Genomic DNA, 72,089 nt, shown 5'->3' with positions numbered 1-72,089 from the left:
CCATAGAGAAGTTCAAAGGGACTGTAACCCACTCCCTTCTGAGGGACGTTTCTATATGCAAAGAGAAGGCATGGCAGTAGAAGATCCCACTTTTTCTTAAGAGGGTCCTCTAAAGCTCCTATCATGCTCTTCATGATTCTGTTAAACCTTTCTACCAATCCATTTGTCTGAGGGTGGTAGGCTGTTGAGAACTTGTAGGTAACTCCACAGTTTTTCCACATGGCCTTCAAGTCGAGGGACATAAAATGTGACCCCCTGTCGGATATCACCTCCTTAGGAAACCCAACCCTGGTAAAACATACCAAGGAGGCCCTTAGCCACAGCCAGAGCTATAACAGTCCTCATTGTCACAAACACTGAACTTAAGGGAGGAGGATTTCAATCCCCTCTCCCGAACCACAGAAGCCGAATGGATCGACCCCTCCCACCGTGGTTGGCACGGGCGCCTGAAGTTCGAATTACAGGTAGCCACGTGGCAGCCAATGGGGGGAAGAAGGAGTTAGGGAAAGGGGATGGACGAATAAAGGGAAGGAAGGGAAGACAACAAGACATAAACAGCAAAAGACTCCTACAATTCCTGACTAGTAGCATAAAACTCCTATAACCTGACCTGACTCTTTCTTCAGAAATTAGTAGGACAACACATAATTTTCATACAATACAATACATAAAGCACTAAACATGACCTCTTGTAGGTTAGCAAACATGACTTAAAGCCCAAACAAACCGATTGTGAGTACTGAACACTGAGACACAAACATGCCTCGAAAACATGGATTGTCACAAAATCACTGTACTTAGCACGGCGCTTCTCTCCATGTGGGAAAAGCAATAGGACTGGTATATGCAGATTAGCCGGGTTGTTTTTCCTCTGTACTTTTAACGGGACTAGCTGCAAATCCTCTCATCACATTAGACATAGACAAATAGAAGCACCCATGCACCCATAATAGTATTATGAGGACACACTTAACTCATGGTCCGGACGTTTCCTTATTACGTCCGGACGTTAAAGAATGAAGCGTTTGCTTTTGATTTGTGTCACCGCCACAGTCTGGCAAGAACAAACACACACATGCACACTTAACTGATGGTCCGGGAGCCTCCTGCGGCTAACCAGGACCTGTAGTGCTCGAGCTGATCAGAATGCGTTCACCGCCGCGGCCCGGGGATGCCTTGGTGCCGATCCAGCGTGATTCCTTCACGCTGCCCATGCCTCTCGTGTTGCTGCTCCGATACTGCTGCCGCCGCCGCCCTTGCTCTCCAACATCAATCATCAGCAACTGAGCACGGGCGGGCGGCCGTTAAGAGCCCCAACTCTAATTGCCAAGTGCCTGCAGCTGGGTACTGGCGGGCCCACAAACTACATATTCCCCCATGCCTGCTGGGAATCGTAGTTTATGTATGCCATACCCACTTCCTCCTGCACCACAATCCCTTATTCCTGACACTCATAGGAATTGCTTCAGGGAACCTAGTAGCATGGTCTACTACAAAAAGTATAAACCTGTTGCCTGAAGAAGTTGGAGGATCAAGGGGACCAACAATATTGATTCCTACCCTCTCAAATGGTACTCCCACCACAGGGAGAGGCACCAGAGGTGCCACATTCTTGGAGACACTTTCACCAGAGGTTTGGTAAGTGTGGCAACTCTTGCAATACTTATCTACCTCAGCCCCCATTTTAGGCCAATAAAAGTAGAGAGAGAGCCTTTCCTTGGTCTTCTTGAAACTCAAGTGACCAGCCAAAGGTATTTCATGGGCTAGTTGCAAGAATTGGAGTCGGTTTGCTTGAGGCACTACAACTCTTTTGTAGTCCCCAGGGAGTGACTCTGTTGGTTCACTATAGAAGAGGCCATCTTCCCAGTGTAACCTATACTTCCCAGGCTCTTGCCCTTCAAGCTGAGAAGCTGCCTAGTGGCGAAGACCTTCCAGAGTTGGACATTCTCTTTGTCCCTTACTGAAGTCTGCCCTTTGGGGTCCACCTTCTGCCAGGATGGTCCACAGGGTCAAGATCTCCAATGAGTTCTTGGCCTCCTACTACATCTGAGTCCTCAGGGTCTAGTTCAATCACACTGGGGTTTACCTCACTCTCAGCCTCAGCTGGAGGAGGAATCACAGGTGTGATTTTTGACAACCTAGGAGATTTCCTGGTTGGCAGCACTAGAGTGCTTTCTGCTGGTTTCTTCTTGGAATTCTTGGGTTTCCCCTTTGCTTCTGGTTGCTTGGAAATAGCAGTTAGTAACACCAGTGGAGTAGGAGTGATTTCTTTTTCTATCATCTCCTCAGGAGAGCCCCTTAAGCTCCTGACCCTTGCAGGTCTGGTAAGCTCCTGTAATCTCTTACTAGGAGGTCTGGGAGTACTTGACACTACTCCCAGGTCTTTCAGATCATTGCCCAACAGCACCCTTTCTGGTACTTCAGATTGTACACTCACAGGTATCCTGACAATCATTTCATTGCACTGGATGAGAGCTGGTAATTGGGGAAGCATCTGCACAGGCCCTCCAGCTAACTTGGTGAGGCATTTGGGTGCCTTAGCAACATCCTCCACCTTGAAAAAAGATTCGCCCACCACAGTTATGCTGGCCCCAGTGTCTCTAATGGCAGGGGTCTCCTGACCATTGACTAGGACACTGTCTTTATAATACTCTTTAGTATTAGGAGGGATAGAATTATACACATCTAAATTCTGTTGTTCCCACAACCCTAGAGATACTAAAGATACACTAGCTGTGACTCCAATGGGATCTTCAGCTAGCAGTTGAAAGTTTCCACTGGCCATATGTACTTCCTCCTCTGGAGCGAAGGCTAAGGAGACAGTGTGGACCCCTGAAGGTTTACCCTTACATCTGGGATCCCCTTTCACATGATCAGTAGAGCCACAAACATAACATTTTCCAAATGTCTTTATGGATGGTGGCTTGTTCTGACCCCCTTCTGGTCTGAGACCAGAAGGTGCACTAGCCGGATGAGGTTTCCCTTGTGGCTTACCCTTAGAATTTTGTTTGGGGCCCTCTTTGGAATTGGAACTATTTGAATTCTCTTAGTTTTCTTTCTTTGGCTGCTTTCCCTCATCCTTTTCTGAGTTACCCCTGAATCCTTGTGAGTAGCCCTGTTGGCAACCCACAAGTCAGCAGCCTTAGCTAGCTTTTTAGAATCTAGTTCTTTTGAATCAGCCAAGTGCTGTCTGAGCTCAGGAGAGCAGGCATCATAGATAGACTCCATCATGACAGGATTTCTCATTCCTTCATAAGTGTTAACTCTATAACCCTTAATCCATCCCTCTAAGTTATTCAAACACTCATTCACCCAAGTAGCCCGAGGGGTACTATCATGCTTTTTGAGGGCCCTAAACCTCTTAAGGTACTGGGAAGGAGTCTTCCCAAATCTAGCTATCAAACCTAGCTTTACACATTCATAATCCATCCTATCCACCTCCCCCAACTCCATTACCACATTAGATGGAAAAGGGGGGAGCCTAGAGAATAACCAGGGGATCAACTGATTCCCTTTGATATCCTGGAGCCCATGGTTGTATTCAAACATAGCAAGCCAATCTAATACATCCAACGTAGGTTCATACATACACACAATCTCTTTAGGCATCCGGGGCCTTTTTGGACTGGAAGATCTAGAGGATTCAGGGAGAGAAGCATTTTCCAAAGACAATTTCTTCATCTCAAGCTCATGGTTGAGCTCCATTTCTTTGAGCCTCATTTCTTGATGTCTCTTTTCAGTTTGGGCACTAATTCTTTGAATTCAAGTTCAAGTCTCATTTTTTCTAGTGAGATAAATTCAGGAACTTAATGTGGGACCTGGTAAGGGTCCAGTAGCCACAGGTTGAGGCCTTTGAGCAGGTAGAGGGCCAGAGGGGGTGACATTGTTATCCTCCTCTTCCTCATCTCTTTCAGCAATAACATCTTCAACATTATGTTCCTCAAGATTTGCTACATTTGCTGGAGTAGGGGGCACTACAGCACCACTATCCAGACTTTGTTTCTCTAACAGTCTATCAATCATTTCTAATTTCTTGCCTTTGACAGGAAGACCTTTATGTCTACACAGATCCCTCAAATAATCAGCAGTATTAGTAAGTAGGGTCTCCTGGCTGTAACTTTCCATAATTTTGACTTTTGTTTAAAATAAACTTGTTGTGATAGTTAGCCTTGTGGTTATTTGAACCAAAGCACTAGCAGAACTCTAAAATGTAAATCCAATACTTTTATCCTCACCGCTGTACACCAGTGTTAGGCAGAATCCTGTGCAGTTCCCTTAGGGAGCACTACACAAGATTAGGACTACAGGTGAGAGCAATAAATCCCCTTTGGTATCAGTCTGTACCACAAAGATTTAGTTGGTAGCTGTGGCTGAGCAGTCAGACTTATCTCAAGAGGAAGATGAGCAGTATTCAGGGTTTACACAATAGGCCTACAGTACTATGGCACAAGGAAACACTGACCAAAGCTTTGTAGTAAAAAATAGTTATATATTTATTTACACACCTCTAGATAGAACACATGTATCACAGTCATCAAGCAAGTTAAATTAAGTCAAAGGAAAATATACACACTCCCAAGTTAAATTGTAGACCAAGTGAACCAGAGTGAAAACTGAGCAAAACGGCACAGTGACAACTACACACAAGGGATCCTCTAACAATTCATCACAAGGGAGGGAACGCACAAGTTAGATAGAAATAGGTTCTTACATAACCTAGCAACACTTCCTATAAGTTTGTGGACCAGTTTAAGCAAAACAGTGCATCAGTATAGGAACTACTTAAAATGAAAACTGAGCAAAATGGCATTTCACAAGGTTTAAAAATGGGAAGGAAAGGGTAGTTAAAATAAATAGGTGCACCACACAGTTCTAGCTGAGAATCAATCTAAAGAAGGCAGATCTAACAAATGTGACCAGTCAGTAGGCCTGTGCCAAAGTCAGTTGGTACAGGGCAAGGGCCCAGGAGCAAAATGTTCTTGTAGCTGCAGTCAAGTCTTTGGTTAACGAAGTGGAGCAGATGAATGCAGAAGTTGAAAAGACAATGTTAAGAGAGAGGGGCGGCCAACCCAACAGGTAGTTAAAGGATTTAAAACACCTTTAGTGCTACCGCGGAGAAAGGGTGGCCTGGCGGAATAATGTACCTTAAAATGAAGAAGTGGCTCCTGCAGTGGCGTTTGTTCCTGGTAGTTCCTGCAGTTCGGGTGATCCAGCAGAGGAAGAGAGGCTCTCATCGTGGAGGAAGGTTTGAGTTACTGCACTACCCAGGGATGAAACCAGCCGCGGTGCTGCCCGACGAATAAAAGGTACGCTCCTTTAAATCACGGTCCGGTGGACTGGTGCCTGGCTATGCGGCCTCCGAGTACAGGGTACGGGAGATTCGACCAAGGCAGGTCTGGGAAGGCGATTGGCAAACTGGTTGGCCCCACCAGCTCAAGGGAAGAAGGCTCTTGCAGGTGAAGATCTTCTCTCGTCATGTGAAGAAAAGTGGTGAGACGCTGCAGCAGGGCTTAACCGGTGGTTCAGTCGTTGCAGATGTCTTTGGCTTCTCTCCTCTTCGGCTTCTTAGTTCCAGTGGCGACGTCTTGCTCTTCTAGTCCTCAGGACCCTGCTTTTATGCAAAAAGATCCCCATTCATACAGCCTAGCTGTCACTCACACAGTGGAGTGGTCATCTTGGCAGGAGACCCTCCAGCCTATAAGGATAGAGTGTGACATGGGTTGCTGAGGAAACCCTGTCCAGGGGTCCTACTCCCCTTCCCACACAATGGACACACCCCAGACTCAGTGGCGCCGAAAGGAGGGCTTCTCGGCAGAAGCCCGCCAAAAGGACGAACAAAGGATCCCCGACCTGGGTTAGGAATTTAGAGGAAGACACGAGAAAGAAGTTCTGGCAATAAAAACCTATCGGAGTAAAGTTAATATTAAAATACACCCGCGGTATGTTAGAGGCTGTCAGAAAAAGTGGTAGCCTCGAACAATGGGAAAATCCCATAGGAAAATATTTGCGGTCGAATATTTACGGTTGTAACCACTGCCACCAGCCAGAAACGTTTGAGAGAGGGACTGTACGTTACCCTCTCGAAAATGAACATAAGGGAAAAACTATTAACCCTTTCCAGTACTTCCATAGTAAGATGGTTTGTACTGGTTTAGTTCATAAAAATTGACTAGTAAAGTCAATTGAGACTTTACATTCCCTGGGAGACAGTAGTCAGTCCCAGGGTATGGAGTCTATATTTGGGGTCGCTACGACACCCCTGTCTAGAGCCTAGAGCACACATAGCAAAAATGCCTAAGAGTGGGGAAAAGAGTCTCAATCTTAGCAGGAAAAGGGAAACAAACCCTTCAAATCCAGCAAAGCTGCTGGGGGACTGTATAGGTAAGGGAAATTAGCCATAGAATAAGAATTCTCCCTAACAGTCTGGTAAACCAAAACCTTCCTCTTTTAAGCTCCAAACATCTAGTGGGGATATGTCCTATGTGGGAGGGAGTAAGAGTAGTGGCCCTCCTGCTGCAAAGCAGGCTCGCAGTGGCTCCAGTACCATACCCCACATTTCTGGCACTTGTTGGGACTGTGGAGCTCTGGACCACAAGAAGGGTGACCCCAAGTGTAAAGGTAAGGCACTTGGAGCCCATGCTGGTAGCCTGACCTACCCTTACCACATGCCTGAGGTGGAGGCCACTGTCCTCCCCTCCTCTACAGGAATCACATTCGGTGCTCCTGTAGAGATTTCCCTAGTGTCCCTTGGTGCCTGGGACCAGTACGCAGAAGTACTGGTGACAATCCCACAGAACACCCGTGGGTTTTTGAGAAGTGACCTCCTGAATGGCCAGCCTTCTACTGGTTTGAGAGACACTGGGGCAAGTATGACAGTGGTGGACAGGACCCTGCTCAAGCCAGAGGACTATGTAGGTGCTCCTCTGAGAACCACCAAGTTAGCTGGTGGGCCTCCCAAATTATCGCCTGTAGCCTTAGTGAACATTACGATTGTAGCCAAGACAGCAAAGCTTCCTGCCCCGGTTCAGGACAATGTACCTCGTAACATTTTGTTAAGAAATGATTTGCTGGAAATGGGGATGATCACGGATGGTCTACCCATGGCTGCTGCGGCGGTCACCCGATCACAGGTCACACCGGGTCCGACTGCGAGTCCGGTACCCCGCTGACTGGGAAACCCAAGGCAAGAAGACCGAGGAGTAAGAAGGCCGCCTCTGCGAAGGGGATCCCTTCTCTTCCTGCTGCTTCAGCAGCACCCACTGGTATTCATGTCCTGGACGGGCTGGGCCCAGTGGTACACCCAAACTCAACTCTTGAGGGAGACAAGGCAGAAGACCCTCCTGCGGGAGAGGTGCTCAACCCGGAGGACCACCCCGACCTTCAATGCCTGTTGGCTGAAGGGGGACACTCTCGTGCAGACTTCTGTGAGGGTCAGAGGGAGTGCCATTCTATCGAGGGTCTGAGGAAACAGGCCCTGTCCCAGGCAAAAGGAGAAGTGCCTAGGATATTACGGATATATTAGGAGGGTGAGCTCCTTGTTAGTGAGCCCACTAAGCCTGAACCTGGTGCCCTCAAGAGGTTGGTGGTACCTTAGGTTTACATGCCCTTCTTACTGCAGTTGGCGCATGAGGTGCCCTTGGCTGGTCATCTTGGTACCAAGAAGAGGCTCTCTGCCCATTTCTACTGGCCCCGGAGGGGAGTAGAAGTGGAGTCCCACTGCAGGACCTGCACAACTTTTCAGCTATCTGGCAAGACTGGAGGCAGTGTCATTGCCCCACTGCATCCATTGCCAGTGGTTGCACACCATTTGAGAGGGTGGGCATCGACATTGTCGGTCCCCTTGACCCTCCCACTTCAGGTGGACATCAGTTCATCCTGGTCTTGGTAGATCATGCCACCAGGTTCCCTGAGGCTATATGCCTTTGGACTGTTACTGCCAAGGTGGTTGCCAGGGCTCTCTTGGGCATTTTTACCAGGGATAAATTCCCTAAGGAGGTTGTGTCTGACGGAGGATCAAAATTCATGTCGAGTTACATGAAAACCACGTGGAAAGAGTGTGGGGTTATTGTCATGATGCCTACCCCCGGGCATCCGGATCAAGCCCATCAGCCCCGGGAGCAGGCATCCAGACATTTACAAAAACCCCAGCAGCCCCAGCTAGGGGCTGTCTGGGTTCAGTCCTGGCGCCGTAGGAACCAGGCTCATAATAAAAATCAGTCCTGGCGCCATAGGCGCAAGGCTCATAGACATTACTTACCTCATGCAGACCATGCTGCAAATAAATCCAAGCCAACGTGAGGCCTGGATGGGACTATTTGACTACAGGGGCTATTTTTTACTCGGGTGTGGTCCTGGGGAACTTCTTTCCTGGGACTACTTTGGAGGCTATTTAAACCACACCCGAACAGCAGCACATGCTTTGTGTTATTCTGCATCCAGCAGTGTGACTCTCACCGTGCCTGCAGCCAGCATCCAGTCTTCTGCTGCGCCCGCATGCCTGCAGCCAGCATCCAGTCTTCTGCCACGCCCTCCTCGAATCCGGAGCTCCTAGAATAAAGAGGAAGAAAAGGACAAGGTTAGAAAACGAACTTATTTCAAATTCCTCACCTGATTCCGGATCCATTTCATCTCCCGACCTGGAAAGTACATCAGTCCTGCATGCGTCGCTTCGCCAGCTCCAGCACGGCGCCATACTCACGAGTTCTCACAGCATCTTTCGATCCGGCACTGTCTCCATCATTTCTTCGCAGTACTCCGGCACCTAGGGGCACAAGAATAACAAGGTGAGCCAAGGGAATCAACAAATACCTCTTACCACCATAGACGTACCTGATTTACCACCGGCGGTATTATTCTCCATGTATTCATATGCCGCATCTGTAAAGAGGGAGAAAAACAACACGTTAACGCATGCAATAGTTACCGGACAGCGTTGGGTAACAAAGACTCTTACCTGAACGCCAGCAGCAGCTACGAGACCTTCTTCTCACAAACTCAGTTGCAACTTAAGGAAGGAAGGGGACATGAATGAACATCGGGCACATTGAACTCTTTGAACTTGATACTTACCAATCCCGCCTGGGACTTCAGAGTCAATGCTTACCGGAACTCTCCCAACGCCTTCAAACCAGTGAAGTAACTGGTATCTACGCGCCCCTGCAAGACAAGGATGGAGAGCTCATCTTTTACAAACATAAGGTGAGGTTACTAAGGGGATATCGGAGGTGATTAGTGGGGGAGAGCGAGAACAGTTGGGAGGCCATCACTAAAACCCACAGGTGACTAATCCCTGTCTCCACTTGCAGGAAAATACTTCTTCGGGTCCAGCAGACAAGACTAGGCGGGCCAGTCCAGACAGTCATCTCTGCACTACGCATCACGTTGACGGAGACCGCAGCTGTCCGGGTCCGATCGACACCCCTGTGGGGTCCAGGTGAGCGTAACAGAACACAAAGCATTTCTAAAAATACCCACCCGGGTGTTATGGAAACCTCGGAAACCGACCATCTGGCCCAATTATTGGGGGAATTTAGGGCGGAAGTACATGCCGCTCGCCAAGAGACTAATGCCCTCAGGAGAGAACTGATTGTCTCAAAGGAGCGCACTGATGATCTGGCTAGGCAACTACTGCAAAACCAAGCTGGGCAAACGCCCCAACCTGGATATGGGGGAAACCCAACCCCCGTTTCATCAAGCAATCCTGTGCAAGTGGTTTTACCAGGAAATATTCCATTAGCTCCACCCGAACGCTTTGCTGGGGACCCCAAAAGGTTTGCCGTGTTTATGAACCAATGCCCCTTGCGTTTTTTATGCAGACCGGGAGCCTTTCCAAATGACAAAGCCAAAGTAGCCTTTGTATTGTCATATCTTAGTGGCAGCGCAGCGGATTGGTCCATTCCGTTAGTCAACCAGGATGATCCTCTTCTCCGGCAATTTCAGGGTTTTCAAAGGAGCATGGAAAAACTATTCGCCAGACACTCACAGGGTCAAGCCCTGGACAACAAACTTTTATCCTTATGACAGGGTAACCAGAATCTGCTAACCTATATTGCAACCTTCAATAGGTTGGTGGTGGAAACCGGGTGGCCGGAGGAAAAACGAATTACATTGTTTCATTGTGGACTTCGGGGAGAACTCAAAGACATCTTGGCTCAAGTTGTGAACCCACCTCAGGATTGCACAGAATTTATAGACTTAGTGGTCCAGCTAGACCACCGACTTCAGAATCGAAAGACTGATCGAGCTAAGTTCGAGAATCGGGTATTGGTTAAACCCAACGTTGCCCCCAAAGGAACAGATGCATCTGAACCTATGCAGATCGGGGGGGTTAAAGGACCCTTAACTCAAAAGGAAAGAGAAAGAAGACGACAGATGCAGTTGTGTCTGTACAGTGGAACCTCAGGACATTTTCTACGGGATTGCCCTACAAAACCACCCAAGAAGGTGGTAGGAGTTGCTGATAAAAGCCACATAGAGCCTGATTCGGGAAACGACCACGCCCGACAAGCGTAGAGGTCTTCTTGCCGAGCTTAAAGAAGGACACTCAGACCTCGCATCTGATCATCCCAATGGTCCTACATGATCCCAAGCAGCCATCACGTATGCACGCAGTAAGGGCATACATAGATAGCGGGGCCATAGGAAGCTATATGGACCACGAATTGGTGTCAAGGATGAATCTACCTCTTTGCAAAAAGACCACTTCGGATGTCATCACCACAGTTGATGGAACTGAGATTGCCTCGGGGCCTGTAACTCATTCCACTACAGAGATGACACTGTTGAGTCAAGATGGGCATTGAGAGACTATTGTGTTTGATCTAATCAAAGCCCCACAGTTCCAGATAATACTGGGGATGCCATGGTTGGAAACACATAATCCTTGTATAGAATGGCGAGAGAAGAGAATAACCTTCCGGGATTGTGCACACACCTGTTACCCGGAGAAAACTTTGAACAAAGGCCTGGCTACAGTCGTTAACCCAATCATGCAGTTACCTCAGGAATACCAAGAATTTCAGGATGTTTTTCAAAAAGAACAGGCCAATACATTACCTCCTCACAGATCATACGATTGTCAAATCGACCTCCTACCCGGTGCACAACCCCCATGCAGTAGAATCTACGGCTTCACGGAACCTGAAAATCTTCACCTACGGCAATACTTGGACCAATACCTTGCTAATGGCTTTATTCGTCCTTCCAAGTCTCCTGCATCCTCCGCTTTATTATTTGTGTCAAAAAAGGAAGGTGACCTTAGAACGTGCATAGATTACCGCGCATTAAATCAGATTACGGTAAAATACTGATACCCATTGCCTCTGATCCCTGAATTACTAGACCAAGTAAAGGATGCTTGTATCTACACTAAGTCAGATCTCCGAGGAGCATATCATCTGGTACGTGTCAAGAAAGGCGACGAATGGAAGACTGCCTTTCGCACCAAGTACGGATTATTCGAATATCAGGTGATGCCCTTTGGGTTGTGCAATGCACCTGCAGCCTTCCAGTATTTTATGAACGATGTCCTTCGTGAACTCATTGACGTCTGTGTCGTCGTACATATAGATGATATTCTAGTGTACTCCTCCTCAGAATCAGACCATGTTAAGCACGTGCGTGCAGTCCTTGAGAAACTACGCCAGCACAAGTTATATGCAAAATTGGAAAAATGTGTTTTTCATGCTACGGAAGTTGAATTTCTTGGATTTATCCTGACTCCAAAGGGAGTCCGAATGGCGAAAGGTTGACGCAATTCTCAAGTGGCCATCACCCAGTTCAGTCAAAGGGGTACAAAGCATGCTCGGATTTGCTAATTTCTACCGCAGATTCATTCCGGACTTCTCCCATGTTGTACACCCCATCACAGCACTTTAGCGAATAAACAAACGCTTTTTGTGGACCGAAGAGGCTGAAAAGGCCTTCCAAGAGCTGAAAGCGAAATTCACATCAGAACCTGTCTTAAAGCATCCACGCCCTGAGCTTCCATACATAGTAGAAACTGATGCATCCAGTTTAGCCATGGGAGCTGTCCTGTCCCAGAAGGATCCTGAAACCGGACAACTTCACCCAGTAGCGTTTTGGTCCAGAAAGTTCTCAGCACCTGAGTTAAACTATGCGATTACCGATAAAGAGCTATTAGCTATCAAATCCGCCTTTAAGGCTTGGCGGCACCACCTTCTTGGTGCCAGGCATACCATTACGTAATCACTGATCACCGGAACCTGCAGTATTTAAAAGCAGCCAAAGCCCAATCATCGCGACAACTTCGATGGGCATTGTTCTTTGCCAAATTCGATTTCGTGATCACTTATCGACAAGGCCGCAAAAATGGCAAAGCAGATGCCTTATCCCGAATAGGGATGGGTGAAGCATATGCAAACCCGGAACCGGTGCCAACAATTCCCGATCAAAGAATTCTTGGCATAACTACTCTACAGACACTAGAAGATATTCATTCAAAAATCCAACAACTCTTCGATCCAGCAACCCTGCAGGACTGGGTAAAGAAATGCCCGGACTACTCAGTCGTCAATGACCTACCTTACTATCAAGGACGACTATTTCTACCACACAAGGAAATACAAGAACTAGTCATCTCCAATTACCATGACGCCCTGATGGAAGGGCACCCAGGTATCGCAAAAACTGAAGCGAAAATTAAGAGACAGTTCTGGTGGCCCACTTGGCGAAAAGACGTAAAGTCATTTGTGATGTCTTGTGGCATTTGCGCCCAAAACAAAAGCCAGAAGAAAAAACCCGCTGGCCTTTTACAACCTTTGGATATTCCACCAACACCATGGCACACCTTGTCTTTAGACTTTATTACAGATCTACCTCCATGTAATGGATTTAACACCATCCTAGTTATTGTGGATCTTTTTTCCAAGATGGCCCACTTTATTCCTTTAAAAGGATTACCTTCCGCTTCAATTTTGGCCAAGGAGTTCCTCGAAAACATTGTTCGAATACACGGATTTCCTTCCGTATTGGTCTCTGACCGAGGCAGTCAATTCATTTCACAATTTTGGAAGAAATGTTGTCAATTGGCGCAAATCAACCAGTCACCATCCCCAGACCGATGGTCAGACGCAGAGGACCAACCAGACCCTTGAACAGTACCTACGTTGCATGCTGCACCAGACCAAAAGCAATTGGAAGGATATTTTATGGATTTCCGAATATGCATACAATAACTCAGGACATTCTGGAACCGGACAAAGCCCCTTCTATACCATATACGGACATCACCCTCGAACCTCAGAACTCGATTCGCCTCAGCACTTAGAAATGCCTGCAGTTAGTCATTTACACTCTACTATTACACAAGCCTTTAAGGAGGCAACAGAAAATTTAAACAAGCGAAAGAGAAATATAAGAAAAATGCTGATCAACATAGAAGCGATGCTCCACGATATCAGATTGGGGATCAAGTTTGGCTGGCTACAAAACACATACCTCTAAAAGGAACTCGGACGTTTAATCCTAGGAATTTGGGACCTTACACTATTAAGGTCATTATCAACCCGGTGGCCGTCAAGTTGGAATTACCCTCTAATATGCGGATCCATCCTGCCTTTCATGTTTCACTTCTGAAACCAGTTACACCGGGGACAAGACTTGCCAAACCACCTGACCCCATCCTAATAGATGGAGAACCTGAATTCGAGGCAAAGAATATCCTGGACTCTAAGTTGGTTAAATCAAGACTTTTTTATTTAATCGACTGGAAAGGTTACGGACCACAGGAAAGGTCATGGGAGCCTAGTGACCACGTTCATGCACCTCGGTTGGTGAAGAAATTCCATCGGAACTTCCCAGACAAACCAGGGCCAAGGGGAAGAACAACTTTAGGGGGGTCTTGGGGGGAGTGCTGTCATGATGCCTTCCCCCGGGCATCTGGATCAAGCCCATCAGCCCCGGGAGCAGGCATCCAGACATTTACAAAAACCCCAGCAGCCCCAGCTAGGGGCTGTCTGGGTTCAGTCCTGGCGCCGTAGGCACCAGGCTCATAATAAAAATCAGTCCTGGCGCCATAGGCGCCAGGCTCATAGACATTACTTACCTCATGCAGACCATGCTGCAAATAAATCCAAGCCAACGTGAGGCCTGGATGGGACTATTTTACTACAGGGACTATTTTTTACTCGGGTGTGGTCCTGGGGAACTTCTTTCCTGGGACTACTTTGGAGGCTATTTAAACCACGCCCGAACAGCAGCACATGCTTCGTGTTATTCTGCATCCAGCAGCGTGACTCTCACCGTGCCTGCAGCCAGCATCCAGTCTTCTGCCACGCCTGCGTGCCTGCAGCCAGCATCCAGTCTTCTGCCACGCCCGCCTCGAATCCGGAGCTCCTAGAATAAAGAGGAAGAAAAGGACAAGGTTAAAAAACGAACTTATTTCAAATTCCTCACCTGATTCCGGATCCATTTCATCTCCCGACCTGGAAAGTACATCAGTCCTGCACGCGTCGGTTCGCCAGCTCCAGCACGGCGCCATACTCACCAGTTCTCACAGCATCTTTCGATCCGGCACTGTCTCCATCATTTCTTCGCAGTACTCCGGCACCTAGGGGCACAAGAATAACAAGGTGAGCCAAGGGAATCAACAAATACCTCTTACCACCATAGATGTACCTGATTTACTACCGGCGGTATTATTCTCCATATCTTCATATGCCGCATCTGTAAAGAGGGAGAAAAACAACACGTTAACGCATGCAATAGTTACCGGACAGCGTTGGGTAGCCCAGACTCTTACCTTAACGCCAGCAGCAGCTATGAGACCTTCTTCTCACAAACTCAGTTGCAACTTAAGGAAGGAAGGGGACAAGAGTGAACATCGGGCACATTGAACTCTTTGAACTTGATACTTACCAATCCCGCCTGGGACTTCAGAGTCAATGCTTACCGGAACTCTCCCAATGCCTTCAAACCAGTGAAGTAACTGGTAACTACGCGCCCCTGCAAGACACGCAGGATGGAGAGCTCATCTTTTACAAACATAAGGTGAGGTTACTAAGGGGATATCAGAGGTGATTAGTGGGGGAGAGCAAGAAGAGTTGGGAGGCCATCACTAAAACCCACAGGTGGCTAATCCCTGTCTCCACTTGCAGGAAAATACTTCTTCGGGTCCAGCAGACAAGACTAGGCGGCCCAGTCCAGACAGTCATCTCTGCACTACACATCACATTGACGGAGACCGCAGCTGTCCGGCTCCGATCGACACCCCTGTGTGGTCCAGGTGAGCGTAACAGTAATCTACAAGTTCTCCTCCTCTTACCATCCCCAGACCAATGGTCTGGTCGAGCGATTTTAATAAAACTCTCAAGGGCATGGGATCTCCTCCTAACATGCCTGCTGTTTGCTTACAGAGAGGTACCTCAAGAGGGTGTTGGTTTCAGCCCCTTTGAGTTACTCTTTGGACATCCCGTGAGGGGGCCCCTTGCCTTGATCAGAGAAGGTTTGGAAGCCACCCCTCCAGTTACTGCTAAGCAAGTGGGGGACTATGTGTTAGGCCTCAGACGGAGGATGACACAGATGATGCTCAGACTTGTGTTTCCTCAGACCCTGCTCACACAGCGATCCTGTCAGGACATGGACTTCAACTGTCCCCTTTTTATCTCAGCAGATGGGCGTCCCGTTGTTGTGCAGTTCTTTTCTTGCCGACAGGGGCCTGCTTCTGCTTCCTGCTTCTGTCCATGTGCCCCTATGGTCCTCCCTGCGGTCCGCCTCACTCGCAATTTGCATCATCAGTTACATTTTATTTCCTCGTTCAGTCTTTACTCCACATTTGTATGCACTCATGATCCCCTATGCGGTCCACTTCCCACACTGCATGCGTCAGTGTGCAGGTGTTTCGATTGTTTGTTCCTTGCCCCGCAGGCCAAGCCCGGCATCTATTCTTATGTTCTGAGGATCCCGCCATGGTCCGCCTCACACTTTAATTATATCCACTGATGGGTTCTTCTCACTCGACAGACCGGGGCCTGCTACGCTCCTTGTGGGCCTTTAGTCCCCTCTGTGGTCCCCCTCATGCCCTGTTCGTATCAGCGGATGGGAGTTTCATGCACGCGGGGGCTACTTCCATCTCCACGTACCTGTGGTTCCCTCATTGGTCCACCTCTGTGTTTTGCTTTGATGTGAATCCAGCGGCGGTGGTGGGGGGGTCTGGGGCCTCGTCTGGTACCAGTCTGTTCTGTGCCTCTGTGCACTCTGTGTTCTTTCTCACATGTGAGGCTCTGCCCCCCCGCCCTACCGCTCTGTAGGGCGGCTCATTTCGCAGGCTACTTTACGCACGCCTCGTACCATGCTGTGTGCGGCTCTTCCGGCACCCCCACGGCTGTTGTTGCCACCCATAGCAATCTGCTTCTGCCTTGCCTGCCACAGTGCTCTCCTCGCTCCAACACCATTCGTTTTCACACCCAGCTGTGCCAGCCCCCTACAGCCGTCCGTGGTTGTGTTTAGCTGGAAACTTCCCCCAGTTATGCAGATATTGCTGGCCAGGATCTTGCAGGATCAGCAGGAGCTGTAGGAGAAGTGTTCTTACAGCATGGCTGCTAGCCACGCCCCCCCACCACTCAGAGAGACCTGTGGAACACTGAGATGCAGACAGAGGAAAAATCTGTGGACTTCTGGAGGGTCTCAAACAGAGAGTCTGACAGTGGGCCGTAGAACAAGAACTACTGAGTTACAAGGGGCCAGCAAGAGGGAGGCCCAATGCTAACTACGGACAAGACGAGAGAAGTCCCTGGGTGGGGCAAGAGAAGTCATAGCACAAGGCGGGCCACAAGAAACAATACTCCAAGGCAGGGTGCCAACAAAGATTCCCCAGGGTAGAACAAGAGAAGCTGTAGCTCAGGGCAGGCTACACAAATCCATTCCCCACAGCAGGGTGCCAGAAAATATACCCCAGCTAGGGTTGAGAACAAATATATGCCACGGTGGGGATAGAGAAGCCATATATAACAAGTATATGCCACGGTGGACTACAAAAAGCCAAACCCGAAGAGGGGGTGTCAGATACCAGACCCCTGAGAGGGGTGAGGACGACTACCCCAAGGTGGAGAAAGAGAAACCAAACCCCAGTGTGGGGTATGAGAGACCAACCTCAGAAAAGGATTAGAGCCACCCAATACCAAGAGGGGACATCCTAAACCAAAGTCCGAGGTCGACTGAGAAACCTGACAACCCAGAAAAGGGTAACAAACACTGAAGAGAACTGAGCAAGATTCCTGGGTGGGGAACCCAGGGAAAATACCTGGTATGCAGTAGCAAATTAGAAAACAACCTACAGTGGTACATCAACTAGAGATTGAGACAAGCTATCTGGTAAATTGTAATATGAAAGAGACTATGGTAATATGATACAACTTGAGGAACAAAAGAAGGAAAAGAAAGACTGGAACACTGAAAAGGGATCTGAGCCGATGATACCAGTGACTAGGAGAGAGCATGAGGGGCTCTGAAGTCACTCACCATTCTTGGAAGAAACCCTTTTGTGTTTTTGTTAAGCTTTTCCTGTGTTCAAAGTGATAGAGACAGAATCCACACTAGAGTAGGTTTCAATCCACACTAGACTAGGTTTTCCCGACAACAGACTTGGGGCCTCATCACGAGTTGGGCTGTAGCCCTTAAATGCGGTGGGAACGGTATTACCGCTGCATTTAAGGGCTGGCCCTATCATGAGTTTGGGGCTGAATCGGCTGTTTTACTTCCAGATTTTTTCTGGAGGTGAAAATCCCTGTTTTCGGCGGTATTACAGCCGGCTGTATTAGCCCGCAGTATTAGCACCCAAAATTCCCCATTGGATCCAATGGACTCAATCAGGAATGGGGATTTACCGTTAAGGCCCAACTCGTGATCCGGTGGTAATACCAACGGACCGGTCGGTGCTAGGGCTATTATAGTCGGCGGTATTACAGCTGGGAATACAGCCCAACTCGTGATGAGGCCTTAAGTGTTTCTTTATAGGATGTCCTGATGATACCTGTCTGTATACTGTGCTAAGTCAGAATCAGGAGACAGATGCTCTGTCATATTGTTAAGGATTTTTTATTGTTAAGGGCTACAAATCCTATTCTGTCCCGATGTGTGGGTCCCTGCCCTTTACACCTTTTTTCTCAAGGGTAGGGCCCCACACATCGGGACAGAATAGGATTTGTAGCCCTTAACAATAAAACATCCTTAAGAATATGACAGGGAATCCGTCTCCTGATTCTGACTTAGCACAGTATACAGACAGGTAAAACAGCCTAGTTATGTTAGGTATGCATACAGTTATGCTACGACAGCTTAGCTATGTACTTGGTATGCAGAAAGCTAAGGTGGAACAGCCTAGCTCTGTGCGTGATATACAGAGAGTTAAGGTGGAACAGACTGTCTATTTGTTGAGTATGCAGTTAGTTATGTTAAAAGACAACTGCCTATCTATATGCTAGGTATGCAAATGGATATATTAAAATAAAATTGCCTAGCTATGTGCTGATTATGCAGCTAGTAAGATGAACAGGTTGAACAGTCCAGATGTGTACTAGGTATGCACGTAAACATACAGACAGAGGACAAGCTAGGTGTTTCATCTGTTCCCGATCTACGAGACACCCTCATTTCTACTAAATATTGACACTATGTGATGGGTTTCTCCATGAAACTGGTTGGGGCAGCGTTTGAAATGCTATTATAAAGTAGGTGCTATGTGCTTTGTTGTGGGCCTTAGTTGGGAGGTAACAAAGTAGAGTGTGAGATATTGTGCCATGCTTTCTATGTTCTTGAAGCATGCTTTGAAATCAGGCCCCTGGTTAGAATTAAACTGTCAGGCCAGCTGTAGTTTATGAAGAATTTCTGACTCAATTCCTTGGCGATGGGGGTTCCCCTGTGATGTAGGCCTGACTCTAGCTAGTTAAGTGATTGGTGAGCATCAAGATGCTCTTTATCTTGCTGCTGTCCAGTACATGACTCAGGAAGTCAGCATGGGCTTCATTACGAGTTTGGTGATATTTGGGTGGTAAATCCACCCAGATACCACCAAACTGTATTACCGTTACTGGCACTCGGTCTGTTGGTATTACTTCTGGATTACGAGTGCCAGAAATGGTTGTAAATCCCCATTCCATGGGGTCCCATTGGAATCCATGGGCGGGTTTGCCGGAATTAACGGCACCGGTATTACCAGTGCCAGTAATACCAGTGATTTTTGCCGGTAAGGTGTTTGACTTGCCTCCAGCTAGCTGGAGGTAAATCAGGTTCCCCACCGGCAAACTTGTACTTTGCTGCTGTGGTAAGGTGCTGGTAAACGGAATTACTGGCACGTTATTACCGCTCCACTAAAGTAAGACCATAGGTACAGAGTGTTGAATGCGGACGTATGAATATGACACTATCAAATCAAGGCCAATAAAACAGCGGGAAACAATGAAGACAGGTTATGCTGTTATCTCCTTTATTATCAAGCGCGATCTGGCGTGAAGTCGGACGCTCGCCTACCACAACACGTGGGCTGCAACCCCCCAACACAAACAACTGAAAGGGGACATGGTGTCCCAATGCAAACATTAATAACAGAACGAGGACTTTACATCTCCCCCTTGCTTGACAGGAAACGTGGAGTCTTAGTTCATTTCTTCGATCCAACGGGATGGCTTGCGCACTACCCTTCGTGAAGGGCAACGCACGTAGGGAGTGTCTTCTGCATTGCAGTCACTGTCACTATCATCGGCGTCCATGTCACCCTCTCTGTAATCAGAGTCTAGGTCGGAGGAGTCCTCGCTGCCTGTGAGGTTGCTGTTCTCCTGATTCTCTTCACCATGAAATGTCCGAAAGAATGAAGAGTTTTGGGTGACAGTGCCAGTGGGACTGGCTGCTGTTATCATTGATCCTTGTACATAAGTCAAGGTAATTGACTCTGGCTTGAAAGCGGGTACTTCCTTAGAGTCTTGCGTTTGCCAAACCAGTACCTGATCTCCTATTTGAAAGTTGCTGGGCTTTGCTTTCCGCCTGTGATCAGCATACTCCTTCATTTTCCTTTTGCTTTCTTTATCTTTGATCCGGGCTCAGTAGGCACTTTCAGTGGAGTGAGGAATTTTGGGATGGTGAGGCAATGTAGTTCTTATGACTCACCAGAACATTAGAGCTGAAGGGCACGTTCCCGTAGAGCTATGTGGTGTGTTTCTGTAGTCCCTTAACAAAGTGCATAGTGCCTGCATGAAGGACCCCTTGGTGAATGAGCATACCTGTAGAGTGCATTTTAAGTTGCCCATAAACCTCTCCACCGTTCCGTTTGCTTGTGGCCACAAGGATGTGACTTTGCATTGTTGAAATCCGAGGTGTTCTGTGAACATGGCGAAATCATGTCTGCTGAAAGGGGGTCCATTATCGGAATTCACAATGGCAGGAATTCCATAGTCAGCAAATGTTTTGTCTAAGGCTGGTATCACCGCCTTGGCACTGATGGAGTGAATAAAATGGACTTCCGGGAACCTGGACATTTCATCGATGATTACGAGTACATATTTGCCATTTGCTAGTGGTCCAAACATGTCGATGGCAACCTCATCCCATACCTGGAGTGTCATCGTTGTCATCTTGAGAGGCTCAGGAAACGTGTGTGGGGCAACTGCCTTGCATTCTATACAGTTACCTAGCACATGTTCCACCCTTTCATCCATCTGTGGGAACCACCCTTTGGTTCTGAGTTGTCGTTTTGTGGAGACAATCCCTCGATGTCCGGAGTGCGCCAATGCAAGTATTTGCTCCTGCAAGCTTGCCAGGATGATGATTCTATTTTCTTTGAGCAGTAATCCTTCCGGGGACATTGACAACGTGTGTCTTATGAGTCGGAATGTTTGGAAATGTCTCTCTTCAGCTGCGGACAGTGGCTGATCATGTTTGTTTTTGGTATGCCACTGGCCCGACTTCAGGCATTCTTGTATTTTCTGGAGCAGCTGGTCATTTTTCATGCCCTCTATCAGTTGTGCACTCGTAACTGATTTGGGCAGTGCATTGCTTACTAGTTAGTTTATGTATTGGTTGATTTTGATGGATTGCCTCTCGTCCTGAGCTGGTAGGGGATATCGAGACAAGAAGTCTGCTGGGTTGTTCTCTTTCCCCGGGCGGTGTATGATGTTTTTTTTTAAATAAAACATTTGATTGTTTTTCATAACAAGGTCCAAACAACCACAAAACAAGAAAGCAAAAACAAACGAAAGGGACAGCAAAAGCATTACAGAACAGCATCCCCTGTCAAAGCTCTGCCAAGTATTAATGTCACCGTCCACCATCGTTCCTCCCCCTAGGCCTGCTCTCAAGACAGTTATATGATGATTACCAGCGTCCAGCCTTCACGGCCCATATTCTTCCCATTTCCCCCATATTTTGGATGCTTTAGTTGGGCATCCTCTCATACTGTAGATCCGTCGTTCCATCATGGCACACAAGTCCATATCCAGTACCCACCGCTCCAGGGTTGGGGGGTCCGGGACTCCCCACTTTTGTGCAATGTTACGTTTCATTAGGGCCGCCGTGGTATTCAAAAGCAGTTTCTCCCATTTATTGGAATCGGATTCATCAGGCACCCCAAGGACCAGGACCCGTGGGTCCAGTTCGATAGAGCGATTGAGTACCCTAGACAGTTCTGTGCAGCAAGCGTTCCAAAAGACGTGGATCTGGGGGCATGACCAAAAGGATATGAAAAAAGTTCCTTCTTCCTCTCCACACCGGATACAGTTCGGGTTTGTTGCCCTCCTCCAGCCATATAGGGTGATCCTAGGGTAGTACATCCTGTGCAGGATCTTAAGCTGCACAAGACTCAACCTGGACGAGATGGCCACCTCCCGCGGATGCATTAAAACCTGTACCCAGTCCTCTGGAGCTATTTCCCCCACATCCCTTTCCCATTTGGTCTTTAGTCGCAGTAATTCGGGGGTAGCAAAGGATGTGATGGCGTTATAAAGGATGAACGTGCATTTGGCGGGGATGTAGACTGGGAGTATATTACGTTCTATTGGTGTGTAGTCAGGGACTACCTCCTCCAGAGGTATGTGGGTTCGCAGAGCGTGAATCAATTGCATAAAGTGGTACCGCTCGGTATTTGGCAGTTGGAATTTGTCCTGTAATTCTTCAAACGAGATTAACTTCCCGTCCCTCAGGATGTCTTCTACCCTCAAGATTCCCGCTCTCACCCAGCTTGGCCAAGGTTCGAACTTCTCTATTTCTTTCAGGTTGCTGTTATACCATAGGGGTTGTGCTGTGGTAATCTTGTTTGCCCACCCCACAAACACGTGTGCCTTCCTCCAGACGGCGGTGGTGTGCGACCCAATCGTCGGAAGAGAGGGCCGCTGTGGGGATTGGTATAATAGATGTATTGGATCTGTACATTGGATGGCGTCCACCTCAGCCTTGATGTGAGGCAGTGCCCGGTCACCGTGAAGCAGGTCATTGACCACTACGAGTTGTGAAGCCCAGTAGTAGGTTTGGAGGCGGGGTACTCCTATCCCTCCCTCCCAGATAGATCTCTGCAAAGTGATCAAAGCTATACGTGACTGGCCTCCCCCCCAGATGAGTTCCCTAAGGAGGGTATCTATCCGGTTGAATTCGGAGGTGGGGATCGTAAGTGGGGCGTTCTGCAGGACATAGAGATATCGTGGGAGTGCCATGATTTTAAAGAGTGCCGCTCTGCCCATGAGAGTCAGGGGGAGAAGCTTCCAGTGATGGATGTCGGCAGCAAATCGGTCAGTGATCGGCTGGAGATTGTGCTTTGTGTAGGAGGTAAGATCACTCGTTATCCAGATTCCCAAGTATTTAAAGCCCTGCCTTTCCAACTGATACAGGCAGTCCGGCGGGATGGCCTGTTCCCCCCACCCTTCACCGGGAAGAGTACGGATTTCTTCCAGTTAATTTTCAACCCGCTAAACTCCCCATGGTCCACGAGCATCTGGGTCACCAGAGGGCAGTTCCGAGTCGGTTCCGCCAGATACAGCAGAAGGTCGTCAGCGTAAAGGGATATTCGACCTTCGTGTCCCTCAGGCCATCTGAACCCCGTCCATGCCCCACTCTGATAGAGCCAGAGAGCCAACGGTTCAATTGCAAGGGCAAAGAGGAGGGGGGGAAGGGGACACCCCTGTCGTGTACCCTTGCCCAGGGGGAAGGATCGGGAAGTCCACCCGTTCACTCTGACCTCTGCCTGTACGTTCGTGTATAGAAGTTTTACCCAGCCCAAAAAGCCCTCTCCAAACCTCATGCGTACCATAATTTCCCAAAGGCTGTCCCACCGTATTAAATCAAATGCCTTTTCAAAATCAATTGCTAAAAGGGCCAGTGGAGTATCAAGGATATGAGCCCGTTCCATCGCCAGGTGGAGTCGGCGCAGATTCATTCCGGTTGATTTATGAAGCATGAAGCCACACTGATCTGGGTGTATCAGGGTGTCCGCCACCGGTTGGAGCCGGTTGGCTAAGAGCTTGGCGAAGACTTTGGCTTCGCCATTAATTAACGAGATCGGCCTATAAGAGGCCCATATCTCCGGGGGTTTGTCCGGTTTAGGAATGACTACAATGGTAGCCTTACAAAGGTCCTGTGGGAGGGAACCCTGGTCTCGGGCGTTCAACAGCATCTGGTGCAGGGGAGGTGCTATGTTGTTACTTCCTAACTTCTGCCAGATTTCAATCGGGAACCCGTTAGGCCCCAGGGTTTTCCCTGATTGCAGTTGCGCTAGGGCCTCTGCTACTTCGGCTTCCATGAGCTCGGAGTCAAGTACCTCCTTCTGTTGCTCCGACAGGGTAGGGATTCCTATGTTATCAAGGAGGGTTGGGTCAAAGGGCAGAGTCGGAGCCTGATACAATTCCGCGTAGAATTGGGCAAAGGCATCTGCTATGTCAGTGTCTGACTGGCATCTCTCTCCCCTTGGGGTGAGGATCTCCCAGACACATTGCTGTCCTTCATCTCGCCTCTCCAGCCAGGCCAGCAGTTTCCCAGCCTTGTCCCTAACCTCATATATCCTTGCTCTGGATTCCCAGTGGGCTTGTTTGGCATTGTCTAGCATAAGGTTCCGGAGGCGTTCGGTGGCCCGTGTGAGGGAAGTGTGGGTCTGAGGGGTTGGGTCAAGGATATGGTCATTCTCGCGGTGGGTCACCTCCTTCTCCGCCTCGCCTATCTTCTGAAGCCTTTCCCTTTTCCTATTCGCCGTCCAGGAGATTATTTCACCTTGCAGCACGGTTTTATAGGCCTCCCATACCACCACTGGGTCGCTTTCGCCAGTATCGTTAATCTCGAAATACTCCGTCGAGATTTCCGTGAGGCGATCCACCAATTCCGGACAACCCAGATAATAGTTGTTCAGCTGCCACGTCCTAGGGGGGATCGTACCCTGCAGCCACGTCTCCATCACCAGAGGCGAGTGGTCAGAGATTCCCCAGGGAAGTAAATCTGCCGAGATTACTCTAAAAGGCTCAGTGTGCGGAACAAATAGATAGTCGAGCCTAGAAAGGGAGCCGTGGGCACCCGAGTAGAATGAAAACCCTCTGGTTCCCCGGTGCAATTCCCGCCACACATCACAGAGACCCAAAGCGGATGCAAAGTTGGATAGTCCCGTGGGGGCATCCGGGTTACGGTGTCTAAGGTGGGATCGGTCCATGGTGTTACACATCACATCATTAAAGTCTCCACCCAGAAACCACTTATCGGGTTGATACTTGCCCAACAGGGTGGTCAGTTCCACCCAAAGCTCCTGCCCCAGACCCGGTGGGGAGTAGACCGAGACAAACCCAAAGCTCTCCCCCCCGAGGGTCCCAAGGACCAGCACATAATGACCCGTAGGGTCCCTCTCCACTTCTTGCGAGGCAAATGGGAGGCGCTTATGTATGAGAACAAGTGTGCCCCTGGATCCCATGGTGTACCCCAAATGAAAGGCAGCCCTATATTTGGTCCGCAGGAAGAAGTTACAGTGTGAACCTGCAAGGTGTGTCTCGGTAGGCAGGGCCACATCGGGCGAGTATCTCTTGAGCAGTTGCTTAACTAAGCGTTGCTTAATCGCGGACCCCATCCCATTCACGTGCCAGGTGAGGACCTTAAGGGATTTGGGACGCGTAGTCACCGGCAGTGGAGATTGGTCAGATGCCATCTAGCAAGAGCATAGGAAGGGCTGGCGGGTGAAATATGGGGGTACAATCCCGGTGTGTGCCGGTGTAGTGTAGAATCAACAGTGACTGGTGACTGAAATGCTGTTCGAGTGTGCTACGGTCCCAACTGACCAGGAACCCCGTCACTCCCTGAAACCTACAGGAGTGAAGTGGCCCTGGGGTAACTAAAAACTCTTCCCAACTGTTCCCACCCTCCCCCTCCCCATACTCCACCCCAACTCTAAGTACCTGTCACCCTAACCTTGCTGACATTCAAAAACAGTTTGGTGCCAGCACTAACAGTCCCAACTGTAGTTCAACAAAAAACAAGAGTTTGGAGGGGGGGTGGCACCCAGACGCAAGGGTATCAGTCCCCCGCGTACCGCCCTGTGGATATGTGAAACGCTGTGTGTGGGTCACCGAGGGCCTCCCGTGGTGTCATCCATAAAGTGACCGCCTGCCGGCTGGAGGGTGAATCCACATCAGGGATCAGGGCGGGCTCCGTCCTCCCAATCTCTCGGTCGGTCCAGCTGTGGTGGTTGGTCTGGTATTCGACGCTGCTCCAGTGGTGGTCCAGGGTTTCTGTCTTCAGGGCCTCGGGATGTCGACCAGTCTCCTTTGATGTGTTGCTCCGCCCAGCGCCATACCTCCCCGGGGTCATCAAAGTGGACCGTTATCCCTTTGTGATAAATTTTCAGCTGTGCAGGGAAAAGCAAGCCATACTTAACACCAAGCGTTTGCAATTGTTTTTTTAGTTTTCCAAAGGATTGCCTCGCCTTCTGTACCTCCCTCGTGTAGTGGGGGAAAAAGACCAGCCTGGACCCGTTTAAAGTAATCGTACCCTTCGAGCGTGCCAGTTGTAACAGTGCATCCCGATCTCGGTAGTTTAAGAACCTTGCAATCGCTGTGCGTGGAGGAGCACCAGGCAGCAGTCGTCCCGTAGGCATACGGTGTGCTCTTTCTATAGAGAAACATTTTGAAAACGATTGCAGGTCGAACAGGTCTGTTAGTAATTGTTCCAGAAACAGTTCCATGCATGGTCCCTCCTCCTTTTCCTGGATGCCAAGAATGCGAACGTTATTCCGCCTGGATCTTCCTTCGCCCTCTTCCACCCTTGCCTCCAGAGACTTGAGCTTAGTCGAGACCCCCTGGAGTTGTTGTTGCGTGGTATGTAAGCCATCTTCTGTGTTTGAGATGCGATGTTCTGCTTCTCCAGTACGTGCGGACAGTTTCTGTAAATCATGCCTGAGAAGGGACACATCCAGGCTTATTCGGTCTATCTTCTGCTCCATAGATGAGCGCGAGTCGGCTATGGCCGCCATGACGTCTTTAAGGTAGAGCGTATGCGTGGAGTCAGAGTCCCCAGAGGGCTGCGGTTGGGGGTCAGCGAGCTGCAATGGAGGGACAGTGTATTGCTCAATCCTGTTTTGCAAGGTGGGTTTCTTCGTTTTTTCTTTGCCCATGGTTGCCACTCTGACGCACCCAAGAGGCCACCAGGTACCGCGGGTCGCGGGTGTGGTGAGCCGTGCAGCGGAGGAGAGCCATGGCGGGTGTGCCGATTCCCAGCCTTCGTCGAGGGCGCGCCGCCACTTCTCCGCCCCCAACGCAGCCGGGCGTGGATGTACTCCTTCTGAGCCCGGGGGGCTGCGCCGGGGCACCCACTGCAGCCCAGGCAGCTCTGGTCCAGTTCCAAACAGAAGGCACCGAGGGCGATCTCCTCTCCAGTCACCCGGCTGCACCTCACAGCCGGGACAGGCTTGCGGCTCCAGATCTCCTCCAGCCAGGTCTCCCAGCCCAGGTCGTTGGCGTGAAGATCAGTTGGTGGCCATCTTGTGCCGAAGGCACCGCTCGCGTCCCAAATTTCGACACGCCAGGGTTCAGGGCTGCCGGCACCTTCAGCCGTCAAATTTCCTGTGTGTATGCCGCAGAGCCTCAGCTTTCAGAAAGTCTCTTTGTTATACTGCTGGCGATCGTAAAACAGGCTGTAAATGCAGGATGTATAGAGCGGTGGCGGGAGCCTAGGAGACTCACGTCCGCATTGCCCCGCAGTTGGCCACGCCCCCGGGCGGTGTATGATGTTGAATGAATATTCTTGTAGTCAGTGTCCCCACCTTGCAATGCGTGGTGGCATCTTGGCCGTGGTTTTCCATAGATGGTGGTAAGTGCTTGATCGTCCGTTATGATGGTAAATGGACGTCCATACAGGAACAGATGGAAATGTTCACATACCCATGCAACTGTGAGACTCTCTTTTTCCGGTTGCTTGTATACGCATTCTGTTGCAGAGAGACTGCCACTTGCGTACGCTACTATGCGTCTTCGCGAGCTGAGCTAGGCTCCTGGCTTTGTTTGTGCTAATATTGCCCCCAGACCGACAGGGCTGGCATCAACTGTCACTTCTGTGTTGAGTTCTGGGTCGTAATGCATGAGGCAGAAGCGATAAATATTTTAACTTCCTGGAAAGCCTCATCGCATTCACTGGGCCAGGAAAACTCTTGTCCCTTCCCTGTGGAGCATCACAGCTTAATTTGTGCCGGTGTTTGCTGGTGGGCAAGACCGGCACTCTTTTTGTTGGGCAACACCCCTGACGTGGGCTGGCCCAACGCGGGGTGTGTGCTGTCACTCGTCACTGACTGTCTCTGCTCTGCCACAAAGTGCCACCCTGAACCCTGGCAGGTGCCTGGCCTGCAGGCTGAAGTGCTGACGTGCAACCTGCAGGTCAGCGGTACAGCCGTGAGCGTGATTGCTCATGTTTTGTGACTGTATTGCTGTGCATGGACCATGCCGTGTGTGTCAGCCAGGCAGGGCCACGGACAGGTGCAGATTCAGTGAGTCTGACCACACCCTGGTGCTGGGCTGGTGCGCATGGGCAGGCCGTACAGGCAGGCCACAGTGCACACAACAAGTTCAGGCGGTCAGTGTCTGCAAGTGTTTTTTATTCCAGACCGGTCCTAAAGGCAGCACCGCAGTGGGTACCGGCGGTCCGTCTTCCGGCTTCAGCTCAGTCCCAGGAAGGCGCGGGCTCATTCAAGCCAGGCCAGCCCAGGTGAGCGCAAGTGTGTTTTGTGACCCTGACTCACTGTATAAGCCACAAACAGAAATTAAAGACGAACTTGCAGAACGATCTTGCTGGGAACACGAGACAGTCGGACTCAAAGAAAGGCAACCACCAAACTAGAACAGGTTTTTCGATTTAAAAAACAATAAAATCCGGCCACGACCCTCAATGCTCTCTCTACAAATAAGCTACTTCTGATAACCGTCACCTCATCCAGCAGGCAGCCAACAGATACACACCACCGTAAAGGCTGCATGATCTATAGCAGTGCAGGCCGCCCTTTAGTTGAATCATTGGCACAACGCACTCCAGGGTCCTTCCTGCAGCCCAACAGGACCAGCAGCCGACAGATACCCACCACTCTAAAGGTTGCATCTATTCAAGTGCACTGTGCAGGCCGCCCTTTAGTTTATTGTACAGCACACGCCCCGCTATGAAAGCGGCAAACAGTGTGTGTTCTGGTATGAAGCTCTCTCCTTCTGTTTGGTCTAAAAAGGCACTGGCAGACTACCGAAAGTGCCCCCCCCCCCCTGTCTGCCTGGACAGTGGGCAGAGCAGTCACGCACGACGCATCAGCACCCCACGCCAAAGCGTAAGGAAGGACACACAGACACTAGGGCGGGGTGATGGCGGGTCCCAGCTCCCCGGTAGAACGTCTTGCGACAATGGATTTTCAGAAGGTACAAAGAGTGGGAAACCATTGCAAACCGCTAGCTATTTACGGGCTGTTCTCCTTAACTGGGTAAATGTATTTTTTTGCAAAACCACTCACCCAAGTTGGCTTCCGTGGAGAAGACTTAAGTCTCAGACCCAATTTACAAATCGTTTTCAATGGGAATAGCACACCATTGTAAAACGCATTTGTAAATCAGACCCTTTGTCCAAAGAGTCGCTGTGCAGTTAAATAAGATTTAGCATTTATTCCTTAAAAGGCAGGAGTTATAATTGTAATTGTGCAGGGTCACTTCAGGGCTCTATCGTGTTCACTGATGAATTGGAGAGGATCGTTTTCTTTTAATGAAACTAAGTTGTAAACACACCTGGCTGCAACCATCGAACTTGTGATTTCACTTCGGTGTGCTAATTAGTTTGGATGGAGCAAATGTAACCACGTAGTGCATTGCGAGACACCGTCCTCTCCTTGAGTTATATGTGGGTACCTCCGTGACCATAAAATCAAGGCTGCAAAATCATACCAGAAATCATTTAGATGAGCAGCGGAGCTTGAATTTTGCTTTGCATGCAGAGATCAGCAGAGAGAAATGTAAAATACACTGCCTACATATTCCTTTGAAGGTCGATTCCATTAAGGACACAGTGAGAATTCTAATGTGAAAACACAGCTGTGTCTGCCCAAGTAAATGGTTTTTCTGTCACCTGCTCTTAGGGAAGGCCTTGCCTGAATGCAGTTTCAAACTGTCCATACTGGCACACTGCAGTGTGACCAGTCTACCGGGGTCTGAGGACCCACTGGCCCTGTTCTACCACCTCACTTGGATTTCGGGAAGGGGCAATACGAGACTAACCATATGAATTATTTTCTGACGGAAGGTTATCATTCCAAAGTATACAGTCTGGTACACTCTTATTGTATGCTTTCAAACTACTGCTATGAGAGTGGGAAAAGGGACACATAGCACCAGTGATGGTTCCTGTATTCTTTGCATTAAATCAAAGAGCATTTACGGACTATAAAAGTGATCAGAGATATCTACATTTGGTAAACAAATCTATGATCAAAAGGATTACATGTGTGAATCTCTGAATTCATAACAGATGCATGGCTTCGTACTCACATAACTGTTCACAACACTCAACTCTAACATTAAAATGTTTGTAACCATAAACCATGCATGCTCATTTGGATAGCTAAGGTTTTTGGATGTGAGAACAAAATGGCTGCAACATCAGCAACTCACATGGGGTACACGAAATCATTTGCTTCTTGTTTCTGAGGAATTTTAGATGAGGAAGGGCTGAGTCTCAGTGTGAGCACGCCCAACCCCCAATACAGAAGCATCTTTTGGGAATTATATCTTTAGACCGGACAGGATCCCATAGAAGAGAGACCCAATAAACAATGCACAGAAAGGCTACACAGAAAGGATTGGACCTCTTACAAACTTTAGCCTGACCAGTAATAAGCTAATGAAGCATTTTGAACAAAACCGGCTTCTAATGCATGGTAAAGGGTCCAGGGTTCCTCAGCCATCCCCACTATTACGCAGGATTATTTCTGCAAAAACGAGCAGGCCCATGCTATATCTAACACAGATGGCATTAGCATCTCTTATTAGTGCTGGCCTGCGGCTAGTGAAAATCATGGTGTGGCAGTGTATAAAGGGCGTTTGGCCTTGTGGATGTACAATTTGAGGTAACTTCTTTGATTGCTTCATGCCTTTAAGTGTGGGCACAGTATTGCATGCTTGTCAGAGCCGCATAGACAATAACTCCAGTATGCTATTGTATGGACATTGGACACATCAGACAAAAACAGGCTTATGTGCTGTTACATACTGGAGCGCCACATAGACACCATTAACCAACAAGGTGGTGGCGTGTGCAGTGCACAAAACATTGCTGCACACATAGCACTGCATTGATTTGCCATGGACTAATGTCTGCATGGTGAAACACAATGAGCTCTACTTTCCTAATCAAGGTGCCAAGTGACATTGAGTTGCCATCTGATCTGCGCCCTGGGCAGTTGCTGGCTTGTTTAGAAAATTAAAAGACCTTTGAGGCTGAGCGGATGCATTTAGTCCATATCCTAAAGCAGCCACTAGAATACTTAAGAAAATTACAGTTAACCTTCCCAGGGATGCGCCATTTGTAACTAAAAAGTAATATACAAAAAATAAAATGTTTAAAATGAAAACAAAATGTGGCGCTTGGTGCTTTTTTGTTTGGTTCAATGCTCAATGTGTTAATTTATTCTTAGTGTGTTTATTTATTCTTGAATCAGTGAGGGGTTAAAGTGTTTTTGAAGTTGTCTCAGATTTTGTTATAACTGCAGCATCTGTTAACTTTGATTCAATCAAACATATTGTTTTAACTACAGACAGTCAATTATTTTTCCTAATTTACCTCAAAAACCCCAAACCCCAAAAAAATCCTCTCACAAGAGTCCCCAGCTCCACTCAGAGCCATTTGGGACACTGGGCGAGTGGGGGGTTGGAGGGGATTTTACAAAATTCACAAATGAGATAACGTCCACAGGTTCTCTACTATTTTATCAAATGCATTATTACTTCGCGGACAGCAAGTATATTCCAGACAAGTATGGTCTAGAAGTGTGTTCAAGTGCACTCTTTTACCTCTAGGGGTGCCGGAACCACTACACCTACCATAACAATTTACTTTAAAGCATTATACTTCCTCGGCCCATAGGTGCTCCTTCCCCATCCATCCCACTACTAGCCTGTGGCAGCAGTTGCTGCAGCGCCAAACATGTGACATGAAGCGGCAGCAGTGTGATGGGCTGGTGGTGGGCCGATCTATTACTGAGCCATAGCCTGGGGCTGCCCACACTTATTTATTATTATTTACAAATCAAGCACTGGGCGTGCTGACTGAGGCAAAGTCCTGAATGTATCTAGTGCAGTAGCTCGCCATTCCTAGGAAAGGTCTGACTGCGGACAATGTAGTGGGCATAGGGGCTTCCACTAATGCTTGCACTTTGCTGGGGTCTGGTTGTAGGCCGTTGTTTGAGAATATATGTCAGAAGAATTTTAGTGTCGATTTTCTGAGCTCATACTTGTCAGAATTTAGGGTCAAATTGGCCTCCTCCAGCGCCATGCACACTCTCCTGAGCGTGTCATTGTGCACCTCTTGTGTGGCCCCGAATATCAAAATCCCATCACTATAGTTTAAACATTGAGGGATATGTTTGATGACTTGATGAATTTCATTTTGGAAAATCTCTGCGGCTGATGATACCCCAAAACTGAGATGCTTGTATCTGAAAAGCCCCAAGGTGTGTCTAAAAGGTTGTTATGTATCTGGATGATGGACGTAGCTCTAGCTGATGGTACCTTTTATTGAAATCAAATTTGAAAATACTTTTTCCCCGTGCCGGAGGTGCATCTTGTCCGTCATTCGTGGTGCCAGGTTTTGTTGTCTTTCTATTGCCACGTTTGGGCTCTTATCTCTACGCAGATGCTGATGCTGGTGTTGTTTTCCTTCTTTGGCACAGTTACTATTGGGGACACCCAAGGTGTAGGTCCCGTTGCTGGCTCAATGATGTCTTGGTCTAATAAGTACTGAATGTCGTCCTCCACATGTCTTTGAATATTAAGGGGCCGTCGGTTGTACCTGGGTGTTTATGTGTAGCTTTATTTGTTAGCCTTTTAGTTTCCCGAGGTCTTTGAAGAGTGCCAGGAACATTTTCTTCATCATCTCCTTCGGCTGGGTGTATAGACAGACATGATCTGATACATTACTTGTATTCGGCCCATTTGAATGGCTGACTGGAAGATGAGTATGCTTTCTCCTTGTAATTCCCCTCTCACTATGTATATTTTGACTTTTGAGCTCCTATCCTTGTACTTGCACATGGCTGTGAACATTCCTGTGCAGTGGAGCGGTTTATTTGTGCCATAAGGATATATGTCAGTGTCTGCTTTGCTCAGCACTTTCTTCTTGGTGAGGGACATGTAGGTTTCTTCATTAATGACATTTACTGTGGCTCTGGTGTCTATGAGGAATTTGCGGCTCTGTCTGTTTATTTGCAGTAGCAGGGTTGGGCTGTATTCAGTGGCTGTGCCACATATCTTCTTTTCCGGGCTCCACTCGAAGAGGAGGCGTTTGATTCACGTCTTCATCGTGGGGATGCTTCCAGGTATCTGAATTTCTGTCTTGGTGTCCATCTCTGAAAGTCGTTTCTGCATCTGTGTTGCTCAGATTCTTCCCTTCTGCCTTCACATCGCCAGTCTCTGCGTGAGGACTTGTGTGTTCTGCTGTGTGAGCTGTGCCTGCTAGCTGTGGGAGATCGACACGTGTCCGGTTGAGGACTTTCCCGCCTCGGGCGATAGCTTTCCCGCTTCCTGGTGTCTCTGCTGGTTTCCATCGGCTGAAAAAATTGAATGTTCTTACAAACTGACTGAAAATGGTTTTCACCACCACATTTGTCGCAATGTTGGCCTACTGCCGGGCATGGGCCGACGTGTGGAAAGTTATACCCACATCTGTAACACTTCTTTTGTTCTGGACTGCGTTCAGATGTACATATGGGGCAGAGAGTTGCTGGTGAAATAGATTGCATGATTTTAATATTGCTTAGCGATTCAGTTTGTAGAGACAGGGCATTGTTCGCTCTTGCAAGTTGGAGAATTTCATCAAGAGTTCAATACTTTTGTAGGAGCTTTTTCCTGAAATTGGGTTATTCGCACCATGAAATGGCCTGTGATTTTAAGGCCTCTTCTGTGGAGTAGCGATCGAAATCACAGTACTTTGCCCTTTTCTGCCGTCTCGTTACAAAATTGTCCACGTTTTGACCCTTTTCCTGCGTGGATATATGGAAAATGTGTCGTTCATATTCCACGTTTTTCAGCAGTGCAAAATAATTATTCAGCAAATCAATTATGCCTTGGAATGTATCCATCGAGCTTTCTTGCATTTCGAACACAATGGGCCTCATTACGAGTTTGGAGGCAGCCATGGTGCTACTAGCACCATGGCTGCCTCCAACCCGGGCTCCATTACCGGATTCCTATAATGGGGACTTACCGGGTCATTCCGACATAGGAGGACCCGGTAATTCCTCCTTGCAGGAACCATTCCCCATTCCTAGTTGAGCCCCCATAGGGCTCAATGGGAATGGGGTGGGAGGTAATAACGGTCACATTACAACTGGCCCGTTATTACCTCCCTCTTCCCCTTGCGGGACCTGGAAAGGACGCCTGGTTTTACCAGGCGTCCTTACAGGGTACTGCAAAGGGACCCTCGTAATCGGTTCTCCCGTAATGAAGGGTGCCGGTCCTGTACCGGCACCCTTCATTATGGGAGCGCCACCCTTATAATGAGGCCCAATATCTAACGGTCCTAGTGAGTGCAATAATTCTCCTCTAAGGCAGCGTTCTTCTCGAACGCCTGTCGCGTCAATATATATTTGTAGTTCTTTTAATCACATGGACCATGTAATGAGTCATGGCCTCCCTCCTCCCTGTGTGTAGGATTACGAGGGGTTGAATTAGACTGAGGGCTTTGTGAGCTGCTGCCCACTTCCGTGTCTGACATGGTGGCTGGAGTATAACATTCTTAAAGGCCCACCTTTGAGTAGTGCAGTGAACTGCCCTTGAGGCTTGATGTGCATTTGTGAGCTGGATGAAAGCAGGAGCGTGCATAGGCCTTCCTGGCCACGTGCTGTCTTGGGTCTGGTGCTTGTGGCACAGGAGAATTGACTTGTGGTAGAAAATCTTGCTTCTCAAATTGAGTCAATTGTTGCTGGAATCACTTAGGCACACTTAATTGTCAAAATTCCTCTGTGGCGGTGACCGTTCACTTTCACACGGGAATCCTGTGTTGTGGCATGTGTTCTTTGCTGCGACCGTGTGTGTCTTTAAATTTCCTCCATGGCAGTGCCGGCGGTAATGATTCACGCGCTTGGCGGTCTGACCGTACTTTTAATGAAGGGCATGCGCAAAGGGCCGGAGTAGAGCGTCGTCGTCTCCTGCTCTGCAGCTTTACGGGAGAGCAGCCAGAGCTTCCACCGTCGTGTGGACCCAGGCGGGCTCGGGTGCTGAAAAGATTGTTGCACGCAGTGAAAGCATGCAGACAGTAGGTTATGCTGTTATCTCTTTTATTATCAAGTTCGAACTGGCGCGAAGGCGAGCACTCTGCCTACCACAACACGTGGGCTGCAACCCCCCAACACTGTTATACTGTAAGTGCAATCGCATAGCCCGAATGATATGAATAGTATGTTGGCCAGAAGCAAATCGCATCATGTGACACATTGCAAACCATGAAATCTGAATGTGACCATTGGGAGTCCATTTTGTAAATGCCAGCCATTTTCTTTTCTGTAATGCTTTGCAAATATATTCTGCACTTCAGATCCACACACGGTGCGAGGCCACAGCCTGAACTCTAAATACTAACGTAGACAGGAATGTATAACCCTGCAGATATACATTGTTTTCCTCTTCGTAAGGCCTTGAAGCCTGGGCAAAAGCTGCCATTAATCAACAACCGAGGTGCTGGTTTGTCTTGCAAGCGCTGTTGTAAAAGGCAGTTAAATGTGAATTATTTACAACTAACAGTGCTCCTTCACTAAGGATGGTATTTTTCTCTGCTTTAGAACTGTCTGACCCTTAGCTCATGAGCGCAGCAAACAGATAGCGTTGGTTGGAATGTCTCCCTGCAAGAACATGATATCCTTCCCTGTGCCAGTGCCCCGTGTTCCCCATAACAGAAAACTGTCTCTGCAGCCTTTGCTGGAATACTAATGTTTAGACTGACTGAAGTTGCATGCAATTACCGAACCCTAGCTTGTATGCCATGTATGAGAGTGGGCCGAATGGTATTGTGAAGGATGATGTATTATGTATATATATATGACTGCTTTAGCACTGCTCGCTCTCACTCATCTCACAGTGTCTGGGAACACACGTCGTGAGGTGTTGAGACCCAGTCGGCCAACTGTTATACTCTATGAATAAACCAGACTTGTTTGGAAAACGAATCTCACTATTGGTGTGTCAGTATATGGTTATGGTGCCTTATTCCATATATGGTCTTACAAAAATGGCACCCGAATAGGGACCCTCCTTGTGATGCTGCATCGCGTATGTTGAAGGCAAGGACGAGTCGAGGACGAAGCTGTTGGTCCGGGATCAGAAGGTGTTCGGGGCGCCCCTGCAGAAGTGATTAGAGACTCCTCCGCAGATCTGTACACAGCCGGTCCCTGATCGACGAGCAGCGCCCATAGAGCATCGAGGTGAGGGTCCTGGAAGCGAGGCAAATTGTGCCAGACACGCGATCGTGACGATTCTTGGTTGCGCCTGTATACGGGCGAATTGCGTCCTGAGAGACAAATTGATTGATCAGGTGAGTCATGCCCCGATTCTTAAACGTCCTGATATTGGTTGAGTGTTGCACTTGCAAGTACAAACGCCCAGGTAAAAACGGTAAGAGTTAACCATGCCTGGGAAATTGTCTTCCTGTCTAGTGAGATTTTTTCACTGCGGTAGACAGTCTTTGGAAACTGGCTAGGCTGCGCCACCCGAGGGGTCTCCGGCATATGATATGTACATTAAATACGGAATAGGGGCAATAGTGTTTAATGCGGTTTGGCATAGGCAGACCATACGTGTACCAGACATTCAGTGGCCAAATAATGGGAGCTTCGAATTAGCGCGAAGAACTAAAACAGTGGTCTGAGACGTATATTGATGATGGCAATGAAATGGCTGTGCAAAGTTCCATATCTGATCATAGAGGCCTGGGTGAACAGCAGGTATTGTTAGAATTTATGGGAGATTATCTTGTTAAGGTATGGAGTGACTTAACTGATACAGTGGTACTGCAAGTACTGCAAGAGTTGCGTGATTTGATTGTCCTTTTAATTCACGAGATAATGCTGTGAAAATACGAGAACATGTAGGGCGAACATTTGTGTTTAAGCGAGAACTTGATCGATTGCATAAAGAGATAATGAGTAAGCGTGAACCGCATATGTCATATGTCCAGAAACGATTTCTTCCGCCGTTGAAACCTGTTAGTGAAGAGATGCGAATTTGTATGCAAGATTCGCTTAGATGGATTACGGATGCCGCCATTTCCCCAATTGAAGTGCATGATACGTTTAGTCAATACACACCAGAAATGCAGAGAAAAGTGTTACAGGTTATGGTGGAATATTTACAGGATGAATGTATGAAGAAGAAGGTTTGTTGTCCTGCTGATTTGATGACAATTTATAAAAGAGCATTTTCGCCTTACACCGGAACGACTGCTTTTTCCCTTGATCTGGCCTTGCTGCTTAATAGACGCACAAATGTAGAATCCCCTACTTTGCAATTACCTATGAGGGAGGTGCCTCCCACGTTTGCCCCGAAAGTAAAAGTTGCTGTCGCAGGGGAAAGTCCAGCGTGAATGATAGAAGCTCATTATGTCGCACAGTTTGTACATGTTCCCTTTTCTAGGCAAGAAGTGAACACTATAAAACAGACGATTCCTGATATTAGGAAAAATCCTGCTGGTTTTTATAAGGAAACTGAATCTGTTTCGAAATCATCTGTTTTAACACTGAGTGACATTGATTTATTGTTCCCTGTGATTCATCCTGCTGACATATGGAAACAGATTAGAGGTATAAATGATGTGCCGATGTTAGGCGATACATGGGAAACTTAACTTTACTTTAATCAGAGTTGATAGTGACGGAAAGGCTGGGGAAAAACCTCTGCAAGTAATACTAGCTTTGCATTCACGAATAGTAGCAAAATTAAAGACTGTTATACCTGAGAAGAGAATAGTTTGGGATAAATTGACTGCCTGTCTACAAGGCAAATCGGAAGGAGCGACAGATTTTTTTCACCGTTTCAAAGATGTATTTGCAGATTTTAGTGGTCAAGATCTAAGTTCCGAACCTGGGAAGAGATTATTTGTTGATAAGTTTGTGCGAGGATTGTTACCAGAAATTCAGACATTAGTAATGACATCTGAAAGTGCATGGCAAGCAAAATCACAAAGCGAAGTATTACATATGGCCCAATATTATGAGAACCGAGTAAATTCAGAAAAGTATAAGGAAATAAGGAAAAAAGGAGATTTAAAAACAAGAGTGTTACTGCAGCAGTTAGCCAAAAATAATAGAGGTGGCGGGAACACACCGTCTATCGTCCAATTTACATTATCGTCCAACATAAATGGGGGTCCGATAGGTATAAATCAATGTGCCTATTGCAGTCAAGAAGGCCATTGGTGAGCACAGTGCCCGAAATTACAGAGGATGAATGGGACAATTTCGAGAAGACCATTTAGAGGTCGTCCAGGAATAGCGGGACAGAACCAAATAATAATAATAATCCCTCCAAAGCATATTACTCTGGAGACTTTGCATCTGATGATGTACTGTTTTACTAGGACAGCCCGAAGCAGGGTTTTCAACAATTGCCTATTCCTATTGAGCAGAAAGGGCCCTACGTAGAAATGAAAGTTGGGAATAGGGAGCACATTTTTTTAGTGGACACAGGTGCACAGAAATGTTTGATCGACCATCAGCGGGTTCCAAATATACCACTGTCAGGGCATAGCAATGTTTCAGTAGGGTTCTCAGGTACACCAGTAATTAGTCCAGTTTCACACTCAGTGCCAATCACACTAGGTCCATTCACTGAATCCTGTCCATTTCTTTTGACGATGAATTGCGGCAAAAAAATGTGTTGGGATTGAATCTATTAAAGAAATTTAAAGCAGTAATTTATTGTTCTCCTGATTGAGTGTACTTGACGATTTCACTGCAGCAAACTCCTGTATCGCAATTTGTATCTCTGCCATTACCGACTGAATTGTGTGAAGTGCCGACTTGTATATGGGCAGTGAACGATAATGATGTAGGCTGTTTGAAAGTAGAACCAGTAAAAATTATTATGAAGGAAGGAATTACATTTCAAGTGAAGGTGAAAGGGCTTTGAAATGCATTGCCTGATTTAATTTCCAGAAATGTAATTGAGGAGATTTGTGGTAGTATTTGTAATAGCCCGATTCTTCCAGTTTACAAGAAAGGAGCTAATTAAATCCCTTACCGTTTTATAATTGATTTACGCGCGGTGAACAAAATTATTGCTCCCCAATTCCCATTAGTCCCCGATGTCACTGAAAAATGCATTTTTTAGTATTCCCGTTCATCCAGACAGTAGATATTTGTTTACATTTACATTAGGAGGGCAGTCATTCACATTTACATGTATTCAAAAAGGTTACACTGAAAGTCCAAGTATTTACAGTAGAGCATTGAAGAAACAGCTAGATACGCTTGAATTACCGTCAGGATGCATATTGTTGCAGTATATTGACGATCTGCTTCTAGCAGCAGATTCGAAGGACATTTGCAAAGGAAGCACTGTCGCACTATTGACACATTTAGCGGCACACGGTCACAAGGCTTCATTGAAGAAATTCCAGTATTGTCGAGAGGAGGTGGCCTATTTGGGCTACCTCCTATCGATGGAGGGAAGAAGATTGACATCTGAGCGCATAGAAAGCATCTCTGATATGCCTATTCCAAAAACGCAAAAGGAAGCCAGGGCTTTAATTGGCATGGCTTCATATTGTAGGCAGTGGATTGCCAATTTCTCAATAATCGTGAAACCCATAGTGGCATTGACAAGGAATGATGTTACCTTGCCACGGAACATGGAGTGTCAAAAAGCTTTTGACCTGCTCAGAGCTGCATTGTGCTCAGCTCCGGTTTTGGGCACGCCAAATTATGAGAAGTGTTTTTTGTTCATTGTAAATGAAATTGATGGATGTGCTTTGGCTGTTTTGACTCAGGAACACGGTGTCAGGAATCGTAGCGAATGGTTTGTTAAACACGCCACACAAACACCTCCCTTTATTCCTCTGTCTTCCCCGTGACATCGGTCTACTGATGTTTTGGGAAAGCGAAGGCCGAGTATACGTACGTTCAGTCAGTTAGAATGTCGCTGATTTTTTAGGAAGCATTGGGGGTTACCTTGGAAACGCAGACGCTCTGTGTTTCTGGGGTCACGTGTCTTTTCACGGTGATCACTGATAGGGTCACGTGACATACAGACAAGTATTTAGGCCCTGCCTTTCAGATTCACTTTGCTTCTGAATTTGTTTCTTAGGCTACGTATTGTGTATGACTCTTGGCATTTACGACCCGGCTTGTTTCTTGGATTTTCGCTTCTGGTTCCCCTGTTTGCTTTGTTTGCTGATTTTGCTATGACAATTGGAACGTTTCACGGACTGTTTTCGGATCAAGGCTTCCTCTGTTTGGACCTCGACCGCATCGTTAACACCCACAGATTTTTCTGCTTCTTGCCCTATGAATTTTCAACTTGAATTCTTCATGCTGCATTCTGGATTTGTGATTCTTCAGTTGTTTGAACTAGAGACGCTCAGTGTTCTAGGCGTCCGTGTGCCGTCGGTTTAGGTGGACCTGAGCTTCCTTGTTGGATTGTTTGTTTTAGGCGGCCTCGTGCCGGCAGTGGGTAGGTGGATCATTGTCTCTTGTTCCCACTTCTTTTCACTTTATGGTCATCATCACTTCAAGCTCATACATCATTTCTTCCTGGACAATCATTTCTTCAAGTAGTCTACAACATCTCACCTGTGGTAAAACCGTTCTGTTATTTACATTCCAGTAGTATTCTGTTAACTTGTTCTGGTCATTCATTCAAGTCCTTTCTGTTGGAATCTAGCAGCCATTATTTATCCATTGGAATAGCCACATTTCTGCAGTTCAAGCTTTCCTTCAGGTACTTTATCCTTAAGTATCAGATATTTGTTAACCCTCTATCTCCTATTGTTACTAAATTGTTGTCCCCTTGCAGGTTGGCTGGTTCCTGTAGCTTCCACTCATTTTTTGGTCAATTAACCTTTCAGCGAGTTCATTTGATTTCTCTGATTGGTACATTGACAAAAAGAACTCGTCATCTACACGACGAGTTCAAATCTCAAGCCAGAGCTCTTCCAGTTGGGTAAAAAAGGGCTCTGTTTGTTACACACGGGGCAGAAATAGACTGTGTGGTTATTTTTCTTACACGTTGGATCCTGTTGCATGTGCTTTGCCGCGTTGCTTGAGAGCTGTTGCTGCAGCTGCAGCGTCAGTAAAACAAACTGAGGGGATGGTTTTAGGTCACTCTTTAACCGTAATGGTACCCCATTCAGTAGACGTTCTTATAAATAGAACGCAAACGCAACATTTCACATTTGCCCAACTAACAAGGTATGAATTAATCCTATTTGCACAGCATATTCAAATTAAGAGATGTTGCGCTTTGAATCCGGCTGAGTTATTACCCCCTCCCAGTGAAAAAGGGAGTGAGAAACAATTATCACATGATTGCTTGATTATTACTGAGCAAGAGACCAAAGGAAGAACTGATTTAGCTGATACACCCCTGAAAGAGCCAGATGGAGAATTGTTTTGTGATGGCTCTTGTTATAAATTGCCAAATGGCATATCAACTGCTGCTTATGCCATCACTACACTGAAGACTATTATAGAGAGCAAATGAATCCCATATAACTCAGCACAAGCTGCGGAAATAATAGCATTAGCCAGAGCATGTGAAATTTCGGAAAACCTTAGTGTGAACATATACACTGACAGTCAATATGCTTTTGGGGTGGTCCACAATTTTGGCAGATTATGGGCTGGAAGGGGCTTTCTGAAGTCTAATGGAACTAAGATTCAACATGGCACTTTAATAGTGAGACTGCTGTCAGCACTTGTGCTTCCCAAGCGATTAGCAATAATGAAATGCAACACTCATAAAAAGATAACGTGTAACGTAGGAAAGGGAAAGGCATTTGCAGACAGAATCGCGAAGCAAACTGCCACTGATTTTCACACAAAAATGTATGTTGGAACAACCGAGAGAGTGTCCTGCGTGATAGGGGATGAAATTGAGACTGTTAAAGATGTACAAGCAGAAGCCACTCCAGAGGAAATAAAACAATGGTCCGAGGGTCCAGCAGAATTAGATCCTGAGGGTTGTTGGGTAGACAAAGAAAATAATAGATGGATGTTGCCGAATGCATATGTCATGGCAATGGTTACAATGGCCCATGGTCCAACACATATATGTGCGAAAAAGATTTTTCAGCACCTTGATTCTGTATGGTACAATGACAACATTAAGAAAACTCCAGAGAGATTGGTTCAGAATTGCATGACTTGTTTACAACACAACATTGGAAAAGGCACAGTGACACCAGTAGGAAGTTTTGGTCCTCCCTCAATGCCCTTTGAGGTCATTCATTTTGACTTCATAGAAATGGAGAGATGTCACAACTTTAAATATGTCCTTGTAGTGTCCTCTGCATTCAGCAAATAGGTGTAGGCCTATGCCCTGAAAGATTGTTCAGCTATGGCAACAGCGAAATCCATGTTAAAGGAATACTTTCCCAGGTTTGGGCTGCCTCGTGTCATCTGGTCAGACAATGGCCCGCATTTTATAACGGGCGTGATATTACAGATTTGTGAAGGCATCCAAATTAATAAATAATTCCATTCAGCCAGACACCCGATAAGTGCCTGTCTTGTAGAACGCCAAAACGGTATCTTGAAAAACAAGTTGGTGAAAATATGCGCTGAATGTAATTTGAAATGGCCCGATACATTACCACTAGCATTACTGTGCATGCGCACGTCTGAGCAGGCAAGGACCGGTCTCTCCCCATATGAAATAGTTATGGCGAGACCAGCCAATGTCTGGAATGTGCCACGTCCAAAGAAATTGAAGGAAATTGAATATCCACTACTTACTGATTATTGTAGACAGTTGACTCAAAACTTGCATTTTATTCATCAGCAGGGGCAGGAGGCCCTTTCTGTTAGATACACAGGTCCAGGGCATTGTCTGCAACCAGGAGACTGGACCTTAGTGAAACATTTCAAGAGAAAATATTCGCTTGCACCACACTGGAAGGGACCGTATCAGGTGGTCCTAGCCACGCAGACTGCAGTCCAAGTGAACGGTCGAAAGCACTGTATCCACGCAACGCACACGAAAAGAATCCCGTTTCCTTTGCCACATGAGAAAGAGGCAGATAATCCCGAGGTGCAGAGAAAACCAGCCCTGATCGATCACAAAGATATCGCCGTAATTCAGCCGGAACTACTTCCTAAATCCGAGAAGGGGCCTGGGGAGATTGCAACAAGAATTGAAACATCAGGTTTACCTCAACTTTGCTCGTCTGCTGTATCATCCTCACTGATTGCATTGCCGGTTGGCACTGTTTCTGCATCTGCTGCAAACAACGACAGTGCATTGTTCATCGATCAGACTGTACTTGGAGCTTTAAGGTACAATTTGCATTCACGAAATCGGAAGAAATCAGCAGTGTTTGTTTCTAGCTCATGGACGGAACTGGAAATGGAGGCCTAGAGAAAGGGAGCGTATGAGTTGTATCGGATGAGAGCTCTGACACGCGATTTCCCAGTGCTATCTTTTAAAGGTGAAGGGCTTTGCAACCTAGCATGGACAAGCAGGGGCAAAAGTACCGACACTAAGAAAAATTGATATTGATAATCAACGTGTGTTGCCGTGGAGGACTTTTTCGACAGACGCTGAGGAACTTTTTGAAATAATCCCATGTAGATCATGCCTGTATTCGCTCCTGCTACCACCTGCGCTGATGAAGACATTAATAGAACTATAGACAATGGGGCTCATTCCGAGGTTGGTGCTAAGGGAAAAACAATGCTGGTAAAGGATTACCGGCATCGCTTACTGCTACAGGCTATTCTGACCAGCCAGACCGCTATTAGCGGCATCGTAAAGTACGGTGCCGCTAATAGCGGCATGGGCGCGGGCACGTGGGCCATCATGCCAGCAATAGCGGCATGCCGTAAACTGGAGGAGATCACAATTGAAGCGGACATGCAAATAATGGCATCATGAAGGCGTTAAAAGTGGTTACCGGCATGCCGTAAATACCGGCATCTCCGACCTACTGTAAAATGCCTTGAGCAGTGTTCCCAACTGCCACAGGCGCACACAATCAGCACAGGTGGAGGCAATGGAGTCTGGCCCAGTACAATGAGCACACCCACACACCACACCCCCTCCCACAGCAAGATGATTCCAATAGTATTAGCATTACTGGAGCTGGAGGACATGCTTGTATTACTACAACATCAACAACAACAACAACAGCCGGCACCACAGAGGAGACACAGGAGGAGAAGGAGGGTGAGACAGGCCCAGTATGCCCCACCAGTGCAGCCACCGTTACCATGCAGGCAACCCCCAATCCCTCGCATCATAGCCAGTCCTTTCAACCTAACCCCTGAGTAGATCCACACCCTGTACCGTCTGGACCGGGACACCATCACCATCATTGTGGACATGATACACAACGACATTGTCAGCCTCATTGAAATACGCACCACCATCCCCCCTCTACTGAAGGTAGTGTCTGTGCTCCACTTCCTTGCCACAGGCACCTTCCAGCACACAGTGGGGCACATGCATGGCATACCACAACCCTTATTTTCTCGGATTCTGAACCAAGTGCTGGATGCCGTCCTCAAGCACACACGGGACTACATATCCCTACCACTGACTCCCCAGGTGATATTTGATACAAAAGTTGGCTTCTGTGCACTGGCAGGCATGCCAAATTGTGCAGGTGCCCTCGACTGCACCCACGTGGAGTTGGTAGTCCCGCATGCCATGGAGGTGGTGTACCGCAACCGCAAGCAATACCACTCCATCGATGTGCAGGTGGAATGTGACTCCAGAAAGATCACCACACATTCTCGTGCCCGATATCCCGGATCCACACATGATGCCATGCTGCTGTGGAATTCCTTGCTACCACGCCACATGGAGCGACATGCTGGACGACGTGCCTGTCTGCTCGGTAAGTCGCCTGACAGGCCCATGGCAGTGCAGTTGGGGGGTGTGATTGGTGGGCGAGTGGAGACAGCACATACAGCATAACAATGTGGGCCTACATTTTCCGACCTGAACCAGACCCAACAATGCCTTACATCAGACCAATGGTTCACACCAATGATGATACGCCATACGTAGAAGCAGGCCACATCCCTCAATGCGTCCACTCCACATCAACTGAGCATGCCCTCTGCGACACAATCCAGCAACATGCAGTGAGTATGCCTAACGCACATGAAGGCAGCAAAGCACAATATAGGACATCTGCAAGAGCATGCTAGGGAACACCCGGAAACATGTGGACTACACAATCCACACCTGTGGACCATTGTCCAGCACACATTGCGACAAATGTACCTGTATGCATACATCGAGGGATCTGAGCATGTGAACACCAAATAGCTGCAGCCATGACAGTGATTACTACATGTGTAAAGCCACAAATTGTGCCCCCAAGCAGGTGATTGTGGCTATACCTTGAATCCCTGGCTTCTCACCCCTGTTTGGATCCCGCAGACCAGGCACGAAGAGGAGTGCAATGGGGTCCATATCCGCACCCGTGTTCTGATCGAGCAGACCTTTGGCCTGTTGAAGGCACGTTTCCGCGGCCTCAGCAGGTATGGTGGAGCACTCCTTTACGGGCCTGAGAAGGTGGACAAGATCACCATGGTCTGTGCTTTGCTGATCAACATGTGCATCCGGTGGAACTTACCCCTGCCACCTGACATTTAACAGCAACCACCGGGTGAAGATGGGGATGATGAAGGATAAGAGTAGTACATCAGCCTTGTGCCAATGCCCATGAGGGACGTGCAGTGCGCCAATCAGTGATGGACATTTACGTATCATGCATTGTGATGAAGAGGGTGCATCAAATCACGCTCACTGTGCACTGGGTTTGGGGGACTCTGGGGAGTGTACACTGTTTGGCATTGAATCCTGACACACTTAATAAGCAATGTCCAGTCATGTTATTTGTATCAAAATGGAATGTAATGATCAATAAAACTATTTACATAGATGAACAGCCGACCGATGATGCACCAGAGTCTACCCACCCACCCCGTCCCCTCCCACCACCCTCCACCACTTATCCCTCTAACCCCCCCACCCCCCAAACACCCCCCATCCCACAACTCCCCCACACACCCACGTCCTCGGCCCCTTTTGCATGGAGCTTGTGGCTCTCCTGGCCGGTGCATGCTGCATAGCGACCTACGCACTGGGCTGGTCTGAGCTGAGCTTACAGGGGTACTGCTCATGGATGGCAGGGGTTGTGACTCGGCAGGTGCTGCAGGGCATTGTGCCATGGTGGCAGCCAAATGTGTGAGTGCCTGGGTGACTGATTCCATGCCCCTGTGCACCCGCCTAGCAACACTGTTCACAGCACGGGTGAGTGCCTGTGTGCTGTCACAGTGGGCCTGGCGTGTGGCTTCCCCTACTGCGATGAATTGTCACAACATGTTGTCCATGGACTGCTGACGCTCCTCCATGCGGGTGATGCAGGCCTCTAGGTCACGCATGTCCTTGATGGCTGGTGATCACATGGGAGCTGGAGATGTACTGAATTGAGGGCTGAATACGGCTCCAGCCGTCTCCTCCCCGGAGCCATCACCACACGACCCATGTCCCATGGAGTGCTGTGGTGTGTGCCCCATGGATGGTGTCCCCTCATTGTCCTCCAACATGCATTGCCCTGCCTTGTCTGCCTCGTCCTGTTGGACATCATCCTCTGCAGTATCTCTTGCAGATTGGGCCACCTCCCCTGGGTCACTAGTGGCCGGTGACTGAGGTGCATCACCATTGCTGAACGTTGCTTTACCCTCCTCGTCCACATGTGTTGGCTGCGGTGGTGCAGGGGCTGTTTGGTCTGTGGGATATGGAGCCGGTGTGCCTTGTGGTAGGTGTGCAGTGATGGCATCCAATTTCCCAGGCCGGTGCTCATTCCCTTGTGTCGGGGGTGGATGCTCCTCAGGTTCTATCGCCTGTGACACCTGTTTACCAGACTGCTGTGGCATGGGGGTGGTTGTTTTCATCCTCCCGGCCCTTGATGTGGACGGCCTGGTGCCATCATCTTCCCCTCTGCTTCTGCCTGGTGCTGTTGGCTTTGTTTCTGCGGTGGGCCTGTCATCGCTGTCTGATACTGTGCCTGTGTGGGATGGAGAGGCAGAGCATGAGTCATGGGTGTAGGGACATCCGACATATATTGATCTAGGTACATTCTGGGTCCTATGCATTGCTGTCTGCATGTTGGAGGGGCAGACATGGTGCTTACAGGTGTTGGGTGTGTGGTGCAGTGTCTGTGCGTCCTTCTAGCGCATCCATGTTGTGCATGCATTTTGCTTGTTGGATTACGGGTGTGTAGTGGATTGCGTGTGGTGTACATGCATCAGGGTGTGCGTTCAATGTGATGTGTCTCCAGGGCTCTGGTGTACACCTGGTGGAGGAGCTGTATGCACCATGCTGTGGGATGTGACACTGGTGGGGCCTGCTTCTCTGCAGTGCTGCATGTGTATATCTGCATGCTGATGTTACTTGTGTTTGGAAATGGACGCTGGTGGTTTGTGTCAGTGGGGTTGGTTGTGTGTGTCTGTGACAGGGGTGTGGCATTTCTGTAGGGCAGTCATTAGATGGGTGGTGATGGGCAATGTGCTTGCTGTCATCAACTTGCCATTTGGACTCAGCTATTGTGTTGGTTGTGTGTGTTCACTTTTGTGTAGTGCCAACGCTCACTCACCTTCGTCAACCGATGATGTTACTACTGTCTCAGCACGCCTGACCCCTTCTGTGGCCTCCATGTGTAACAGGGAGCAGCACGTTACCTCCCACCGTGCTAGCTTGATGGGCGTGGATGGTTTGCTTCCTGTTGCCTGGGCCTGCTGACGGTTGGCAGTCAGTATGTTTCGGACACGCAGCCGCAGGTCGTCCCACCTTTTCCGGCATTCTTTTGTGTTGCGTGTGGTTGTCCCCACTGCGGACACCTTCTGAGCCACCTCCTCCCAGATCTGTTTCTTCCTCATTTGTGCTGCACGGCGCAGGTCTGTGCTGAACACCACATCTGCATGCTGGGCCAGGGTGTCAACCAGTATGATTAGCTCCTCGTTGCAGAAACGTTGTTTGCGCAGACGAGGTGTGCCTTTGAGGGTGGACTGTCATTTTCTGACTGGCTGGGATCTCAGTTTTGTATTTCAGTGCCTGTAGCCATGGGATTGTAATGGATTGTGATTTTAAAGATGGCCGACGTGCACTTTCCCGTTCCGGCGCAATGACGTTACTTCCGGTTCCGCGTATTAACAGGCACCGCTATTAGCGGGCACCTCTAATAGCGGGGCCCGCTAATAGCGGTGCCCGCTAATGCCGTATCCATTGATGCCGGTGGCGCTATCTGTGCTTTCCATGATGCCGCTAAGGGCCATTTTCTTTAGCAGCATGCCGGTAATGTCCTTACCGGCATGGCGAAAAGCTTGTGCCCGCGAAGTCGTAATAGCCCTCTATTAGCGGGCTCTTACCTACACGGACACAGTATTTGCACCATGCCGGTAAGAACAGTTACTTACCTCCAACCTCGTAATGAGGCCCACTGACATTGAATCTGCTCCGAGGAAAACTTGGTCTACAAAGACTAAACTGCTCCTAGTCATCATATCTATCTGTATCATATCTGCATTAATTCCAATGTTTTGGTACTTAGAAACTATGCATCCCATGAACACGATATTACCCACTGTCAATGCTCCAACTATGAATACCCCACCTCATGTGTTTTCTTACACTCTTCCGCCACGAGATGTGAAACACAGAAAAGGTTATTATAACAATACTGTATTACTGATTATGAATATGACACATGCGATCCTAAATAGATCCATCTGCTGGGTGTGTTCGCATTTACCCCAGCATGGGGAAAGAAGAATGGGTTGGTATATACATCCTCTACCCCTCAGTACTTCCTGCTATGCATCATTAAGAGCGCAATTTTTTGGGAGATGGAATGATAGTGCTACTAGAAACTTTGATGGAACGAACATAAATGAATTCAAAAGATTGTTATTAACACAGCTGGGTTGTTCCGTGTTTACAAATAGAAGTAAAATTAACACTGCATCGACTAGTCCCATTGATAGACTCTCTAGGCCTTACCAGTCCCTAATTACTTTCAAAATGGCTCCGGTTGGAAACAAAGATGCCATGCCTCCCTCCTATACTATTAATTATAGTCCACATTCTGTTCCATTTTGCCTGCGGAAAAAAGGTTCCCACCCGGTGGGAACATTTACCAGATGCATGAATACTGCTGTACTTGAGCACGAAGAGAAACCATTATATATAGGAGGTCCTGTCTATTTTGTGTGTGGGGACCAAGCTTATCCATGGTTACCTAAAAACATGGAAGGTACCTGTTACTTAGGGATACTATTACCTGGTGTATTTCTCGCCACAACTTCTGAAATAGCAAAAATAGCAAAATCTTGGCCACGATGAGATGATACAACGGGGCAGATTTTTGGGGACATAGCAAAATCATTTATACCTTTTTGGGGACAGACAATAAATTCATGGAATATTAGAAAACTATCCAGTGTGTTAGAAAAAAACAATTAATGGAACCACTGACATACTTTACAACATGACACTGGAACAAAAAGCAATCAGTCTAGTTGCACTTCAAAATAGAATGGTTCTTGACATTATTTTGGCTGACCGTGGAGGTGTATGCAAATTAGTGGGATCATCGTGCTGCGTTTTTGCAAGTGACTCCACCCCTATGATATTTGAAGCAATTAAGAAATTACATGTCCTAAATTCTGAAATCCATGTTCCCACAGGTGGCTGGAATCTAAATTTAAGTACAGGGTTCTGGGAACTGTTACAATCCTGGGGATGGAAACTAATTGCAATTTTTGTTATAATATTCAGTATCCTCATATTCTTCTGTTGTTGCATACAATGTTTGCCAGCCATTTGCTCCACAATTACAAGTGAATGCGTACAGATGATTAGTACAAAGATGGTGAAGCCCACATCTCATATGATAAATAGCGGTCTCAAACATGAAAATGAAATAATCAAAGAGTTTATGTCAATCAATATTTCTGATGATGATGTTGATAGCGACATGGGTAGTTTGGAAAGTGACACTTGGTCTGATGAGGACGCAATGTTTGGATGATGATGCTATTGGCTTATGGCCAAAAGGAGGGTTTGTTTTACCGTAAATGCAATCGCATAGCCCGAATGATATGAATAGTATGTTGGCCAGAAGCAAATCGCATCATGTGACAAACATTGCAAACCATGAAATTTGAATGTGACCATTGGGAGTCCATTTTGTAAATGCCGGCCATTTTCTTTTCTGTAACGCTTTCCAAATATATTCTGCACTTCAGATCCACACACGGTGCGAGGCCACAGCCTGAACTCTGAATACTAACGTAGACAGGAATGTAAAGCCCTGCAGATATACATATGCAAGGTGCCGGTTTGTCTTGCAAGCGCTGTTGTAAAAGGCAGTTAAATGTGAATTATGTGCAACTAACGGTGCTCCTTCACAAAGGATGGTATTTTTCTCTGCTTTAGAATTGTATGGCCCTTAGCTCATGAGCGCAACGAACAGACAACGTTGGTTGGGATGTCTCCCTGCAAGAACATGATATCCTTCCCTGTGCCAGTGCCCCGTGTTCCCCATAACAGAAAACTGTCTCTGCAGCTAGAATACTAATGTTTAGACTGACTGAAGTTACATGCATAGCTGTCAATTACCGAACCCTAGCTTGTATGTTATGTATAAGGGCGGGCGGGCCGAATGGTATTGTGAAGGTTGATGTATTATGTATATATATATATGAATGCTTTACTACTGCTTGCTCTCTCTCATCTCACGGTGTCTGGGAACACACGTCATGAGGCGTTGAGACCCAGTCGGCTGACTGTGATACTCTATGAATAAACCAGACTTGTTTGCAAAATGAATCTCACGATTGGCATGTCATTAGTATATGGTTATGGTGCCTTATTCCATATATGGTCTTACAACTGAACAACTGAAAGGTGACAGGGTGTCCCAATGCTGTCATTTATAACAGAAAGAGTACATTACACAGAGCTCTGTAGATGTTGCACTGCTGCCAATAGATGGATTGTTGACTTCCTGGCAATGCAGCTCAGGCAGGTTTTGCAGTAGTATTCTGCATTCAGGGCCAACCTAGGACAGTAGTTTCTTGTTCGTATCAGACCCTGTTGTGTATTTGGCTCCTAGGTGGCCATGTCGTTGTGAAACCTGTGGAGTGCTGCTTGGAAGAGGTGATAAGGGACCGCCGTGTGAGTTTGTAAAGACATGCCACTGGAATGTCTTCACCGTATTCTGTGTCTTCAACCTTAGGGGAGTGTGGCATGCAGGACAGTGGGTCGGTATCGATTTTGCTGACCCTTCGGTGATTGACCAGCTGAAAGTTGTAAGCTGACAGGGCAGCTAGCCTGCAATGTCTCATGGTTTCCAGCTTGGCAGACATCAATAAGTATTTAAATCGATTGTTATCCATCTTCTCAGTAAATCTTGGCCTATAGAGGAGGCAGTCATGACGTTTTTCAGTCAGAGCCCACTTGAGCAAAACAAAAGAGGTGATGGCTGGAAGGTTTATAATTAATCTTAACCTCTGGCATTGCTCTGGGCAACCCTCCAGACCATTGTTCTTCGCCTGCCGATCCATTGCAAAAGGCGAAAGACCATATGCAAATCAGGCTTGGCCCCACCTCAGAAGGGGCAGTGCAGCTAGAACTGCTTGGTCACATCCCTTCTGCACGAGACCACAAGCATCTGCAGGCATGTTTAGGCCTCATTGGATGTAGTCAGTGAGGAGTAGCTTGGGTTTTCAAGCCCTTGGTGATTTTGATCCCTTGCAATTAGTATCTTGGTGATTCTGATCCCTTTAGATTAGGAGTAGGAGACCTTTGTTATTCATACCAGGGTCCTGATTGCCTTAGGATAGGTTAAGGTGAATTTAAGCTACCCGTACGAGTCCCTCACCCAAATATGGGACCTCCTTTGTAATTGATTTCTTATTTTCAGTTTAGATTTTTTTCTCCACTTGTACACTTATGTGTTGTGTATGTTTCTGGTTTATTTATTCAGTATATATATATATATATCAGATTTATGAAATAATGTTTGAAAATAAAAATGATTTGATCTTAATCAAAATTATATGCTGTTTTGTGTCCCGATAGGGTTGCTGCTAGTATAATGACTAATGAAATATACAGCAAATGCTGAAATGGAGTCATTCAGAAATTGACAGTTTACAGTCATTCCTGGTGGAAACTGTCCTTTATGTTTAGTATTGCTATTTCCCAGTCCCAGAGGTGATCGCTGGAAGGTTTAGAATTAATCTTAATCTCTGGCATTGCTCTGGGCAACCCTCCAGACCATCGTTCTTTGCCTGCCAAGCCATTACAAAAGTGGCATTGGTGGCAGTACATGACTGATTTTTATATGGTTAGACCTCTTGTGCAATGGCGCAAACGGGCTAAAAGAAATGTGGTGTGGAAGGTTGCCCAGAGCAGTGCCAGTGGTTCAGATGTATTCAAAACCTTCGACCAATCTCTTTTTTGGTTACAGCCCATTTGAGCGCATGGGATCCAGCTTGTGCGTTGGGTAGTTCCTTTGGAATGCATGGAACTATTGACTGGTGAAGGTAATTGGTTGTGTGGCACCTTGACTCTCATTTTACAGTACTGCACCTAAGCTGTCCAGACTGGCATCTGCATTGAGGATGCAGAACAGCTGGGGGTCATCTTAGGCTAGTACTGGAGTCTCAGTGAGATGCTTCCTTAAGTGGGCGAAGACTTGGCTGCTCTCAGTGGTCCATCGCTGACCAAAGGTTTCTTGCAGGTGGTGGAGAGATTTGCAAATGGTCTTCGATGTAGGGCCCTACTTCTGAGGAACAGGATGGCCTATTGGGAGGTCGGTCAGCGGCAGGCGTATGGTTGCAGACCCAGGAACAAACTGCTGATAATTATTTCAGAATACAAGGAAACTGCATCTCCCTCTGGCTCTGCGGTCTTGGCCAGGTGTGGTGTGCTTCAACTTTGGCAGGTTCCACAGTGACCACCACCTGCAGATAGCACAAGACCAGAGTATCTCATTCTGGTCTGGCAGAACTGGCACTTTTCTAGTGACACATTCAGGCCTGGGCAGTACTGCAGAGACAATCCAGGCACTTCAGGAGCTTCTGGTTATGCTCTTTGAGCATCCTCCAAGAGTCAATGATGTCATGCAGGCAGACGAACACCTCCACCAGGTTCACATCTTCCACAGTATGCTCCCAAGGCCATTGGAATGTGGCTGGGACTTCTGAAATGCCCTGCGAATTGATAGAATCCTAGTGGGCAGATGAGCAAAGTCTTCTCCTGGTCTTTGTGGCTCATGGGATTCTGGTAATAGCCACTTCTTAAATCTAACACCATAAACCACCGGCTACCTGTGAGACAATCCAGTGCCTTATCTAAACACGGGGTGGTGTACTGGTGTGGGATGTTGTGACTGTTGAGCCTATGCTAGTCAATGCTGTGACAGTGCCAAGCACCTAACCCTATCAAGGAGGGATAGGGCCCCTTTGAACCTGGGGCAGGATGCCTACCATGGTGTTTCCCATAGGCAGTGTGAGGGAGTTGGGAGGGTCCAGTCTTTGTCCCTTCCACATGTGCCTGGATGAAAAGGACAAGTGCGACTTTGCTTGCCCCTTACCTACCGTGCCCAGTTCTAGCCTTTATTTTCTCCTCTTTGAAGACCACAGAGACCAGAAGCCCTTGCAGAGCAGGGGATGCCCATCCCAGAAGCATGAGATCAGGTGGTGGACAAGCAAAGCATTGCATGCTGCAGACTGGCAATTCAGATGCCTAGTGTATGGAGTCAGGAATGAGATGCAGACACAGAGAGCTCATGATTGTGGTTGCAGACTTTTATTCAAATAAAAGGGGTTGGAAAATGCCTCACTGTGCCTATTCTAAGAGGTATTTCCCTACCTCAACCAAAACCGAAGGATCTGTCCAATGTCAAGATGTCCAAAGCAAAACTGTCCTGTGTCCAAAATCCTATCCTTGCCCTCACATCCTAAAAGTAACTCGAAGGTGCTAAGGGAAATTTCTCAGGTGTTGAAAGGTGCATGAGTGTTCAAGTTCAAAAGACATATGTAGATACTCCAACACAAAGTTCCCAATGGGTATACTCCAACACAAAGTACCCAATGGATAAGGTTCACTGTTCCAGGGAATGTTCCCTTCCCCAGGTTTCTCTTAAAGAGGTTTAAGATTCCCAAGGGTACAACTCTTCCTTGAAGGTTTCTGTTCAGCAACAAAACACTTGGTATTAAAAAACAACTTAAATGTGAAGTCCGACCCTGCAAGACACCTGGTATACTCCCCTGCCAGGTTCCGCTCCACTTTTGGCCTGGTGTAAGGGACTTCTTTATCTGGTCTACTTTATACGCTTGCAAACTTTGGCTTTGCCTGGTATACTCTCCTGCCAGGGCTTTTAGTTTGAGTTTCTTTAATCCTCTGACAACTATTATAGTTTCACAAAGTTCATGAGGTGAGGGTTTATCCTTCTACCCCCTTGACCTCTTTTGGGCTTTGTGTCATGAATTCTCAGATTCACCCCTTTTGGACTGATTGGAAACGTAGAAATCGTCTTGTGGCATCCATGTTTTCCCCCAACATGGCCACCGCAGCCGAGATCGCTATTGCAGCGGTCTAGTTTTCCTTCACCGCATCAGCTGAATAGCGTCGCTCTCACGAGAGCCGGTGCGTCTCAACGTTTAGTTGCCTCCAGCCGTTCTCAGCGCTTCTCCCGTGGACTTACCCTTGTTTTTGCCTTCCCCCTGTCCTGTTTCCAGCCCTGCCGTGTCCTCCCTTCCCTGTCCTTCCCTGCTGCTTTTCCTTTTCAGTGCCTCACTGAATCTGAATTAGCGCCGGACTCCTTCTGCGGTTCCCGCATACTTCCTTCCTGGATTCCTCCATTCTTCCTGGAACTTACTCTGAGTCTGTCATCTAAACCAACACCGTCAGGGCAGTGGCCCCGGAGGCGAGCCCGCTCGGCTCTTAGGCCGACATGGTGGTGTCGGGGGGAGACTTGCCCATATCTCTTCGAGTCCCGGACCTCAAGAAAGAAAGAAAAGGATCCTTCCCTTAAAAAGAAAGCCTCTAATGATAGACAGGTGAGGTTGGACCCCAGGTCCCACTTGCGTGACAGTTTGAGACGCCAACATATTACAGCCAATATGGACCCTTCTATGCAAGATCTACTCCGTGGTATGCAGGAGCTATCCACAGAAGTACAAAATTTAAAGGCAGAAAATGCAGCCTTGAGGCAGTTGGTTATGACCAGGGATTCAGCCTTTCAGGAAAGTGCGGCAGTAGGCGGCATCGTGGAGAAATATGATGGGGGGCCTAAAACACTGCGAGCCTTTCTGGATTCTTGCATGGTTCATTTTACCTTTAAGCCTTACTATTTTTCTACTCCACGGGCCAAGGTGGGTTTTATTATTTCCCATCTTGTTGGGAATGCCATGTCCTGGGCCACCCCTCTGGTATCCGCCAGTGATCCTCTCCTGGATAACTATGAGGAATTCCTGGCACCCTTCAAGACAATGTTAGACCATCCTGATCAGGTCTTTTCAGCTCAGGAGAGATTGTTAGAGTTTCAACAAGGAAACCAGGATATGTTGACATACGTGACAAGATTCAAACAGCTGGCAAAGGAGGCTAATTGGTCCTCGGAAGCCTGTTTTTCCTTATTCAGGAAAGGATTAAACGAGGAAATCAAGGATGAACTAGCTAGGGTAGCCCGCCCTGGCTCATTCCAGACTCTTCTGGACCTATCATTACAGATTGACTTCCACATTCAGCAGAGGAAGGCTGAAAAAAAGGAGAGTAGGAAGCCCTCAATTGAAACCTACAACGGTATACCCAAGCTCAAGAGAACCACCTCAGTCTTCTACCTCAGATACTGAACCCATGCAAATTGGGAATTTGCGAGGACCCCTAACTCCTCAAGGAAGGACACGCCGAATAGACATCGGCTTATGCATGTACTGCGCTTCAGACAAACATCTAGTCGGGAACTGTCCTATTGCTCCGCCACGGCGTATGGGATACGCCAGCTCCTGATCCTGAATGGAGCCCAGTCTCGGGAGAGTGATACGCGCTCCACCTTTTCGGCCTCATTGGAACCTGCTCAAAGGTCGTCTTTGGTCATTCCCCAGGTCACCTTATCCACCCACACTGGAGAGTGCTATCCTGTCCTGGCTCTACTGGATTGTGGTGCCATGTGCATTTTTCTTGATGACGACTGGGCCCAGCAACATCACATTACAAGAGAAGACAAAGAGCTGATTCAAGCAGTCGAAGGCATTGATGGGCGACCATTGTCATCCGGACCCATCACCCAACAAACGACGCAGGTCATATTGACAATAAACTATGATCAGGAACAACTTCAACTTGAAATAATAAAGACGGCCTACTACCCAGTGGTGTTGGGTATGCCCTGGTTACAATGACACAATCCTTACATTAACTGGGCAGCTGGATCTTTGTTCTTAGGCACAGAATTTTGTCTGTCACAATGCCTCTCCAGGAACCCTCCAGTTGTAAAATCCACCAATACCATACTCGAGAACTCAAACCAAGTGACTATTGCAAATATTCACCAAGTACCTGAAGAGTACAACCAGTTCTCTGACGTATTCTCCTCGGATATAGTCCAATCCTTGCCCCCACATAGGCCTGAGGATTGTGCCATTGACATGGATAAAGACGCAATCATACCCTTTGGCCGGATGTTTATCCTGTCGGAACCAGAAAAGAATGCCCTCCGTGAATACCTGGATACTAATCTAGCCAAAGGAACCATTCATCCTTCAAAATCTAAGGCCGGGGCTTCCTTGTTTTTTGTACCCAAAAATGATACCCAAGAACTCCGCCCATGTTTGGACTACAAAGGTCTCAATCAGTGCACCCTGAAGGATCGTTATCCCTTGCCTCTCATTCCCGACATTCTTGTAGCATTGAGGGGAGCAGTGCTTGTCACCAAACTTGACTTGAGAAGAGCATACCACTTAATTCGCATAAGGAACGGTGACGTGTGGAAAACCGCATTCCGGGCGCCCTTTGGCCATTTCGAATACTTGGTTATGCCATTTGGGCTGTCAAATGCACCTGCTGTTTTTCAACATTTTATGGACAGAGTATTCTCAGACATGCTTTCCTTGTTTGTGATCGTCTATTTAGATGATATTCTGATCTTTTCAAAAGACTTAGCCTCACATAAGGTGCATGTATCACAGGTCTTAAACCGCCTACGGGAACACCATCTGTTTGCGAAGCCAGAGAAATGCATCTTCCATGCTTCTTCAGTACGCTATCTGGGTTTCATTATAAGCCCTCATGGCATTTCTATGGATCCATCCAAGATCAAGGCCATTACGTCCTGGCCCACACCCACAAATATTAAACAGATTCAATCCTTCCTGGGACTGGCAAATTTTTATCGCAAATTCATACCTGCATTCTCCTCGGTGGTGCGACCCATTATCTCATTCCTAAAGAAGGACACCGCCTTCAAATGGGAAGAAGCTCAAGAAGTCGCCTTTCACACACTAAAGGAACAATTCACACAAGAACCCATCCTGTGCCAACCTGATGTAAATAAACCCTTCCTGGTAGAAACAGATGCATCCGAATATGCCATTGGAGCCGTTCTGAAACAGGAGCAAGAGGACCATTGTGAACATCCAATCGCTTATCTCTCAAGAACACTGTTAGGCATAACATGCAGTACCCTTTGGGAGCACTACACATAATTAAGACTACAAGTGACAGTACAATTTCACCTTTGGTACAAGCCTGTACTACACAGTTATAGTGGTAGCAGTAGCGGAGCAGCCAGACTTATCTCAAGAGTAAGTGAGCCGTACAAATAGTTACACAAAGGACAGCAATTACTATGATTCAGGTTTCTAAGTAAAATAATAAATATTTATTTACTCAACAGTTGTATAACATTTCACTATTATAAGCAAGTTAAAAATCACAATCATAAATACACCACACCACTTCCCTTAAATTCCTGACAAGTTAAGCTCACAAAATGAATGGGAGCAAAATGGCACTCCAGCAATTTAAAAGGGAGGGAAAGACAAAGTTATTAGAAATTAGGCAAAACCAACAGGTAAGTTCTCAGGGCAATTGAACAAGAGAGACTACAGTGAGGAGATCAGCTAGTAAAGGCTTAGGGCCAAAGTCAATGGGTCAAAAGTCTTTTGCTCAAGATCACACAGTTCAGGGTAGTTTGCAGTAAAGTTTGTAGCACAGATTCTGGACGAGGTTGGTTGGTAGAAAAGTTAGTTCAAAGAGAAGAGAAGGACAAGCCCTCCGATTGGAGAAAGATTTCAAACACTTTCACCACGATTGTACGAAACGGACAACCGGATTGCACAGTACCTTAAAACTGAAAGGGAGCTGCAGCTGAGGCGGACGTTCCTGGTGGTTCCTGCAGGCTCATCGTTCCTCAAGCGACTGTCGGACTGACACGAAGTAGGAAGACTGGAGGGTCCTGCGCCACCCAGGGAAGAAACCAGCAGCAGAGCAAAACAATGAATAAAAGTTGCGCTCTTTAAAATCCAAGCAGGGTCCGACCTTCCTGGCTATCCGGCCCACTGTAGCTCTGTACAGCGAATTCGACCAGAGGAGGGGTCCTGGCTTGTAGTTTGGGTGAACTGGTTGGTCCCACCAGCTCCAGGGAAGAAGTTTCCTGGAGGATCTTCTCTGTCGTCGGATTTGGAGATTCAGACCTGCAGCAGAGCTTCACCGGGCGGTTCAGTCATGGTAGGGGTCCTCTTATTCCAGTTCCTCATTGGTTCTTTCCTTCCAGTGGCGACTCTGCTCTTCCAGTCCCAGAAACCTGCTTTTTATGCAGTTTTCCCCTATTCATACAGCCTGGCTATCAATCACACAGCAGGGTGGCTGGCCTGGCAAGGCCAGTCCCCTTAGCCAATCAGACAAGAGTGCGACTTGGGTTACCAAGGGAACCCATGGCAGGGGTCCAAAGATCCCTCCCTCACATCCTGCCTACCTAACCTGTCAGGCGCCTTAAGGAGGGCTTCTGTGCAGAAGCCCGCGAAAAGACAGCGAACAAAGGAATCATCCCCGGTTTGGCGCGAAGAGAAAAACACGAGAAAAACTTTAACAAAAAGAAATGGCGAATAAACCCAGCCGGGACCAAAATAAAATGTATTTGGTCAAGTGGGTTTATGTTCGAGGCTAATATAATAGCCTAAAACAATACCACATTTATATAATATAATCGCGGTAGAAAAGATAGGGTAGTTACCACCGCCACCAGCCAAGTCCTAATGTTAAGGGAGAGAAACAAGGCTCCAAGAGGCATAGACAAAAAGGGATAGGAATTAACCCTTTCCAGTACTCCATGTAAGATGGGGTGTACTGGGTCTATAGTTTGAAGTGACTATATAAAGTTAATGGCAACTTTACATGTTTCTGGGGGACAGTAGTCAGCCCCAGAAAAGTGGAGTCAGTGGGAAGTCTCAAAGACAACCCTATGTCATTGCACTGAAGGTGCTGTGTGACACACACACAGTGGTGCTCATGTAGTAGGTGAGGCTCCAGAACCCAAGAACACACAAAGTGGTAACAACACACAAGGGAAAACACATGTAAGAGTGGGAAAAAGGCTCGCACTCTTACCAGGTGAGAAAAATAAATCCTAGAAATCCAGCAAAGCTGCTGAGGGATTCATTAGGCAAGGGAAATCAGCCATTTATGAGAATTCTTCCTAACAGACACTAAATCCTAGTGAAGTTCACTATTCAGTTCTTGAAAAGGAACTTCTGGCTATCAAACAAGCCTTTACGGAATGGCATCATCACCTCCTAGGGGCCAGATTGCCAGTACAAGTTCGGACGGATCATAGGAATCTACAAGTACTTCAGACCATGGAATGTAAAAACAGTCGTCAGGCAAGATGGGCCTATTTTTTTGGTAAGTTCCAGTTCCAGATTTGCCATATTCCTGATCCATCTAATATCATAGCTGATGCCTTATCCCGATGTCCAGATTATATATCAGAGGAGACTCCATCACTGCCCAAGATGTTTCTTGAAAGGGTGTTTATAGCCCAAGCTGACACTTTGCTGGATCAGATCAAAATTGCCACTCCAGCATCCAAATTATGGGAAGACTATAATAACTCCAACCATTGGTCCTTACAATATCGAAACGGATATCTCTTCAAGGACACAGCCTTGGCAATCCCTTCACAGGAACTCAGGAATAAGGTAATCCGCCTCTGCCATGACACCTATTTTTCCGGTCATCGGGGCATTAAGACTACCATGCAAACCATACGAAGACAGTTTTGGTGGCCAAAGATGCAACAGGATATAACTGAATATATCCAGGCTTGTGCCATATGCGCTCAAAATAAACATGATAACAGGAAACCTGCTGGTCTCCTACTACAGCCAGAACTACCTCCTCGTCCCTGGGAGATGATAGTCACTGATTTTCCCGTGGAACTGGCTCCTTCAAGAGGATATACCTGCATTATGATTACCATCGATATGTACGCTCATATGGCTCATTTTACTCTGCTACCTAAATTGCCTAATGCCAAGGAAATGGCAAACACCTTTATGACGGAGATCTTCAGTTTGCATGGGTTGCCTTCTAAAATAATTTCTGACAGAGGTACACCATACACCTCCCGGTTTTGGTCACAGCTGTGTCACCAATTACCCCTTTTGTGCAACTACGGTTTCCATCCATCAGTGCTACCCACTTGCCTTCCTCATTCCACTTCTGTTCCATCCGTGGACGCTTGGATAACGGACTTAAGCACTCTGCATCAGAACGTCAAAAAACATTTGTTGGAAGCCAGAACCATCAATAAGAGATATGCTGATGCCAGACGTAGACCGGGCCCTGTTTACACCACAGGAGAGAGTCTGGTTATCCTCACATTACCTACCCTGACATCTTAGGCCCAACAAATTAGCACCCCGTTTCTACGGGCCTTTTACCATTACAAAGATCAACCCGGTGGCATTCAAGATCCATCTGCCAAAGACTTGGAACAAGATCCATCCCGTCTTTCATTCCTCTTTCATTCCTTTCTCTTAAAACCTTATCAATCTTCAACCAGACAGAAGACCCGACCACCGCCTGTTCTTGCAGACAATCAGCTGGAATACAAAGTCGCCAGGATATGCGATTCCAGGTACAGGCGGGGGCGTCTACAGTACCTTGTGGAATGGAAAGGGTATCCACCTAGTGAACAGTCATGGGAGCCGGTATCCAACATTCATGCACCCCGTCTGATTTCCCGGTTTAATTGCATACATCCAGACAAACTCGGGGGAACTGGGCTTCAAAGGGGGCATACTGTCATGAATTCCCGGATTTGCCCCTTTTGGACTGCTTAGAAATGTAGAAATCGTCTCGCGGCATCCATGTTTTCCCCCAACATGGCCGCCGCTGCCGAGATCTCTATTGCAGCGGTCTAGTTTTCCTTCACCGCATCAGCTGAATAGCGCCTCTCTCACGCGAGCCGGCGCGTCTCAATGTTCGGTGGCCTCCAGCTGTTCTCAGCGCTTCTGCCGCAGACTTACCCTTGTTTTTGCCTTCCCACTGTCCTGTTTCCAGCCCTGCCGTGTCCTCCCTTCCTTGTCCTTTCCTGCTGCTTTCCCTTTTCAGTGCCTCACCGAATCTGCATTACCGCCAGACTCCTTCTGTGGTTCCCGGATACTTCCTTCCTGGACTCCTCCATCCTTCCTGAAACTTACTCCGAGTCTGTCATCTAAACCAACACCGTCAGGGCAGTGGCCCCGGAGGCCAGCCCGCTCGGCTCTTAGGCCGGCAGGGTGGCATCGGGGGGGACTCGCCCATATCTCTTCGAGTCCCGGACCTCAAGAAAGAAAGAAAAGGATTGTTCCTTTAAAAAGAAAGCCTCTAAGGATAGACAGGTGAGCTTGGACCCCAGGTCCCACTTGCGTGACACTTTGATGCGAGTCCCAGACTCGTAACTATTATGGTTTTACCAAAGTTCATGAGGTGAATGCTTATCCTTCTCTCCCCTTGAACTGTCTCAGGCTTTGCTTCCCTTTCACACACTTGTAAAACTTGTATACTTCTTAAACTAGTTTCCATTAATTCCCTTACAGCAAAATGAGGTCATATATCCTTTTACATTCCATTTACTGGGCCTCATCACGAGTTGGGTGGTATCCGGGTGCATATACCGCTGAGCGGTATTTGCTTTAACGGCAGGAGATGTGGCACAAACAACGCTCCATCACGAGTCGGCGGGCTCGCGCACATGGTCTGGGCATTAATGCTTATACCATCCAGCAGTAATAGTGGCTGGAAACCCAAAAACCCAGAGAACATTGCGCTAGCGTCGGCGGCAAGTGCTAATAGTGCACGCTATTAGCGTCCGCTATTAGCATCTCAGGAAATACGACACAGCTGGAATGGGAAACAAAGCTGCAGCCATTTTGGAAATCACAATCCACCTAAAATCGGAGCCCCTGGAAGCCATGCACTCCAAAAAATACCTGAAAATGTTGCAGGAGCGTGTGGGGGGGCAACTAAGCCTTGGGTAGGCAGCGCAAGCCCAGGTTCTCGGACTGTGAACTTACAATACTGGTGGAGGAGGTGATTTCCCATCAGGATGAACTACATGGTCCCCAACAGAAGAAGACAGGGTCACAGCGGCGTAACCAGATCTGGACGGACAACAGTGAGAAGGACACTGGGGCAGGCCGTGTCCCCAGGGATGGCAAGGACTACCGCAAGAGAGTCAATGGCCTGCGGGTCCGTGTCCAGGGCCTCCTGGCACAGCACAGGAATGAGAGCATGGCGACCGTGGAAGGTCTACCACCACTGCAGCTGGCACCATGGGAAGAGCAGTGCACCACCCTCATCGACATGGCCTCCATCGAGGGAGTGGGAGGAGTGGAGGCAGGACCCGGCACCGAGGAGGCTGGAGGTGAGTCACCCCCTCTTGCAAATTGCATTGTGAAGTGGCCACCACTCCATCCCAAGTGTGAATACCCGACAGCTGGGCACTGTGAGTGGGTGCAGTGTGTGGGAGCGACCACAAGCACCCATGACAGCACCCATGTGCCAGTGCACCTAGTTGACCCCTGTGAGCCAGAGTCATGGGTAGGGCAGCCAATGGATACATTAAAGCATCATGCTACACACATCCATGGCGAGGGCACAGCATCGCCCCATTGCCAGGTGGGTGTGTGTAGTACCAGCCCCCTTCACTTACTGCGGCATGCCAGCTGTGCATGTGCATCATATGCATGAAATGGATAGGCCAACAATTCTAAACTGTGTCCCCCCTCACGTAGCAGGCCAAAATAATAACAACCCATTACAAAATCCAAACAGGCCAGGCCCAAGCATGAGTGAAACTGCCCTGTAAACCCCCCGCCCCTGTAAGTACTGAAATGCATGAAAAAATTATTGAGGGGTCCGTCCTCATCCAATAAACTATGTTCCCTAGAGGTACGCAGCCATCATCCAAGACCAACGTGGATGACGAGGTAGCACTAGTCAGGTGACAGGAATCACGTGACATTACGAACGGAAGCCGAGATACGTTCCAGCGAATACGGAAGATAGATCATTCGAGGTCGTTGTCGGGAGACACGGCACATATAACGGTCGTGTTATTTTTGAAATACCAGTGGAAGAATTGTGCGATCCTTTGACGACTGCAGTTGTAGGCATGTCCACGCCGGCAAGTCAAGTTGAAAAGGTTGTTGTCCATTTAGAAGACATCCACACTAGGGGCGCTGTGGAGCATCCCAAGATGGCTGCTTAAGCCTTAGAGCTCCGTGTGGCTCCGGCATACATCCGCCTGCATCTGCGTCCAGTGGCACCTTGCATACTCTTGCCGAGGCTGGAGAGTTGCCCCTTTGTATCAGGCTGCACCTGGCAAAATCCTGACTCGATTCGCTGTCTGGAGACCCTTTTGCGGGCCCCCTTCGTTGGAGGCCTGCGGACTCGCCGAGGCTGCGGCGTGGGTTCGTCCCCCACCTCCTTCCCCTTGTGCTCCGGCACGCTTTGAGCGCAGTGGAGCGCGAAACTGGCCGCCTGCCTGCTCCGCTTCGCCTATTGAGCACCCGGCGGAGTTATTTGAGGCCCGTCTGAGGTGCTGAATCTGGGCTCCTGGCAACAGCGGCCCCCCCTGGGGCGTACCACTCTGTGTTCACTCGGCTGCCGGGGCCGTCGCTGGAGCGCGCCCCGGCGGCCGCCCCTGCACCCGGGGCTGGAGCCCCTCCTCCTGGGCCGCGTGTGGCTGCCGGGCTGCGGCCCGGCTGCATTGACGGGCTTGGGAATCCTGGGCGGGCGCGGAGGACCGCGCGAATAAGGTGAGGAGCGGGGGGAGACACGGCAGACTGAGGACACGGCGCTTGCGGCACTCGCTCCCTCTGCTGCCGTCTGTCTCGCCTGCATCTACCGCCATTGTAGCAAGAACTGCTGCACAGTGACACCTTCCCTGCAGCCCAGGTTCTTAGTCTGAAGGCCCTGTGGGCGCTGGGTGCCTGGCCAATATTCCGCTTCTGCCCTGCAGTGATTGGGCCCTTATTGGTGTGGACACTGCCGGACTGATCCTACGGCGATTGCCCTGCTGGGGGGCTGCCCCCAACAATACAACTGCTGCACCTCCTGATACCTGCTGACCTCTGTGGGCTGGTGCCCTCCATCGCATGTCCCCGGGGAGGGCCCCGGGGTCTCACTCTGCCTGCTGCTGCCACATCGCCCTTGCTGCTGCCGGAACTCAACTGCATTCCTGTTGCTGCATTGCCAACTATTGCTCAGTGGCTCCCCAGTCCTCTGGCCGTTCTCCCTCCTCCGACGACTGCACCTTTAGCCCTCGCCGCGTCTGGGGCTGCACCAGCAATGCCAAATAAATCCAGGGGGACGTCCAAGGGGGGTGCCATGGATAGATTCACCAAGGCTGTGCCGAGGGGAGAGGTGGGCCATGCGTCGTCCTTGCAAGAGGAGCCGGTTGCCGCTCACTGTCCCAGTGCAACGTCCCCTGACCTGACTACACTCATGGAATCCATGGCCAAAAACATTGCCTCCTTCCACGAGAAGCTGGATGACATCAACGCTAACGTCACCTCATTAAAAACACGAGTGGATCAGGCGGGGACCACAATCACTGATGCTGAAAACAGGATATCAGCTAATGAGGACGAGATACATGTACTGCAGAATACTATCTCTTCTCTGTCCCGTGACATGAAAAGTGTAAGAGCAAAGTGCGATGACCTTGAATTGCGCTCTCTCAGAAACAACCTGCGTATTATAGGGGTTCCTGAGAATGCCTTCAAGGGGCACATGGAGGATGCTGTAGAAGCCCTACTCAAACACTTACTGGGTAACCCGGCTCTGTCACCATAATTTACAGTTGAACGCGCCCACCGTGCTCTGTCACCGCGTCCCAAGCCGGGCGACACCCCAAGGCCCATCATAGCCACGATGCTCAATTATCGGGACAGAGACCTCATCCTCTGATTGTCTCGGGAGAAGGGAGACCTGCGCCTTGAATCCCACACTATTAGGATCTTCCCAGACTTCTCAGTTGCAGTACAGCAGGAGAGGCGACAGTTTTTTGGAGTCAAGAAGCTGCTTAGGGAACGTAGTGTTCCATACGCTATCCTTTTCCTGGCACGTCTCAAAATGACTTACAATGGCAAACTATACTTTTTTACCGTCCCGGAAGAAGCGGTGAAATTCATCGAAGCACATATACCACTCCATAATCCTGCTGGGGTCCTCGACAACGATGATTAACTTGATGGGCCACTGCCCGGCGCAACCTTTCTTATCCAGTAAACCCGAGAATCGGAATGTGTCCATAGCAACAACACTGTACTGCAAATTTAGCGTACCAGGCTTCCCTCAGTGCCCGGATGGACTGTGACCTGTCCCGGGTGCGGCTGACATTGTTTTTTATTGCCCCACGGGGCGGCGGGCTGGACATCAGTCCTGGTTCGTTCTCCAGTATTGGCCTGTCTGCAGTGGATGGCCAGCTATGGGGGCCTTTCATAGGATCCATCTACCGCAGAACTTGTTACTGACAGCCCTGGCTGTCCTACATGTTATTCTAAGAGCCGTCCACACAGCAACAGCACACCTCGCTGCAATTGCAACGTTTATGCTTTGTTGGTTGTCACTGCTGGTTGGCCCCTGTCGGGCACGGAAAGGGGCATATCCCTGTTGGATGTTGCCCTCCGACCTCTACTGTTTGGGGAGAGGCGGTTACATTGGTGGCACCTGCATTGGGGGGCAGGGATTTCCACTGCAAGTTGGGGGAGGGCAGTGAGGGTTGGGGATGGTATTGTTGGGGATTGGAGGGATGTTGAAATAACAGACAGGGGCAGTTTGGCAGCAGTATACACTACATCGGGGTACCTCTGTCGGGCCTTTTTATATCCATTATGTAAGTTTCAACAGGGGCTGTGGGATGTACCCTATTCATCATGTAAGTTTCGACAGCGATTGTGGGATGTACCCTAATGTTTTGAAATGACTACAACAGTGATATCTTGGAATGTCCGGGGTTTAAGCAACTTTACCAAGGCGCGTAAAATCATGGCCTATGCCAACAGGCACGGCTGTAAAATATTGCTTTTGCAGGAAACACATTCTAAGGGCCGGCTGACTAGGTGCATGGCGCCATCATGGGGTCCCCATAAATATTCCACTGTTTACTCGACCCGCGCTAGAGGGGTATTGACAATGATTCATCGGTCACTTAAGTTTGTATTCCATAAGAGTTATATCGATACTGAGAGAAGGTATGTTATCCTGCATTGCTCTATAGCTAACAGGGAATGTTTACTGGTTAACACCTATGGCCCTAATGTGGACTCTCCTGACTTTGTTGACCAGGTAGCATCCATATTGCTGGGATACGTGGGGGTGCAGATCATCTGGGGGGGGACATGAACTTCATCTTAGACGTTATGCTGGATAGAATGAGCACAGCCCTCAGACTGCTCTCCAACGCGGCGCACAGGCTCTTGGCACATAGTGCAACCCTTGACATTCGTGACGCATGGCGCGTTATGCACCCGCAGGCGCGTGAATATACTCACTATTCATCTGTGCACTACAGCTCCTCCAGAATTGACATGTTCTTTCTCTCTGGTACTTTACTGGGGAGGGTGGTGGAAATTAAAATATTGGCACGTACCCTGTCAGATCATTCACTGGTCCACTTGTCCCTGGAATTGGGAATGCCCGCCCCTACAATTAACACATGGCGTTTCAAGTCCTTGGCCCTACAGGACATAGTGTTCAAGGCTGATATTCTGTCCAACATCCAGTCCTATTTTGAGCTTAATACGCCCCAGTCCACTTCTTTGGGGGTACGGTGGGAGGCTTTCAAAGTCTTCATTAGGGGAATGTCAATATCTAGGGAGGCGGGAGTCCTCAAAGCCATAAGAGCTGCCCTTGCCCGCTCAGAAGCTAAATTACGCGAGCTTGAGAGTGCTCATCCTGCGACCGTCGACCCTGTCATCCTTTCCCGGATCAGTGAGGAACTCTGATTCTTTCATGAACAGGCCACCAGAGAAGTTCAGTACTTCAGTCGCCCGCAGGCGGCTAGTAAATACGGGGAGGGGGACAGGCCAGGCAGGACGCTGGCGGCATTGGCCAGGGGTGAGTGGGGCCAAGCGCAGATCATTAGTGTCAGGGATAGCCTGGGGGTGGAACGATGGTCTGATCAACAAATTTTGGAAGTCTTCACAGACTTCTACTCTGACCTGTACTCCAACCCCCCGAGCATAGTGAGTCCCAAATGCACGACCTCCTCGAGCAGATCCCAACGACCATTGTTTCCCCCGCAACCAGGGACCAATTAGATTCCCCCATCCTGCTGGATGAAATAGTCGAGGCTATATCCAAATTCCCCAAAGGGAAAGCACCTGGTCCTGACGGGCTAACAGCTGAGTTTTATCAAGAGCATGTGGCCATTCTGGCCCCTAAATTGCTAGAGGTTTGGAACGAGTCACTCCAACTGGGCACCCTTCCCCCATCGCTGCGTGAAGCCGTCATTATGGTCTTGCTTAAACCTGGCAAACCCACTGACGAGTGTGGATCTTAGAGGCCCCTCTCGCTAATGAATTTGGACACCAAAATCTTTGCCAAAGTGATTGCTAACCGCTTCCTCCCGGTCATGTCGTATATGGTGCACGACGACCAGTCAGGCTTTGTACCTGGGAGATCAACCTCCCACAACATCAGAAGGCTGCTTAATGTCATGTCGCGCATTGACCAGGGTGCGATTGCCGTTGCGGTCACGCTAGATGCCCAGAAGGCGTTTGACATGCTGTCTTGGAAATATATTTAGTTGGTTTTGGAAACTATGGGCATAGAGCCTAAAATGATAGCATGTATTAGGCTGCTGTACACTTCTCCGGTGGCCAGGGTTCGAGTTAACTCCCAGATGTCCGGTCTGTTCCCCCTCTTCAGAGGTACTCGGCAGGGATGCCCTTTCTCCCCAATATTGTTCGCCCTGGCAATAGAACCCATGGCCGACTTTGTCAGGGAGCGGCATGCGCCCAAAGGGGTGCGGCTGAAAGACTCCCCTGAGATTATCTCACTCTATGCGGACGATATATTACTTTTCATAAGAGACCCAGCTGTTCATCTGGACCCAATCTTACGCGACATCACCTGCATATGAACATACTCTGGGTTCACTATAAATTACACTAAGTCGGAAATATTCCCCCTTACTAGCTCCACAATACGACCCACCACCGAGTATCCGCTATGTTGGTCCCCGAACGGGATCAAGTACTTGGGAGTCCAGGTGTCCCTGTCCAAAGGTTCGCTACTAGCAGATAACTATGGGGCTGCTGCAGAGCAGGCGGAGGCCAAAATTGCGTGCTGGCGTACACTTCCACTATCACTAGCCGGGAGACTCTCGCTGGTAAAAATGATTCTACTTCCCAAGTTGCTATATATTTTCGGTAATGTCCCCATCTGGCCGGGTAGGAGCTACTTCATGAACCTTTACAAATTGCTCGCTCAATTCTTATGGCACCCTGGCGCGGTGCGTAAAAAGTGGTCGGACATGTCACTACCCTATGATAGAAGGGGCTTCACAGCTCCGGACTTGCTGCGATATTGGTCTGCATCACAGGCACAGTTCGCATCCTATTGGTACCCTGGGCCCCCACCACGTCCCCACTTCAAACTGGAGGTACTGGCAGCGGCAGACACTAATGTAATGTCTTTGGTTCTAAACTGGCAGTATGAACCTGACTCGCCTATTGACCCGGTCCAGACCAGGATACAGGCTTGGGGCCAGATGTTTAAAACTTGGGACGAACAATGCCCGTGCTACAAATGGCTTCCTGCCTGGAACTTTCCCGGGCTGTAACCCACACATGACATCGCCCTAGCCCGACGCTGGGAGGCTCTGGGATACCGCGCCCTTACTGATTTCTATCCAGAGGGGCAATTTATAACACCACAGACGTGGAGGCCGGGATATTCTGGTTCCGTTCTGGAGTTTATGCAGTACTACAGACTCTGCGCCGCTTTCAGGAATGCATGGCCTGTCTTCCCTGATGAACCCCTGGACTCTCCTGGGATTGCCTATATTGCCATTTCGGGTGGCGCCCGTGGGGTGGTTTCTTCGTTGTATAAACTTCTCATGTCTGCTGCTTCTCGCCTTCCGTCCAGGGCTCGGGATGATTGGGCCTCCGAGCTGGAGTTGGATCTCACTGATCAACAGTGGGAGAAAATGTGTTCTCATACTAGTAGGGTGTCCCTAAACCTCCGCTACCGCACCATACAATATAAATTGCTCAACAGGCTGTATTACATTCCATGTAGAGTCTCGAGGTTTGCTCGTTCTGATCCCCGGCTCTGCCCCCGCTGCGGCGCGGAAGGGGCAGATCATCTGCACATGTTTTGGAACTGCCCGGAACTGGCCACATTCTGGAGGAAAGTCATAGAGACATTGTCTGCGATCACTGACACTGTGGTGGACCCCGATCCATTGGGGGTTCTGTTTGGGGAATGGGGTTCTGGGGGGCTAAAGACATTGTTAAGTTCCTGAATGTGGGCTGTGTAGTGGCCAGGAAATGTATCCTACAAAGCACTGGAAGAACCCTATTCCCCCTACATTCCAGAAATGGTTAAACTTACTGATGTGGTCCCGGAACTGTGAGGAGGAATTCCTGGGTATGCTCCCGGCATGTTCCCGCCCTCAAAACATATGGGGCCTCATTACACGGTAGGCGGTAGGGATTTAACTTTACCGGTAATGGAATACCAGTAACGCTAAATCCCCATCCAAATTATGACCTTGCTCACCGCTATTTGCGGCACCGCTAAGTACGGTGCCACTAATAGCGGCCAGTCCGCGGGTGTGTGACCCTTGCGTCCGTAATTTACGCCATGCCGCTATTAGCACATCATCACAAGCCAGGCGGACGTGCCAAAAGTGGCATGGAAAAGCACCCAAAACCCCTTACCGGCATGGCGCTAGTACCGCCATCGCGAACCACCCTTTAAAAGAACTGCGCAGTGTTACCACCTGCCACAGGTGGCCACAATCAGCACAGGTGGAGGCAATGGAGACTGTGGCTGGCTGCTCAAAAGGAGCACACCACACCCCTTCCCACACTCCTTGCCAGACCAAGATGGTTCCAATACTAGCAGCATTACATGGCCTGGAGGACCTGATTGCAGCGCTGCTGCAACAACAGGCAGCACAGAGGAGACGCAGGAGGAGGAGAAGGAGGGCAAGACAGGCACAGCAAGCACCACCACGGCACCTAATCATACCACAGAGGCACCCACCAATTCCCAGGATACCAGCATACAGTGGGGCAGATGCATGGCATCTCCCAACCAGTATTCTCACGCACACTGAACCAGGTACTCGATGCCCTCCTGAAGCATGCACCCGAACACATATACATGCCACGGACTGCCCAGGAGATTGCAAACACCAAAGTCGGTTTCTATTCACTGGCAGGCATCCCAAGTTGCATCGGGGCCATCGACTGTACACATGTGGAATTGGTCGTCCCACATCACAATGAAGTAGTGTACCGAAACAGGAAGCAATTCCACTCCATCAATGTCCAAATGGTATGTGATGCCAACAAGATAATCACACATTGCTGTGCCAGATTTCCCGGATCAACCCATGATTCCATGGTCCTGCGGAACTCAACTATCCCCCGCTACATGGAGCGACAAATGAGACAACGTTCGTGGCTACTTGGTGAGTAGCAGGCCAAGCACATGGCAGTGTGCTTGTGGGGGGGAGAGATAGATACTCCAACTGGGTGTGCTTGGGGGGGAGAGATAGATACTCCAACTGGGTGCGCTTGGGGGGGGAGAGATAGATACTCCAACTGGGTGTGCTTGGGGGGGAAAGATAGATACTCCAACTGGGTGTGCATGGGGGGGGGAGAGATAGATACTCCAACTGGGTGTAGCCTGTAGTCCGTCGTCCAAATGCACATACAGATATAAGCCAATGTGCATCTGGGAGGGCCGCAACGTACTTGAGATGAACGGACATGCAAGTATATGCTACACAACACAGATGACAATCCAAGCCTAGAAACATCAAACATCAAACATCAAACCACATCCACACTGCACAACATTCCACGGCACAAAATACAACATAGTCATGCTGAATTCGTCCAGCACGACATCAATAATGCAATGTGCCCTTCAATGCATGCTAAGGGATACCCCCTAGCCATAGCAATGCACCACGAACCCATAGCACCACTGAAGTGATGCCTCTCAGCATGGCAAAGTCAATGTTGGAAGGGCAGTACACCACCAGTGTGATACCACTGCCTGGGCACAGGGACACCTAAGACCTGGCCTCACACATTGACATGTCAATTACTGTCGGAGGCATTAATGGGGCATGTCTACTTGCAGGGTTGAGCCCACCTTTGCACATTGCAGTTACAAAGACCATTTGCATGTATGCTGTTGATTGTGTACTTGAATCTCAATGCCAAGTCAATGTTTGTGAAATGAACAGGCCACACTTGTGGTGAACAGTAACAGGACCCCATTCCTTCCCCCATTTAGGTGATGCCGGCTATCCCCTGAAGAGGTGGCTCCTCACACCTGTACGGAACCCACAGAACAGGCATGAAGAGGAATACAATCGTGCACACACCTGTACCCGCATCGTGATCGAGCAGACTTTTGGACTTTTGA

Source organism: Ambystoma mexicanum, chromosome 4q (genome assembly GCF_040938575.1).
Source record: "Ambystoma mexicanum isolate Mex_15411 chromosome 4q, UKY_AmexF1_1, whole genome shotgun sequence".
NCBI classification, from domain to species: Eukaryota; Metazoa; Chordata; class Amphibia; order Caudata; family Ambystomatidae; genus Ambystoma; species Ambystoma mexicanum.
The sequence above is the reverse complement of the archived record's forward strand: the minus strand, read 5'-3'. Positions refer to the sequence as shown.